Source organism: Rutidosis leptorrhynchoides, chromosome 8 (assembly GCF_046630445.1).
Source record: "Rutidosis leptorrhynchoides isolate AG116_Rl617_1_P2 chromosome 8, CSIRO_AGI_Rlap_v1, whole genome shotgun sequence".
Classification (NCBI taxonomy): Eukaryota; Viridiplantae; Streptophyta; class Magnoliopsida; order Asterales; family Asteraceae; genus Rutidosis; species Rutidosis leptorrhynchoides.
The window spans coordinates 160,252,893-160,324,981 of NC_092340.1; positions in this window are offsets into that span (position 1 = coordinate 160,252,893).

The following is a 72,089-nucleotide window of genomic DNA, read 5'->3' on the forward strand; positions in this document are numbered from 1 at the left end:
ATTTTCGTTGCGTCTACGTACTTTCCTGCAATATTGAATCACAATATTGATACGTGAGCATTCATATCTTATCTTTTATATATTAATAGTGTATCCCTGACTAGTGCTCGAGTATATATGATTATGCATGTTTGTATGCTTAGTTTTGTCGTTAAATAGTTTATGATAAATCACGAATTTGATACATATGCTACTAAGATAAGGTATATGATATGCATGTCGTTGAAAAGCTAAAGAAAAATTAATAACTTTTCATTTAGAAATCGTGTGGGTTCGATGAATGGATTAAAAGATATGGTCAACTGAATTATTATTAATTTTAATATTATTATTAAAACGATTATTATAATTGTTATCAGTTGATGTTATTACTAAAATTATTTTTATTACTAAAAACTAATATTTTTATTGAAACTATCATTTTATTATTTTTATCATTATTATTATTATCAATATTATTTTATCAAATAAATATGCGTACAAAGATTACCACACGTAATATAATTACATTAATAATACATACCACTATATTTTTATGATATTAAGTGAATTTTATAAATTTTATTACTTGAGATATATATAAAAGTATATTTTTATCATATATGAATTTAAATATAAATTTTTATTTATTAATAAATGACTTGTATTATTTAGTATAATAAGATCTGATAAATATATTTAAATATATAAAACGACTATATATAAGTTATATAATAAACATGTATAGATTTTGGAAGTCATTTTGGGTTAAGTTGACTTTTGTTGACTTTTGCATGTCGGTCTCGAGCATTAGGATTGTGATACACTACGACTTGACCTAAATTGTTAGACAGATATTGACCAACATATAAATATATATACTTAATATAGGTTCGTGAATCCGAGACAAACCCTGCACTTGTTCAGTGCCGTCATATACATAATTGCTACAAAATACAGTATTGTGAGTTTCATTACTCCCTTTTTATATATATTTTTGGGCTGAGAATACATGCACTGTTTTATAACTGTTTTACGAAATGGACACAAGTACTAAAAACATATTCTACGTTGAGTTGTACCACTTTGCATATTTTTCCCTAATAGCTTGGTAACTACCATTTACATGCGGTATTGTAAACGCGAATCCTGTTGATAGATCTATCGGGCCTGATAACCCCAACCAGACTGGACGACCAGTATTCAACGGTTGCACAGTACTTCGTTTCAGTGACTACACTTGGTACAGTGTAGTGAGATTTCATAATAAAGGGAATATGCGACGTTGATTAAATGTTAAGTATGGTTACCAAGTGCTCAACCACTTAGAATATTTTTATTAAAACGTTTATGTATATGAAATCTTGTGGTCTATTACTATTACGGAAATGGTTGATTATGATAAACTAATGAACTCACCAACCTTTTGGTTGACACTTTAAAGCATGTTTATTCTCAGGTATTAAAGAAATCTTTCGCTGTGCATTAGCTCATTTTAAGGATATTACTTGGAGTCATTCATGACATACTTTGAAAGACGTTGCATTCGAGTCATTGAGTTCATCAAGATTAATATTAAGTCAATTATAGTTGGATGTAATATGAAATGGTATGCATGCTGTCAATTTTAGATGTAAAGAAAGTTTGTCTTTTAAAAACGAATGCAATGTTTGTAAAACGTATCATATAGAGGTCAAATACCTCGCGATGTAATCAACTATTTTGAATCGTTTATAATGTATATGAACGGGTCCTTTCATTATGTCTCAAAAACTTTTGAACTGTGTTCATGTAATCATATACACTTTGACTATTCCCGACGATTCACGAACATCGATGTATAAATAAATATGTAATTATATATATAGGAAATCTATATATATGTAATATTGTAAAATATATATATATAGATATATATAATTAATGAATAATAAGGATTAAATAAAATTATATATTTAAAAGATATTATAATAAATAGTAATATTAAAATCTATTAAGAAGATTATATATATAGAAGTAAAATACATGTAAATTGTTATGTTAATGTTATTATTATTATTATTAGTAAATAATACAATTTATTATTATTATCATTAATAACATTATTATTATTACTCTTTTTAATATCATCATATTATTATGGTCATTATCACTATTTTTAAATGTATTATTAGTATTATCTCATAAATAATATTATGATTATTATTATTAATATAATTATGATTATTATTATTAATATAATTATTATTAATTAGTAATATGATTATTATCAAAAAGGAAATTATTATGTTCATTTAAAATTACCATTATCATGAGTTTTATTAATACTAACAGATTTATTTTAATTATATTATTATAAATTTTACTAAGGATATTAAAAGTATTATTATTATTTATATAATTATACTTAATAATTATTAATATTAATTATATTATATATATAAAAAAATCAATAAAGATTGTACAATTCAGTTTGATGTATCTATCAACCTGTAGATAAGTTTTGTTTCTATCCTTAACTTGATTAGAGGTCGATCTCAGATCAGTATACAAACAAATAAATCCAGTACATCAAATTCAACTTTTATTTTTTATTTTAATTTCGGTACCTGCTGTATTATGCTGTCGACTTTTAAATATTATAAACTTAATCACATTCAGTGTAAAATGAACTCAAAATGACTACATTATCAACTACCAACTCCAATTATCCCTTACAGCCTGTAATTGATCGAAATTAAACAGAAAAAGATGAAGAACATTTACGTTTGCCCTGTTCTTATTTTTTTTTTATCAAAACTTTGAATTCTTAAACCATTTCAAAATCTATAAATGAAAAGTTGTTGTTAATCATTCGTTTAACCTTTCTGTAAAGTTTCAAATGCCAAATCATTGTATCGAATTCGAATTTCTAAGTCAAAGTTTGAAATTGTAAAAGTCAACCATCTGTTCTTAGAGAAATTCGAATTCAAATTGATGTTTTAAGTTAAATTGAATTTCCAGAAAGTTTCTAAGAGTGAAATGGAATCACTTTCATGTTATAATTATAATCCAAAATAGTCTCAAATTCAAAATTTAATATCGAGTTGTTCATCGGGTATTTCTTGTTCCTGAATTTTTTTTTTCTTTTTCTTCTGTTACATAATTCAACTCATCAATTCATGGTTATTCTTTAGTCGATATAAAGTCTTAAATTAAATGGTACAACTGTTGTTTTGAAAGGATTTGATCCATGGTCGATTTATGTTGGAATGAAGAAGAAAATGGAGTCAGGAGATTAATTAGTTTAAATAAAATTAGGATGTGAATTAAATCAGATAGATAGCAGCAGCGTGATGGTTTATTTGGGTGTCGGGGTAGCGGGAGGTCTCATATTTGAGACCCAGCATGGACTGTCAATTTTTTTGAGACACTTTTCACTTGAGGTAGCCTTCAATTCTTATGATTTTTATAATTATTATTATTATTATTGTCATTATTATTATTATAACTATTATTGTTGTTGTTAATATTATTATTGATATTGTTAGTTATTGTTAATACTACTAGTATTATAATTATTAAAAGTATTATAAATAGTATTGATAATATAGTTACAAGTATTAGAACTATTATTATTAATATCACTACTAATATATGTATTATTATTAATAACATGTTTAGGATTATTATTATTATTAACATTATTAAAGTATCTATTATTATGAATTTTGTCATTTATGTATTAGTTATCATTATCATTATCATTATTATATTTATTAACAACTAATATAGGTATTATCATTATCGTGATAGGTTAATATTAGTATTAGTATCATTGTAGAATCATTATTATTATTATTATTAACAAAATTATAAATATTAAAATTTCCACTAATAATAAGATTGTTATAGTTATTATTATTAAGTATTATGTACTAATGTCAAAAATTATTATTTTCATTATCATTATTATTAAATTATTCATTCTATTAAAAACTACTGATATTATCATTATTATGAGTTTGACTATTGAAAACTACCATTAATATAGTTATTAATAGAACTATAAATAATATTATCATTTTTATTAATATTAGTATAAACACTATTATTATTTCAAATATTACTTTAGTATTATTAAAGTACCATTTTAACTAACAAATAATAAATATATAAATACATAAATATATATTTATTACAGACAACATAACGAAACTTAATATTTTTACATAAAATGAATATAAGTTATTAATATAAAAATTGTATCAATAATAATAATATATATCTTTGTTCAACTACAAATATATGTTTTAATATATATACAAATGATATAGGTTCGTGAATCCGAGGCCAACCCTGCATTGTTCAATATAGTTATATGTATTTTTAATGCAAAATACATTAGGTGAGTTTCATTTACCTTTTTACCCTTTATATTTTGGGCTGAGAATACATGCGCAATTTTTATAAATGTTTTATGAAATAGACACAAGTAATCGAAACTACATTATATGGTTGAATTATCGAAATCGAATATGCCCTTTTTTATTAAGTCTGGTAATCTAAGAATTAGCGAACAGACACCCTAATTGACGCGAACTCTAAAGATAGATCTATCGGGCCCAACAAGCCCCATCCAAAGTACCGGATGCTTTAGCACTTCGAAATTTATATCATGTCCGAAGGAGGATCCCGGAATGATGGGGATATTCTTATATGCATATTGTGAATGTCGGTTACCAGGTGTTCAATCCATATGAATGATATTTTTGTCTCTATGCATGGGACGTATATTTATGAGAACTGGAAATGAGAATCTTGTGGTCTATTAAAATGATGGAAATGATTATTTATGATAAACTAATGAACTCACCAACCTTTTGGTTGACACTTTAAAGCATGTTTATTCTCAGGTACGAAAGAAATCTTCCGCTGTGCATTTGCTCATTTTAGAAACATTACTTGGAGTCATTCATGGCATATTTCAAAAGACGTTGCATTCGAGTCGTCGAGTTTATCAAGATTATTATTAAGTCAATTATAGTTGGATATATTCTGAAATGGTATGCATGCCGTCAATTTTCGTTGTAAAGAAAGATTGTCTTTTAAAACTGAATGCAATGTTTGTAAAATGTATCATATAGAGGTCAAGTACCTCGCGATGTAACCAACTATTGTGAATCATTTGTAATCGATATGGACTTCGTCCAGATGGATTAGGACAGGTCTTCACACGCTTGACTGGGTACGGTGAGCGGGATATCTATAAATACCAATAATTATTCATTTGACCGGACACGGGGATGAATTAATAATCAATAGACTTGTTGAAACAGGGGTGAATTACATACAAGGGTAATTGGTGTAATTGTTAACAAAGTAATAAAACCTTGGATTACACGCAGTCGATAACCGGGTGTATTCATTAAACAAAGTATTAAGACCTTGTTACAGTTCAAATCCCCAATTAGTTGGAATATTTGACTTCGGGTATAAGGATAATTTGACGAAGACTCTCGCACTTTATATTTATGACTGATGGACTATTATGGACAAAACCGTATGGACATATCGAATAATCCAGGATAAAGGACAATTAACCCATGGTAATAAATTAAAATCAACACGTCAAACATCATGATTACGGAAGTTTAAATAAGCATAATTCCTTTATTTTATATTTCATCGCATTTTTATTTACTATCATTTTATTTATCGCACTTTTTAATTATCGTACTTTTTAATTATCACAATTTTATTTATCGTCATTTTATTTATCGCACTTTAATTTATCGCACCTTAATTATTGTCATTTACTTTACGCTTTAAATTAAGTTGTATTTATTTTTAATATTTTACATTAGGTTTTAACTTCAACTTAAGACATAAAATCGACAAACCGGTCATTAAACGGTAAAAACCCCCTTTTATAATAATAATAATAATAATATTACTTATATATATATTTATACAAATATATTTTTTAAATTATAGCATTAAACTTGGCTAGTTCCCTGTGGACGAACCGGACTTACTAAAAACTACACTACTGTACGATTAGGTACACTGCCTATAAGTGTTGTAGCAAGGTATAGGTATATCCACTCTATAAATAAATAAATAACTTGTGTAAAATTATAACTTGTGTAAAATTACTAAAAACCCCCTTTTTCTATTTCGGTTATATACGTTAGAAAAACCAGAATCAATTATTACTGTGTTATGCATTAAACCTCGATTCTATGTCTTTAATGTTCTTGCAACAATATGTAAGATCGAAACATTATTGTTCAATCAATCCCTTCAAACCATCTTTTCCCAATTCCATCCCGATCAATTACACTCATCCCTATTCCAAATCAACCGGACCTAAACCTTTCAAGAAATTTCACTCTTTTCCATAGAAAGCCACCATTTTTATGGGAAATCTTTCTCGATTCACCACTCCCAACACTATTCGCTGCATCATTCACGATATTGGGACTATTTTGGGTATTTCCTGGAAAAAAGGTCGTTCATACGCCTTTGTCAAATTAACTTGGAACTGTAAGGGACTTGGAAACAAGAATAAAGGGAAAAGTGTGTTTGGAAATCATAATTCCTCTAATGATGAAATTTGGAAATCTTGTGTCATTAAATATTTCTTTAATTGCCCTCAAGGAAATAAGTTCTCGGATACCTCTAGTATCAATCGTAACGTGTTATCGGGTGTATGGCATGATAGTATAAAGCTTCAAAACACTGATGAGTTATTTAACATGGTTAGTCCTTAAAGTTGGAAATGGAAGATCGGTAAAGGAGGAGTGTCGATTAAAGAAATCTTGAGGTATAGGCTTTGTCTACGAGATGGAGTTGATGACAAGTGTTCAAGGTATATGTTGAGTGTTGAATCTTTAGAACATTTTTTTCTTCATTGTTCGTGGGTTTGCAAGGTATGGTCGGTTTTTTTTAAGTGGTGAAAAGTGTCTTGGGTAATGCCTTTATCCATTGCATCTTTTTCGATTGAATGCTATAATGGCTTAGGGTTTAAAGTTTAAAAGGCTTGGAGATTGAAGGGTCCGGCCACGTATTGGTTTATTTGGCTTGCAAGAAATGATAGGGTCTTCAATGGGGTTTCTTAATGTTGGACGGTGATTGTTGAAATGATAGGGTCTTCAATGGGGTTTCTTAAGTTTTGTTTTTATATTTTATATCTTTTTATTCGTAATATTTGTATTTTTATCGTTCGTAATTAGTTTTTAATCTAGTATTTTGCCGTAGTTATTTTTATTTCTAGATTTTTAGGCTTTGCCGTAAAATCCCTTAAGTGCTTTTTCTTTAGATTAAGATTTAGGCGCCTTAGAATTTTACGACGTCACTTATCGCTTTAATATTTCATAAATTTTAGTACTTTTTAAGTTATTGCTGTTTTGGATATAGAATTCCTTTTAAGCTTTCGTATTTAATACCTTTAGACGTAACTTTTAATTCTTAGTTTTTAGACTTTTAAGTTTCGACGCGCTACGATCTTTTTATTATTTTTTAGACCTTTTATTTTTCGACGTTTTTCGACGCACTCTTTTTCTTTCTCATTTCTCGACGCTCTAGTTTTTAGGACATAGAATTTTCTATTTCTTCTCTAAAATTTCTTTAAACTTCGACAAAAAATTATTTTAAGCGGTTAAATTGATAGACATCCTAAATTTTCTGATTCGTAGTAATATTTGGATTTGTTAGTGGCGAGTTGTGGGCTTCCGATTTAAAGGGTCGTAGCTACCTGCTGCATCTATTGGCTATTCGAAACGTGGGCAAACTCAGAAAAGTATATTAATTTGATAGCTTATATAATTTTTATCTTTTATAACTAATAGGATATTCAGTGAATGCACCGAGCAAAACGTTCACCACCTTTCATACGTTCACCACCTGTAACTCGATCAAGACATCTAGCCAATATTGTAGCCGTTTGATTTTTATTTAGAATCGTCATCTATTCGACCAAATACTCCAATTCAAATTTTCGATAATCCATTTTTTGAACCCGACCTCACAATTGAGAATCCGGAGGATATTCAAGGACAATTCAGAGATCCTGAATCATTAATCATTCCTCCTGAACCACAAATCACTCATTCGGAAATTGTCGAGGAAGAAACCATTAAGTCAGAATCCTCTAGCGATTCAGATTCAACAAATTCAATCATGGAAAATCTGGAACCTCTAAGTATGGAAGACCGAATGAGAACTAAACGCACTTGCCAAGGTCACGCAATTACTCAACCATACATTAATGCGCCAGATTATGAAATCAAAGGACAAATCCTACACATGGTAACTAATCAATGCCAATATAGTGGTGCGCCGAAGGAAGATCCAAACGAACATCTTCGAACCTTTAATAGGATCTGTACTCTATTCAAAATTAGAGAAGTGGAGGATGAACAGATCTATCTCATGTTATTTCCCTGGACTTTAAAGGGAGAAGCCAAAGATTGGTTAGAATCGTTACCTGAAGGGGCGATTGATACATGGGATGTTTTAGTTGAAAAATTTCTTAAACAATTCTTTTCGGCATCTAAAGCCGTGAGACTTCAAGGAGAAATTGTTATGTTCACACAGAAGCCAAATGAAACTCTATATGAGGCGTGGACAAGATTTGGAAAGTTGTTAAGAGGATGTCCACAACATGGTTTAGATACTTATCAAATAGTACAAATATTCTACCAAGGATGCGACATCACTACAAGAAAAGACATCGATATAGCAGCTGGTGGTTCCATTATGAAGAAAACCGCAACTGAAGCTTACAAAATTATTGATAACACTATTTCCCACTCACATGAGTGGCATCAAGAAAAAGATATCGTTAGATCATATAAAGCGGCTAGAGCCGATTCTAGCCATGACTTTGATTCCATTTCTGTAAAGATAGATGCTGTTGAGAGACGAATGGAAAAGATGACTAAAGATATTCACTCAATACGAATTAGTTGTTAGCAGTGTGGAGGACCACATTTGACAAAAGATTGTCTCAGTATTGAACAAACAATGGAACAAAGAGAGAATGTTTCATACATGAACCAAAGGCCTGGAAATAATTATCAAAATAATTATCAACCGCCAAGACCAATCTACAATCAAAATCAGAATTATAACCGAAATGTTCCATACAACAATCAACAAGGTCCTAGCAATCAACAAGTATCCAATAATACATACAATCAGTAAAGACCAATTTTTCAAAACAAACCACCACAAACCGATGATAAAAAGCCAAATTTAGAAGACATGATGTCGAAGCTAGTTGAATCTCAAACGCAGTTTTTCACATCTCAGAAACAAACCAATGAACAAAATGCTCAAGCATTTAGAAATCAACAAGCTTCAATCCAAATTCTGGAACACGAAGTAAGCAACCTAGCAAGGTTGATAGGTGAAAGAAAACTGGGAAGTCTACCTAGCGATACAAATGCTAACCCCGGAATGAAACGGCTAAAGCCATTACCACAAGAAGTGGTATTACACTTAAACCACCTGAAATACCTGTAATTTCTGATGACTCTATTCCTACTCCACAAGAACCACAACCTGAACAAGATAAGGAAACATAACCGGTAGTTGAAAAGGTAAATGAAGATAACACAGCTAAGGCTAAACCTTATGTTAAACCATACCAACCACCACTTCCTTACCCGAGTAAAATGAGAAAAGAAAGACTTGAAGCCGAGCAATCCAAATTCTTGGATATGTTTAAACAAATAAATGTCAATCTTCCTTTCATTGATGTAATTTCAGGAATGCCTAGATATGCTAAATTCTTGAAAGATCTAATCACAAATAGAAAGAAAATGGAAGAACTTTCGGCTGTTACAATGAATGCTAATTGTTCTGCAGTGCTGTTGAATAAGATACCAGAAAAATTATCAGATCCAGGAAGTTTTACAATTCCATATTTTCTGGGTAGTCTTAGTTCAATAGAAGCATTGGCAGACTTAGGTGCTAGTATAAATTTAATGCAGTATTCACTATACGCTAAACTAGACCTTGGAGAATTGAAACCAACACGAATAAGCATACAACTAGCCGATCGATCAGTAAAATATCCTAGAGGGATAATGGAGAACATGCTAGTTAAAGGTGGTACTTTAGTATTTCCAGTAGATTTTGTTATTCTGGACATGGAAGAAGATTCTCGAGTTCCTCTCATATTAGGAAGACCATTCTTAAACACGGCTAAAGCAATAATAGACGTGTTCGGTAAGAAACTGACCCTAAGTATATAGGACGAGAGTGTTACCTTTTCTGTTGATAAAGCCATGCAACAACCGCAATCTGAAGATGATACATGTTATTATATTCAAACTATAGATTCACATGCAGAATTGTTAGAAGAATTTCTAGAATTACAAGGAACAGGAGAATGTTCTTTAGGAGAAGGAACTGAACCAATTGATGAAGCTGAAATGTTAGCTACACTCATGGCTAATGGATATGAACCAACAACAGAAGAAATTCAAATGCTAAAAGAAGAGACAGATATCGATATAAATCATCGATAGAAGAACCACCGACATTAGAGTTAAAGCCACTTCCAAACCATTTGGAATACGCTTGTTTACAAGGTGAATCTGAATTACCTGTAATAATATCGTCTTCTCTTACGGAAAATGAAAAATCTCAACTCATTTCTGTGCTAAAAGCTCATAAACCAGCTATTGCATGGAAAATTCATGACATTAAAGGCATAAGTCCTTCGTATTGCACACATAAAATCCTTATGGAAGAAGGTCATAAAACGCATGTGCAACGCCAATGAAGACTAAATCCTAATATGCAAGATGTTGTTAAGAAAGAAATTATTAAACTGCTAGATGCACGTTTAATTTAGTAAGCCCAGTTCAATGCGTACCTAAGAAGGGTGGCATGACTGTCATCACAAATGAGAAAAATGAGCTTATTCCTACTAGGACTGTAACAGGATGGCGTGTTTGTATTGATTATAGAAAATTAAATGACGCCACCAGAAAAGATCATTTTCCCTTACCTTTCATTGATCAAATGTTGGAAAGGTTAGCTGGAAACAGTTACTATTGTTTTCTTGACGATTTCTTCGGATATTTTCAAATTCCAATAGCACCCGAGGACCAATAAAAAACCACGTTCACCTGCCCTTATGGTACTTTTGCTTACAAACGCATGCCATTTGAACTTTGCAACGCTCCTGCAACCTTTCAAAGGTGCATGATGGCGATTTTTCACGACATGATAGAAGAATGCATGGAAGTTTTCATGGATGACTTTTCAGTCTTCGGTGATACTTTTGAAACATGTCTAGTTAATCTTGAACGAATGCTTATTAGATGCGAATAATCAAATCTAGTTCTTAATTGGGAGAAATGCCATTTCATGGTTAAAGAAGGCATCGTTCTTGGTCATAAAATTTCAAAGGAAGGAATTGAAGTGGATAGAGCTAAAGTAGATGTAATTGCTAAACTTCCACATCCCACCAATGTTAGAGGAGTTAGGAGTTTTCTAGGGCATGCCGGTTTTTACCGACGTTTTATAAAATATTTTTCTAAAATTCCCACTCCTATGAATAAATTCCTAAAAAAGGATGCTCCATTCATCTTTTCAGATGAATGCATCAAATCTTTTAATATTCTTAAAGAAAAACTCACGAATGCGCCGATCATGATAACTCCAAATTGGAATCTACCATTTGAACTCATGTGCGATGCAAGTGATTTTGCAATGGGAGCCGTTTTAGGACAAAGGATTGAAAAATGATTTCAACCTATTTATTACGCTAGTAAGATGTTACAAGGAGCACAAACAAATTACACAACTACTGAAAAAGAACTCCTTGCTATTGTCTTTGCTTTTGACAAATTTTGTTCATATCTCGTTCTATCTAAAACGGTGGTCTATAATGACCATTCTGCTCTTAGATACCTATTTTCAAAACAAGATGCCAAACCACGATTAATCTGTTGGAACTTACTCTTACAAGAGTTCGATATTGAAATCCGAGACAAAAAGGGAGCAGAAAATCTCGCCGCTGATCATCTTTCTCGTCTTGAAAATCCTGAATTAGAAGTTCTAAATGAATCTGCCATACAAGATAACTTTCCTGATGAATATCTTTTGAAGATCGATTATAATGAAATTCCATGGTTTTCAGACTATACAAACTATTTACTATGTGGATTCCTTGAAAAAGGGTTGTCGTACCAAAAACGAAAGAAATTCTTTAGTGATATAAAGCACTATTTCTGGGAAGATCCACATTTGTTTAAAAGTTATCCCGATGGAATAATCCGCCGATGTATATTTGGGGATGAAGCCAGTCAAATCTTAAACCATTGTCACACAGGACCAACAGGAGGGCATTATGGGCCTCAACTCACAGCAAGGAAAGTTTACGATGCTGGATTCTATTGGCCTACAATTTTCAAAGACGCACACCTTCTTTGTAAATCCTGTGATGCATGTCAAAGGGCCGTAAAAATAAGTCAACATGATGAAATGCCACAAAATGTCATTCAAGTATGTGAAGTATTTGACGTTTGGGGTATTGACTTTATGGGTCCATTTCCAAAATCTCATAATAATCTCTACATTCTCGTTGCCATTGATTATGTATCTAAATGGGCGGAGATAATCTCTATATGTTCCAAATAAGGATGCACGAGTTGTAGTCAATTTCTTAAAACGTCTTTTTGCAAGGTTCGGAACACCGAAAGCTTTAATAAGTGATCGGGGTAATCATTTTTGTAATAATCAACTAGAGAAAGTTCTCAAAAGATATGGAGTAACTCATAAAATCTCCACTGCTTATCATCCACAAACAAGTGGACAAGTTGAAAATACCAACCGAGCATTAAAACGTATTCTAGAGAAAACCGTAGGATCAAATCCAAAGGAATGGTCCATGAAATTGGAGGATGCAATATGGGCTTTTAGAACAGCCGACAAAACTCCAATTGAAACCACACCTTTTAAACTCGTTTACGAAAAAGCATGTCACCTTCCATTAGAAATTGAGCACAAAGCATTTTGGGCTTTGAAGACATGTAATCTTGATTTGCATGAAGCTGGACGTCTACGGTTAAGTCAATTAAACGAATTAGAAGAATTAAGACATGATGCATACGAAAATTCGTTAATCTATAAAGAAAGAACGAAGAAATGGCATGATAAAAGAATCAGAAGTTCAAAAGAATTTAAAGAAGGAGACAGAGTTCTTCTTTTCAATTCACGATTCAAGTTATTTTTTGGAAAATTGAAATCAAGATGGTCTGGACCATTCATAGTCAAAAGAGTTTTCCCATACGGAACAATAGAGTTGATAAATTCAAATAGGATTGATTTTAAAGTTAATGGTTACATAGTTAAACATTACATACATGGTCCGATGGAAGTTGACAATGAAGTCAATCATAATTTCACCACCCAAGAAAACCCTCAGAATGAAAACATAAATATGTTATCAACAACATATGAAAAACAAAAATTGGAAGATGGGGAAGCTTCAAATTAGAGTAATGAAGAAGAATTCCTATACAAACCTCCCATTCCAAGAAACGAAGAAAAATGTGAACAAGAAGTTCAAGCAGAAGTGAAAGAACCAAGAAAAGATCACTTGGAAAAGGTTAACAAACCAACTCTACTTACTAAAGTAGGAGACCCAGGTGAATTTATCATTTCTTGCTTGCTTAACGATGGTGCTATGTATAATGGACTCGCAGATTTAGGAGCAAGTGCAAATGTTATGCCTCTTTCCTTATACAAAAGATTAGGTGTGGGTAAATTAAGACCAACCAGAATAGGTGTTCAATTATTTGATCAAACCATTAAACACCCGGTTGGAATAGCAAACAATTTACTTGTTAAAGTGGGAAGTTTGAACTTTGTTGCAAATTTCATAGTTATTAATATGGAGGAAGACCTTGATATTCCTCTAATTTTAGGTCGCCCATTTTTAGCAACCACCGAAGCGTTCATTGATGTAAGAGAAGGTAGAATGACACTTAGGGATGGTGACAAATCGGTTACCTTTGTGAACCGAAAGTTTAGATCTCCACCAACCAAACTGTTAAACCAATAAAAACGCCTAAGTGTGGGGAAGATGAAGCAACAACCAATGATGACCTGATAACAAAGAACTCCATTGTTGATACGAAATTAGATGAACCCGTTTTCAACAGTTCAATGAAGAAACTTTATAAACGGATTCAAGATGCTAGGATTAAAGGGAACTTTAAGTTATGTAACCGATTAGTATCCAATTTTTCGCCTAAAGAAAAGGCAGTGTTAGTTGTATTTGTGAAAGTTACAGAGGAAATCAACAATTGGCTTGAAGCAAAAGTCAGAGATATACAAGTTGTTGATAGTCCAATTGAAAACGAAGTTAATCACAATTTCGACACCACAGCTAACTATGTGTGGGAAGATTCGAATCTTTTAAGGGTAATATGTATTTCTGTTAGAGTTAGATATTCTGTTCTCATGTAGTTTTCGAGAATTGAATCCGAATGGTCTTTCCCTAGCAGACCCTAAAGAACTAGTCTTCTCCCTCCATTCTGAATTTTTATTTTTTTTAGGTTTTACGAGATGAAGAATTCCTTTGATCTGAACCATGGTCTACTACTACACGCTATGATTACTAAATGTAATAATGACACACTCCCGAGTGAAGTGGTATCATTTATAAGAGGCAAAATGGACGAAGTGAGGAAAGAACTCAGAAAAGATCATCATAAGATACATTTTGGTAAAGGAAAATTAAAATTCGCAACAAAAAGAAGAGCACGACACCTTGAAAGATGTCATAAATGCGGAAAATCATCACACGAAGGTAAATGTTCAAACAATCAAACATATTCAAATACCAAATTTGTTACTCTATGCAGAGAAGGACCGTTCATATGTTTAGAAGAAAATTTATTGAAGAATCGAGGTTACGCCTACGTAGCTATGGAAAACCAAATCACATGACTCTCCTATGAGTCGGCTAAAGCAGGTCTCTGAGAATTCTATCTCACAGGTAAGTATGTACAGTTTTTATTTTTGTTTTTATTTATTGCTTTTAACCTTTTAATAATAAACGCTGAATCGTTCGCTATAAAGTATTAAATTGGTATTCAATAAAATTATGTATGCGAAACCGAAATTAATGATATCATACAAAAATTTATTACATCACTGCGAAATTTACCGTTTATTCTTAAGGTATAAATATCTTTAATCAATCAACCCAAAATATTTCAAAAAGTCATCAGGAGTAAAACTAGGTTATGGAACCGAAATTACTTTACCGAAAAGAGGGGCATATATTTTTGTTAATATTTGATTGATTAAAGTGGGATAAAAGACCAAAAAGATTTTTCATTTTAATTTTTACCTTGTTTTAAAATTAATATATAAATATTAAATTATTAATGTAAATTTTTAAAATTAATATATTTAAGTTTTTAAGTATTTTAAAAATTAATATTTTTAATATAAGTTTGTAAAATTAATGTATAAAAATATTAATGATATTGATATGAATTTTTAATTTTATGCATTTTAAATTTAAGTCTGGTGTGAATTTAAAAACAAAAATGTACTTTATTTCATTAAGTTAAAAATATGATTTTTGAAAATTAGTCGTGAGTTGAAGATTAGGTCGTTGAACCGAAATTGCTTTACCCAAGGGAGGGACGAGAAATTTTATTATCATTATTTTTAATCTTATTTAATTAAAGTATGCCAAAAACATTAAAAAAAAACCCAAAACTCTTTGCTTTTAAAACGACGCTTAAAAAGTGACAAATTTTAAAATTTTGTCGAGAGACGGACTAGGACAACGATCCGAAACGCCCTCATCCTAAAAAGAAACAAATTTTTTAATTTTTAATTAATTATTTGTTTTAAAAGTATAAGGTTTTTATATATATAAAAAAAATATATCAGGGACCCATGTGATCGCATGGGATTTACCCTTAAACCTCATGCGATTGCATGAGGCAAGAAAACTGGTCAGAAACATAAAAGCAGACGAGCTACTGCTGCTCCTCATAACACACACACACATATCCGAAAATACTCCCAAACACTCTCAAAAATTCGCCATTTTTCACCATAATTTATCAAATTTCTTGCTCTAATCATGTCTTTCTTCAGATGGGGAGGCAAAAAGGTAAAAATTTCACCCCTAAACTCTTTAAATTTTCAGTTTTAGTGTTCTTGAGCTAATTTTTACCTAATTTGATTTTGTTAATTTCTAGTGTAATTAGAGTTAAATTGTTAGTATATTATGCATGTATAACCTAGATTGATGCTATTTGTCATGATTTGAAGCCAAAAACTTCAAAAATTTTAGAAATCTAGGGTTTGTGTTCTTGAGCAATTTGGGGCTTTTTGATATAAATAGGTTATGACCAATTTTTTTCATGAATTATTGCTAAATTAAGTAGTGTAACATGTTTAGGTAGCTAAATGATCCAAACTTTGATCCTAAACATGATTTTTGAGAATTAAAGTGGACTTTTTAAGTCTAAAATTCATGAACTTGATTAAATTGATGTAAATGCCATTTGAAACTTGTTTAATTGCTAGTAATGGTTATTTTAACATGTTATTTGAGTTGAATGCTTATGAACTTTGTAAACATTTTCATATATGCTTATTTGAAAAAGTGTAGAATTGTTAAAATTGTGAAAATGTGTATAAGTTTAATTTTGATTGAACATGTTATTGTAATTGTTTCAAGTTGTTATTTTGCTAACACTAATGCATATTTGGATGCACAAATTTTGTGTTTAATGTGTTTTGCAGAGATATACCGATACTGATGGTGCATCATCATCATCTAGGCAACCTGTTCCGGAACCACAACCAGAAATGCAATATGAGCCACAATATGAACCAGAACCTGAACAGGAACAACAACAGGAACAACAATATCATAATGATCAACACATACCGTATTATGATCCGAAACAAGAATATGTTAATGCCTACGTACAATTTCCGATTCATCCAATAATGGAACACCCAACGATTCATGAAGAACAGTTGCATCCTAATTTGAGATTTGATTAAAGCTGGAGAGATTACCCGACATTCCAAAGTAACAAATTTAAACTGGTAACGAAAAATGTAGAAGTACCGAGGGTAATCGATTGGGAGCCTTTGGAAAGGGTCCAACTAGCTAACTCAGTTAGGCAGCATCTGATCTAAAGGTATGGGAACTCTTCTTTTCCCGATTGAGAACGTTTATTTACCATTCGTAGGCCTGTATATAAAGAGTGGTGTGTTGAGTTTATGAGTACTATATCACTTGATACGAATGTAGTTAGGTTAGACGATAGGAATTTTTTTAGATTTTTACTTGGCCGTAGGATGTATAGGATGTCCATGCTGGACATAGCCAGGGCTTTACAGATTTACACTCCTGGTGAATTACTACTACCTGATTGTACAAATTTGATTTATCATGGTGAAAGGGTAGATAGGAATTTTGACGCTGACGCCGTCTGGAGGCGTATGTCAAATTATAATGTTTTTTACGCTGGGAGGAAGACACTCCTATTTAGATATTAACAAAGCAGAGCTTCGTGTTATACATAGATTTTTAGCTAATTCGATTACACAAAGAGGTAAAAACAAGGAGAAGATGACCTTACATGATTTATTTTACCGTAAGTGTATTCGAAACACTAGAAGCGTTGTTAATATCCCCTACTGTGTTGGTTTTTATCTGTCCAAAATGGTGGCAGGAATACAGAACGGGGGAATAATAAGAGGAGGTATTTTTGTTACTATTATTGGAGAGTATTTGGGTATAGATAGGGATCAAGGGGGTCCACTGATGGTGTGTAGGGAACAGGTTGACACTTTAGGATTGCGGGTCTATCAGGGTGCAAAGGTATTAAAGAGCAGACGCAATCAGGCACTACCATATGATGGTCGTCATCCACAGGTAGAGAGAGGTTCAGATGAGGAAATGGAGGAACTAGATGACATTAGGGATGTCATTAGGGAGGCTATTACTGTCGTTTACCAGCGTATAGATGAGGTAGAAATGACAAACGAGGCTAAACATAGTCAGTCGAGCAGTGGCACGCCGAGAATGTGTACGAGCATTCCAGGCAACGATAGCATGATAGATGGCACTATTATCAGCATCAGATCATGAGCCAGCTATCACCTCAGGTACCAAATAACTACGTACTGACCCGACCTGCTTACTATCATCCACACCAGCCCGATATGCGACCACCATTTACTCTCTATGACCCTAACCAGGTCTATCAGTACACCTATAACCAATCGTGGAACCCGACCGACGACATGAACTGGAACCCCTATCCAGATTGATATAGTTCCCGTTGGTGATTTGTATTTTTTATTATTTTTATTTATTTATGTTTAAACATATAATATTGTGATACTTTTATGTAAGTTTTAACATTTTTATTATGTTGTACAAATATTTCATATTTGATTTGAAAGTGGGATGTTAAGTCACATTTCAAATTACCATGCATGTTATTATTTGTATGTATGTATATTGTCAATTGTACACAACAGGGTAAAACAGCGAACTTTCAAAAACTGGCATTAAGTTCAGCAAAAGCTACTAATTTTGGCGACAAAACGAAAAACAAATGTGATGTAACAACAAGACGGAATGAACAAATGATGTGCACCATTTATCATTCAACAAACAAACGCCAATATGTTTGGAAACTTTGGTAAAATTTAATCATTTTTCTACGCTAATCACCCTCAATAATTTAAATTGTACTGATTTCTTGCAAATGAGGGCATTGCAAGATCTTAAGTGTGGAAAGGGGTTAAATTCTTTCGGATTTTTAAAATTTTAAATTAAAACACTTGGTTACCATTAAAAATACTAGTAACGCAGTAGCTTTATTAGAATCTAGTGCTCTCTGATAATAAAGAACAGCCCTAGTCTTATATACTGACTACCCAATTCTAGTAAAAATTTTCAAAATTTTTAAATAAATGAAATCAGAATCATGTTTATACATAATTATGAACGATAAAACTAGGTGTTAACACCGAAATTATTGTTACATCGAAAAGGACATAAATTGAGAAACAACCTAAAATGTTAGAATTCATTTAAAATGGAATAGAGGAAAATAAAAAGGCAAAGAAAGGAAAATAAAAGCCAAGTGTGGGAAAAATTTACCAAATTATTTAGAACATATATCACATATTTTTATACAAATAATTTAAGATACTTTTGTTTTGGACAATTTTATCAGTTTTACCCAATTTCTTATAATATATTTGAAAGAAAAGATGGATCTACACGATGAATCAATTCCATCATTAAAAGGAAGTAAAGTCTTCAGAAAAAGAAACACGCTTCTTGATTTAGGTCAGGAAGTTGTCGTCCAGATCAGTTGTAGAGTCTACGAAAAACCTTGAAAAGTTTTCTCGAAAATCAGCTGGAAATCCACGGACCTCAGCATCAAACAGGGTCGCCAAGTGGTCAGACTTATCATAACCATGAGAGGATCTGTCTCGTACAATGGGGGGCACCGTGCAAATTAGCTTATAAGACTAATGAATCAGATCCCCAGAAAGGATAATCTCCTTAAAGATCAAAAATCAGCTTTTAAGACTGATATTACTCAATCCTTGGGATTGACCTTAAACATTGAGAATTACAAACTCATGGAATTCGATAATATCTAAACTCGAGCTTGAACGAGAAAATATTTTGATCAAATTACAAACCGATTTATTTTCTGAAAATCCATTTTCAATGCGTTCATTACCATTGAACGTAAAATCTTAGGAATTCACCTGAAATTCATTAGGTCACCTGAACCAAATCGGGTGTCAACCGTAAGAACGGTGGTTGCATATCATGGTCAAAGACAGGACCTTTATGCCAAACCGAAAAACTATAGGGTGATCTTTACTATTGCTCCTACAAAGGATAGTAATTGCATCCGACACGATATAGACCATAATCAAAAGCATGTTACGGGACATTGCCTCAACAGTTGCTTGTTCAACGCTTTCCTTTACAACCGGACTGTAGTTTACCAAAAGGTAATATACAGAGCAAGTATACAGGACGTGTTGCTTTCCCAATACAAGGTTAGCAAGTGGGTGACACAAAACCATAAGTTTTGAGCTAAAATTTTCAAATTTGAAACCCACAAAACCCACAAAAATAATTTGCAAACACCGGTGAAGGGTTATTCCGAAAAACTTATCTAGGGTAAAAGCTAGATTGAATTTTCAAAAGGTCAAATGTTTTCATAAATATCCAATTTCCTAAAGGATCTAAATTTTCATAGTCATGTGGGACTGTAAACCACAAGGTTACTATCATTGTTCATACCGTCGTATTAAAATCACTGATGTATAAAGTGTGAAGAATAAAGAAGTGATTCTAGTATTTTTATTTCAAGACTATATTGCTTGAGGACAAACAACGCTCAAGTGTGGGAATATTTGATAATGCTAAAAACGAACATATATGTCATAGCATTATCCCTCAAGATAGACAAGCTTTTAGTTGCAATTGTTCTATTTACAAGTGATATTCGTTTAAATAATAAAAGGTGAAGACAAAAGACAGATTCGACGAATTGAAGACGCAAATGACCAAAAAGCTAAAAAGTACAAAGTACAATCCAAGAGATTCAAATTATTGAGGAGAAACGTCTAAAATTACAAGAGTACAAGCCGCAAAATGCAAAGTACAAGATATTAAATAGTACGAAAGGACGTTCGAAAATCCGGAACCGGGACCAGAGTCAACTCTTAACGCGCGACGCAACGGAGCAAAAATTATAAGTCAACTATGCACATGAATATAATATAATATATAATTAATTCTTAAAATTATATATATATATATTATATTATATATTAAAACCATCGGCAAATAAGAAAACAAAAGCATTTGGGCTGGATCCAGCTGGCCATGCGATCGCATGGCCTGGAAGAACAAAACCCATGCGATCGCATGGCCCCAAAAGTCTGACCACATCTATAAATTTCGCAGTTTTCGGCCGAATATCACACACATAATTCAATCTCTCACTCTCTACGATATATATATATATATATATATATATATATATATATATATATATATATATATATATATATATAATTTATAATTTTAATTTTAATTTAAGATTAATAATAATAAGGTTATGTTAGCGAATATTGTAAGTGTGTAAGTCAAAATTCTGTCCGTGTAACGCTACGCTATTATTAATCATTGTAAGTTATGTTCAACCTTTTTAAATTAATGTCTCGTAGCTAAGTTATTATTATGCTTATTTAAATCGAAGTAATCGTGATGTTGGGCTAAATATTAAAGATGGGGTAATTGGGCTTTGGACCATAATTGGGGTTTGGATAAAAGAACGACACTCGTGAAAATTAGACTATCGGCTACTAATGGGCTTTATATAAACTAAATGATACCTCGTTAATTTAATATATAGACTTATAATTTGACGAATTTATATATAACCACATACGCTTGACTGGGTACGGTGAGCGGGATATCTATAAATACCAATAATTATTCATTTGACCGGACACGGGGATGGATTAATAATCAATAGACTTGTTGAAACATGGGTGAATTACATACAAGGGTAATTGGTGTAATTGTTAACAAAGTAATAAAACCTTGAATTACACGCAGTCGATAACCTGGTGTATTCATTAAACAAAGTATTAAGACTTTGTTACAGTTCGAATCCCCAATTAGTTGGAATATTTGACTTCGGGTATAAGGATAATTTGAAGAAGACTCTCGCACTTTATATTTATGACCGATGGACTATTATGGACAAAACCGTATGGACATATCGAATAATCCAGGACAAAGGACAATTAACCCATGGTAATAAATTAAAATCAACACGTCAAACATCATGATTACGGAAGTTTAAATAAGCATAATTCCTTTATTTTATATTTCATCGCATTTTTATTTACTGTCATTTTATTTATCGCACTTTTTAATTATCGTACTTTTTAATTATCGCAATTTAATTTATCGTCATTTTATTTATCGCACTTTAATTTATCGCACCTTAATTATTGTCATTTACTTTACGCTTTAAATTAAGTTGTATTGATTTTTAATATTTTACATTAGGTTTTAACTGCAACTTAAGACATAAAATCGACAAACCGGTCATTAAATGGTAAAAACCCCCTTTTATAATAATAATAATATTACTTATATATATATATATATATATATATATATATATATATATATATATATATATATATATATATATATATATATATATATATATATATATATATATATATTATACAAATATATTTTTTAAATTATAGCGTTAAACTTGGCTAGTTCCCTGTGGACGAATCAGACTTACTAAAAACTACACTACTGTACGATTAGGTACACTGCCTATAAGTGTTGTAGCAAGGTTTAGGTATATCCACTCTATAAATAAATAAATAACTTGTGTAAAATTATAACTTGTGTAAAATTACTAAAAACCCCCTTTTTCTATTTCGGTTATATACGTTAGAAAAACCAGAATCAATTATTACTGTGTTGTGCATTAAACCTCGATTCTATGTCTTTAATGTTCTTGCAACAATATGTAAGATCGAAACATTATTGTTCAATCAATCCCTTCAAACCATCTTTTCCCAATTCCATCCCGATCAATTACACTCATCCCTATTCCAAATCAACCGGACCTAAACCTTTCAAGAAATTTCACTCTTTTCCACAGAAAGCCACCATTTTTATGGGAAATCTTTCTTGATTCACCACTCCCAACACTATTCGCTGCATCATTCACGATATTGGGACTATTTTGGGTATTTCCTGGAAAAAAGGTCGTTCATACGCCTTTGTCAAATTAACTTGGAACTGTAAGGGACTTGGAAACAAGAATAAAGGGAAAAGTGTGTTTGGAAATCATAATTCCTCTAATGATGAAATTTGGAAATCTTGTGTCATTAAATATTTCGTTAATTGCCCTCAAGGAAATAAGTTCTCGGATACCTCTAGTATCAATCGTAACGTGTTATCGGGTGTATGGCATGATAGTATAAAGCTTCAAAACACTGATGAGTTATTTAACATGGTTAGTCCTCAAAGTTGGAAATGGAAGATCGGTAAAGGAGGAGTGTCGGTTAAAGAAATCTTGAGGTATAGGCTTTGTCTACAAGATGGAGTTGATGACAAGTGTTCAAGGTATATGTTGAGTGTTGAATCTTTAGAACATTTTTTTCTTCATTGTTCGTGGGTTTGCAAGGTATGGTCGGTTTTTTTTAAGTGGTGAAAAGTGTCTTGGGTAATGCCTTGGTCCATTGCCTCTTTTTCGATTGAATGCTATAATGGCTTAGGGTTTAAAGTTAAAAAGGCTTGGAGATTGATGGGTCCGGCCGCGTATTGGTTTATTTGGCTTGCAAGAAATGATAGGGTCTTCAATGGGGTTTCTTAATGTTGGACGGTGATTGTTGAAAATGTTAAGCTTAAAGTCTTTAATGATTGGTGAATATTAATAAAGCTGAGGCTCTTCAATTCTATGTTTGGATGTCACATCCTTGGGATGTCATAGGATAGTCCATCCGTTATGGTGTTCAGGATGCTAGTTTCTAGATGCTTGCTGCTTTTTTCGTTTTAGATTCTAGTTCCTTTAAGTTTTTGTACACGCTAGCTTTTTTGGTTTTGGCTAGTTTCATGTTGTGTAATGTTTTTAGGCTTCTGTATATGGGCTGTTCCAATTAGGCAGCCTGCAGTTTGTATGTGTTTTTCACATTTTGTGAATGATATCAATATATCCCAACTTTTGCCAAAAAAAATATATACGTTACTCATTATAAATTGAAAACATTATATTGTATTTTGTATTTTGTAATATTAATGCAAAGTTTTATGTCATTTATTATAAATTGAAAAACATTGTATTGTATTTTGTATTTGTGTAATACTAGAAAAAAATTCGACCGCGCGTTGTTGCGGTTGTATTCAACGCGCAGTCGAATTTGAATATATGTTGTTTGGTACCTAATATATCTATTAGATTGAGTTGTTTGTTGTACGTGTATGTATATGTATGAAATATAACCCGAAATATTTAGTGTTTTTTTAACGATGTCCGTTTCGCGCGTAGTTAGTCCCGTTGTGTTCGTTAAATTTTTTCGAGTTGAACGGTGATTTCGAAAAAATTTTAACTCGCACCGAGTGAGAAGATAGAGCCCGTTAAAAATTCGGGTGGATTTAGTTTCTTTTATTCTAATAAAATTATATATTTGCGTTTTATACTCCTGAAAAAGTGTATAGTTGAGGGACCGTTGTGTAAATTGAGCCGAATTTGACGGGCCATTTGTAGTGTGAGCGCAAACTCAAAACGACAATCCGAAATAACTGGAACGACAAAATCCGCCACACATTTTAGTATATAGGTATAATAATATATTTGCGTTTTATACTCCTGAAAAAGTGTAAAGTTGAGGGACCGTTGTGTAAATTGAGCCGAATTTGAGGGGCCGTTTGTAGTGTGAGCGCAAACTCAAAACGACAATCCGAAATAACTGGAACGACAAAATCCGCCACACATTTTAGTATATAGGTATAATAATATATTTGCGTTTTATACTCCTGAAAAAGTGTAAAGTTGAGGGACCGTTGTGTAAATTGAGCCGAATTTGAGGGGCCGTTTGTAGTGTGAGCGCAAACTCAAAACGACAATCCGAAATAACTGGAACGACAAAATCCGCCACACATTTTAGTATATAGGTATAATATAATATAATATAATAATAATAATATAATTAGACAGTAAATGCAGAGTTGTATATTTTTTTTTAAATTCGTAATGATCACTTTTTAGAATACGGATAGATAGATACATTGTAATGATACAATTGTGTTTTTTAAAGTTTGATATATAAAGATAATAGGGCACATGATTTGATCAAGATAATAATATAATAATGCGTTTTATAACTTGTTATAGTAACATGTAAAAGATGCATGGGAAATGAACTCGCAAATAAGACTCCAGCCAATGTATAGTTTGGGACGTGTGGTCCATGCTATTTAGGCAACATGCCCCTCCACCATAACTACTAGGGACCATTTTGTCAAACTCTTTTAGGTGGATTTTATGGGAACACGTTGTACCATGTCACACACACCTTTTTATACTTTTATGACAAAATTGAGCGGATAGTCTAGTTTGTACCATTTAAAGTATTGGTTTTTGATGTGCATTGTCCCCGTGGTTTGCAAAAGGAGCAATAATAGTTCAAATGTTTAACGTCCGTTAACTTTTCTGTTAAATTTGGTTATATGCAAAACATGTGAGGACAAAAATATCTTTTCATTTTTCTTCTCTACCTTCTCCATCCTTAAACAACATTAAAAACATCTTCATATTCCCTAAATAAAACCATTTAAAACTCTAAAACTAAATTAAAATTCAAATACATCAAAATCACTCAACTAAAATTAAAAAACTCAATTTTGTGCATCATCTAACATGTTTGGGACAATAATTTAATTGGTTCCTAAAATCAATTATAAAACACCATATTGCATAAACTTTGGACACTTTTGACTCATCTAGAGTTGTGAAAGCTATATTGAACCTGTAAAAGCTATATTGAACCTGTTTCGAGGAGCTGACATATGCAATCCCGAGGCACTGGAATTGTGCTTAAATATATGGACACTTTTGGACTTTTTACCCGTTTGAGGAGCTGACATATGCAATCCTGGGATTTGAAAGTCAACAGTTGGACACTTTTAACTCATCTGGAGCTGTGAAAGATATACTGAACCTGTAAAACACCATATTGCAGGAACACATGAGACTTCAAAGCAATAGCTATTATCTTCGTTCAGCTCCCAATAAAGCAATAGACAACCCTCCAAATACTTAATTCCAAAAGACAAAATTTCATTCCTCGTCCCTGAACTCTACATCGACTTTGACTCCCGGTCCTTTTTCTTTTTTTTGTGCAGTACGAGTCCCTAAACTATGAAAAGAGTACATCCCCCGTCCCCCGTCTACTTTCTGTCAAAACCTACCGTTACCCCTTATCACGTGCTTGTCATGTGAGGGTATTTTTGTCATTGTTTTTTCTTCTTCTCTCATAAAAACCCCCAAATCTTCACAGCTCACCCTTTTTAACCATCGTCCCCAAATTAGGGTTCCATCTTTCTAAAAATCGAGCACGCAGTCGTTAACAAACACATCAAATAACGATGGTTTATTGTAATTGTGGTATACTTGCAGCTCAACGAACGTCAACAACGCGAAAGAATCCAGATAGGCGTTTCTTCAGATGTCCAAATCAGGTTCTTCTTTTTGACGAATTTTAATTTAATTTTATTTCTGATGTCGAATCCAGAAATGAGGTTTGATTAAATGGTTTGTAATCTGTTATATTTTCAGTTTTCGGATTGTGGTTTCTTTTGTTGGATTGATCCACCTACGAGGGTTGACGCTATCAGGGATGAGCCACAACAAGATTTGCTTCAATTGGAAAAGCAAAAAACAAGAAGACTAAAGTGGATTATTTTTCTTCATTGAGTTGGAATTATATTGTACTTTATTGTATTTTAAGGTGTCAATGGTGTTGTTTCTTGATTGTAAAATGTTGGTAATGTATGCTGAAGTAATGTATGTGCCAATGTTGTGTTTTAACATCAATAAACATCAATGTTTTGATTCTTTCTAATTTAGCTAATGACAAGTACCAAATAACAAGTACCAAATTACCAAAAGACGAGTACTAAATAAAGGAAATCATTGTTCATTACACAAGTACCAAATAACCAAAAGACATTACACTAGATTATTCATTAAACTAACACCAAATACCAAATAACATTGTTCTAAAGACAATTAACACAAACCAAAAGACAATAAACACAAACACATTCAAGGACCACCATTTCCAGTTTTTGCTTTCTTCTTGCTACCTTTACCACTTGATTGCTTGTTGGCACCTTTACCACTTGGTTGCTTTCTTTTCAATCCTTCACCTCCATTAGGGCAACCCCTTACATTATGACCATATATTTCACACCTTGAACATTTAATACTTGTACCCTTCTTTGACAGCTTTCCTTTATTAACCATGTCATCTTTTTCTTCAAGAGATTTCCTCCTGTTCTTCTTAGGACGACCTGCAGTTGGAATTTTTTTTGGACATACCAAAGTTGTTGGCACTAGAGACTTGACCCACTCAGATTTGCCCTTCACAGGGTTAATGGTATGAGAATAAGTTTTTTTCCAAGTAGATAACCAATAAACATGATGGACATTTGACTCTAAAACAACATCTTGACTATAAACAGACATGTTCAACATTGCAGCTACTGCATGCTTACAAGGCATGCCTGTAAGCTCCCATTTTCTACAGCTGCAAGTTCTCAAAGTCATGTCAACCACACATTGGTCTTTATGATGACCATTCATCTGATACTTATCATCCCCATTCCAAATAACATCACATTTCATTGCTTCTTTCTTAATGTTGTCAAACATCTTAGTGGCAGCTGGTGTAAGTGGCCCTTTACACTTTGAGATTGTTGTTCTAACATTAGCAATTCTTTTCATCATATATGTTCTGATATACTCCAATGCAGTAATGATTGGCTTATCTCTAGCCTCACATAGCCATCTATTTAGCACTTCACAATGATTGTTTAACAATATGTCTGAATGTGCACGGCCTATGGAACAGAATGTATAAAACATTCTTAAAATGCAACTGTAAATGGTACTAAACTTTAAATCTAAATGAAGTAAAGACCAATTTTACCTGTAAAATGACTTCTTGCCCATTGTGCAGGTTGAATTTTAGAAAGATACAGATGTGCAGGTTCACTAAACTCTTTAAACTCAGCCATTTTCCTTTCAAACTGAGGCACAGTGGTGGCACTTGCACAAGCCCACAAATGATTCTTATATGCAACCCCACTCCAATACTTCTTCATATTCTGTTGAATGTGCCTCAAAAAGAATCTGTGTTCAGCCACAGGAAAAACTTTACCAACAGCAGCTATTAGTCCCTGTAACCAAACTATATAAATTAGACATTTAAAAATAAATAATATATGACATACATGGTATAAATGGTACCTTCTGCCTATCACTTATGAAAGTGAAATTAGACATCTCAGTTAGATCCAAATCTCTAGCCAATAATTCAAGAAACCACAACCAAGAACTGTAGCATTCTGATTCCACAATTGCATAAGCAAGAGGATAAATTCCATTATTGGAGTCAAGACCAACAGCTATTAACATAAAACCACTAGCTGGTTCTTTCATAAAAGCTCCATCCAACCCAAGAAGATCTCTTCCAATAGCATTAAATCCTCTTTTCAATGGACCCAAGCATATGTAAATCCTTTTGAACACTCTTGTCATTGATGATGGTGTATCACAATCTTCTACCTCAAGCTTAACAGTGCTACCAGGGTTAGACCTTCTCAGTTCAAGTATATAATCTCTCAGTTCTCCATATTGATCCATGTAGCTTCCCTTTATCAATTGTCTGGCTTTTTGAAGTGCCCTAAAAGCTTTATGTGGATGTATTTTGACCTCCAAATCCTTCTCTAATTGAGCTTTCACTGCTTTCACTGGGATTTCTGGGTTGTTTGTAAATGATCAACCAACTGTTTAGAAAGTAATTTTGATGTACATTGCCTAATTATTCTTGATTCAAAACAATCATGTCGATCTCTATATGTTTTAACCACCCATGTATCTGCATTGGGTTCCTTGGACACATGTAAAACCCAGTCACATTCAATGTGCTTTTCCCTATGATGTGATTTTTTATTCTTATCTTTATTGGTTAAAGTGTTTTTTGTTTTCTTTTCCTTGGGTGTAGTGGATGTATTTGTCTTTTTCCCTTTATTTCCCACCATTAATTTGGTCCCACTACTCTCACCTACCTCCACATCTTTTGAAGTTTGACCAGACTCTTTCCAAACAACACCCTCACATCTTGCTCTCACTCTAATCCTGTCATTTTTCACTATTACCAGATTCCTTCTACTCTCAACTGCATGCAAATTAATTGCTTCTGTAACCTCTGCCTTAGTTCCAAACTCTTGACCATGAATGAACCTAATAGTACCAACTCCAGCTGGTCTTTCCTGCTCTTGTGCCTTCAATTCTTTAATATTTTTTTTCTCTCATAAAAGCAGGGTCATCCTCATCACCAATATCACTATCAAATTGATCAATACCAAAATCTTCATTATCAACATAGTCATCCTTTTGTGCTTCAACAGGTTGTTTGGTTGAATTTCCCATGTATTCAACATCAATATCAATATTGTTTACAAATTCTCTCATGTCAACAAACTCATCAAATATATCATTCTATTCATCTACAATAAACTCAGCATCATCTTCATCATCATTATCACTTTCATTTAATGCCTCAGGTTCATCATCATCAACACCTTCTTCCCTAACTACTGGAACTTCACTGGATAGGACAAATGGTTCATCATCTTCAAAATTATTAGCTTCTTCCCTAACTACTAGAACTTCACATGCAGGGACCAATGGTTCATCAACTTCAACATTAATATCACATTCCCTAATTACTGGAACTTCACTAGATAGCACCAATGGTTCATCATCTTCAACATTATTACCACAATCCTTAACTACTGGAGCTTCACTAGATTGCACTAATGGTTCATCATCTTCAACAATTAGTTTACCTTTTAAAACTTCAGCTCCTTCTACAACTAGTTTCTTAGCAACTTTACTTTTTTTACCTTTTGGTTTATTCTTAACTGTTATTTGCTCTTCCTCAACTATCTCCTGTAAAACAAATTTACTTCTACCAGCTGGACTAACAAACTCAGGCACAATCACCTTTGGGTTGAGTTCATGTTCTGTGTAAACAGACATTTCCACAATCCTATTCTTCTTCCTACTTTCTTTGACATATTTAAGCATATTTCTAACATCATCATCTGAACCTAATGGTTCTAAACCAAAATCAAGGTCACTTTCAGGTCTAAGAAAGTGATATACTATCACCTTAAAACCATTATATCCCAGGTCCTGAATGAGATGGTCAAGCTCATGTATTGAAAACATATCCATGTCAATAAAATCAATGTAACTTACTTTCCCATTCACATATTCCCTTCCTGAGCATCAGTAAACTCTCCACCATGATGAATCTTTAGTGTAAAAAGTAAATCATCACATCCTGTTAAAAATAAAATAGACAAAATGAGGGTTTAGAAGGATATCGAGTGTGAAATTATGGAACAAAAAATGCAATTAAGATACACAGACACTCACCATAAATAAATCTAAGATCGTAATCAGGATCTTTAGGGCGAATTGTGTAATCCATCGATTATGAGCTTCACATGCAGTCTAATGAAAAAGTTAAGTTCACGAACCCAAATAAATTTGGGGACGAGGAATAAAGAGTGAGCTGTGAAGATTTTGGGGTTTTTATGAGAGAAGAAGAAAAAACAATGACAAAAATACCCTCACATGACAAGCACGTGATAAGGGGTAACGGTGGGTTTTGACAGAAAGTAGACGGGGGGACGGGGGATGTACTCTTTTCATAGTTTAGGGACTCGGACTGCACAAAAAAAAGAAAAAGGACCGGGAGTCAAAGTCGATGTAAAGTTCAGGGACGAGGAATGAAATTATGTCATTCCAAAATTACACAATAATGAATATTTGCACAGTCAACTAAGTGATAAACTTTTAATGAATATAAACGTCAAATCAAGACAATAATATCATGTTTATGACAAATTAAACAAAAACAAATCGAAATGCCATAACCTAATCAGCCAATAAATAATACGAAGTAAACGAAATGACAATAACCTTCACATCTCTACAACACCAACATGAAACTAATGTAAAACCTCACCAAATTCTAAGAGGAAACAGCGAGAAGACAATTGATACATTTTTTGCAAAACACACCGGATCTTCTAAGTATTCCGTACCTGAATATTATGGTCAAAGATTGAATTAAGTGTGCATCATCTTCTCTTATCTGATCCTCAACATAAATAAGAGCCGCAAGAACACCATCTATCCCCACATAAACCACTGGCTGGTTTTTGAACTCTCGTTTTCTATAAACGGATTTTCAAAACCTCCGTGCCTGCATCAAATTTAATATCGCATATGAGCTTGTAAGTAGCTATAGGATTCCGGTTCCAGTTTAAGTGACAATGCTTGTGTATAGTACGAGAGGTATTCAAGATACAAAGTCAAAGATAAGTACTTCTAAATATAGACTGTAATAGGGCTTTGTTGCAAACGATAGCAGCTAACATGCTTCTTTCTTTGCATATTAAAAAATTGAATGTGTCAGCACCGACAGCAATTTATCCACGTTTATAGCAATAATGGGCAAACATGAAACATGTTTATTTTACCAAATAGGAACAACCTGTAATGAATATGATCAAAGATTCATGAGCAGATGTATGTAAACCAAATTAAAAGTATGATCAAACTGTTTTTAATGTAGAATAGGAAGAAAGCTTCTAAGTGCCAAAATCAACAGAAATCATCTTGGTAAACCATACGTTTCATTATTTTGGAGAGAAAAATTGAACGTTATTTTTTGTGAATATATATTTAGCAATTAAAAACAGTTTCTATAATGCACACAATACCTTTGATAACTTCACAGAGTCCTAACCATGTATGTGACTATATATGTAATTTTAAATCCTTTACTCATCATATATACAATTCTCAACAAAAAAAAAAACAATAATAATCAACAGATAATCATTATAATACCCTTAAGTACTAAAATTCTATACTATCCATAATATAATGTATCTAGAAGCAAACTATCAACATTTAACAAACCTGACGCAACGCTAGCAGAGGTATGAATATCAACAAACGACACAAAAACATGATATTGGCAGAGTAATTAATTTTATTTTTTGAGTAAAAAACAGAAATTGAGCGTCTAAATGTTCATCGTCGTGTAAAACTACATGTCAATTTACAGTAAATTGGCTACAAGTTACATACCTCCCAACCCAATCCAATGAACCAACATAAACTATCTTCGTCTCAACTGAGACTACTTCAACATAAATATATGTTCACCGGCATATTTTATCAAATATATGAATTTATACAAACAGTTCATATGCTTAGATTCTATGCATTTAGTAAAAAATTGAAAAAACATGAAAAACTACCTTACCTTTTCAAAACTAATGAAACCCTAATATTTCAAATACAATTTTCCCTTATTAATAACTTCAAATCGAAAGAATAGGTTAACCACCAAATCAAAAACGACCATTCAAAACTAGAAAAAAACAACAAAAAGGTATAAAAATACCCCGCATACTGATGAAATCGTAAGTTTTCATACCTTCGCAAACGGAAAAAACCCTAATTTTCAAAACTTTGAAATCCTCCGCAAACTGATGACGATGGAGACGCGGATGGTTGCCCTAAGATGGTGAGGGCGGAGAAAACTAATGTTATGCGTAGAGGTGTATATAAAATAGTTATATTTTTACTACAAAATACTATTAAATACGATACAATTTTACACAAGTTATTTATTTATTTATAGAGTGGATATACCTAAACCTTGCTACAACACTTATAGGCAGTGTACCTAATCGTACTGTAGTGTAGTTTTTAGTAAGTCCGGTTCGTTCCACAGGGATCTTTAGCCAAGTTTAACGCTATATTTTTAAAACTATATTTGTAAATATATAAATATATATAAGTAGTATTATTATTATAAAAGGGGGATTTTTACCGTTTAATGACCGGTTTGTCTATTTTAAAAAAACTTTAGTCGCAGTTAAAACCTAATGTAAAATATTAAAAATAAATATAACTTAATTTTAAGCGTAAAGTAAATAACGATAATGAAATTGCAATAAAATTAAATGACAATAAATAAAGTGCGATAATTAAAAAGTAAGATAATAAAAAGTGCAATTAAATACAATGATAGTAAATGAAAGTGCGATAATTAAAAGTGCAATTAAATATGAAATATATAAATTATGCTTATTTAAACTTCCATAATCATGATGTTTGACGTGTTGATTTTATTTTAATACCATGGGTTAATTGTCCTTTGTCCTGGATTATTTAATATGTCCGTCTGGTTTTTGTCCATAACAGTCCATCAGTCATAAATATAAAGTGCGAGTGTCCTCGTCAAATTATCCTTATATCTGAAGTCAAATATTCCAACTAATTGGGGACTTAAACTATAATTACACCAAGTGTCCTTGTATATAATTCACCCCTGTTTTAATAAGTCCATTAACTATTAATCCATTCCCGTGTCCGGTTAAATGAACGATTATTAGTACTTATAAATATCCCGCCCATCGTGTCCGATTGAGTGTATATGGTTATTTATAGGTACGTCCAATTGTAAATCTTTATATTAAATTAACAAACTATCATTTAATTAAATAAATATAAAGCCTATTAATAGCCCATAGTCTAATTTTCACAAGTGTCGTTCTTTTGTCCAAACCCCAATTATGGTACAAAGCCCAATTACCCCGTCTTTAATATTTTAGCCCAACATCACGATTACTTCGGCTTAAATAAGCATAATAATAACTTATCTACGAGACATTAATTTAAAAAGGTTGAACATAACTTACAATGATTAAAAATAGCGTAGCGTTACACGGACAGAATTTTGACTTACACCCTTACAACATTCGCTAACATACCCTTATTATTAGAATTAAAATTAAAATTAAAATTAAAATTAAAATTATAATATATATATATATATATATATATATATATATATATATATATATATATATATATATATATATATATATATATATATACACACGTTGATAGATGAAGAGAAAAAGATGTGTTTGTTCGCTGAAAACTCGTCGCCTTTTATAGATGTGGCCAACATTTCAGGGCCATGCGATCGCATGGCTTTGATGCCTGATTCCCATGCGATCGCATGGAGGGCAGTTCCAGCTCACACTCATTTGTTTTCTTGTTTGCCGACGGTTTATAAATATAATATAATATATATATAATTTTTAAGAATTATTTATATATTATATTATAATCATGTGCATAGTTAACTTGTAATTTTTAGTCCGTTGCGTCGAGCGTTGAGAGTTGACTCTGGTTCTGGTTCCGGATTTTCGAACGTCCTTGCGTACAATTTAATATCTTGTATTTTGCGTTTTGCGTCTTGTACTCTTGTAATTTTGAGACGTTTTTTATCAATAATTGGAACCACTTTGATTGTACTTTGTACTTTTGAGCTTTTTGGTCGTTTGCGTCTTCAATTCGTCAAATCTGTCTTTGTCTTCACCTTTTATTATTTAAACGAATATCACTTGTAAATAGAACAATTGCAACTAAAAGCTTGTCTTTATTGAGGGATAATGCTATGAAATATATGTTCATTTTTAGCATTATCAAAAACCCTAACCTTTTTCCAAGGCGACAAAGTGGTGACGATGAAGACCATCTTTGGTGGCGGTGGCGACGATGATTATTCGCGACGAAAAATGCAGGTGGTGGCGGAGTTGTAGAGAAATAGCTAGAAGCTTATAGCAACTGGCTGTGGGAAGCGAATGGGTGAGGTGAAAAGAGAATTTGGTATATAATAGTATGGTATCAAATTACAAAATTACCATTTTCCATTAAAATACCTGTGATCAGTGAATCCTAAGTCTCTAATGATATATTTGTAATATGTGATCGATTATCGATTATAGTATATATAACCAAAATTTATATCTCAATAAAAGGTTTATTATAATTGCAGAGTGTGACTTTGTTCTTAAACAATATGCTTTTAGGACCGAGTTCGTGTCAGATAATGACATTTAACATTGGCTACCTCAAGTGTGCGATGCTTACAAATCGGATAATGACAAATACTACAAAAAATATTACATGATTTTATTTTTGGCTTTGATAGTATTGATGCTGCATACCAAATTTATCAAGAGTGTACACAAAAAAGAGGTTTTGAAATTAGAAATGATGCATAATATTTGATGTCTTTTGGGTTGCAATGCTTTAGGCTGAAATGGACCGAAAGCTGGCCCATGTAGGTAGTCAGCAACCCACAACATTGGATGCTTACTTTGGAGAAACTATTTGTGGGTCACCTATTAGGCCTTATGTATCCAGAAAATAAGCTAGGAAGAAAACTCAAATAAGTTGAATCTGGTGACAACAATACGTACGGAACAAGAAAAGGATCCGTAGTCATAGTTGGATACAATTTAGTTTCATTATTTTAAGCTTTTATTTTTAATGTTTATCTATTATTTTTGATTCCCCTAAGACTATATATTTGGGGTTTGTTTAGTTTTAAACTTAGTTTTTGATATTCAATGAAAAATTATACGTGAGTTTACAAGTAGTCATAATGACTTTTGTTTTATTTATCTCGTGATTGTTATTTTCTTTTTGGCCATGATTTCTTCATTATTTGGTATCCAGAGCTCAGGTTTTAGCTAAACAATATTTCGTAGAGATTATCGAGGAGACCGTTGCAGAATCGCCGATCGAGGTGAAATGTCCCATTCATATTGATTATAAACGTTCCATATTAATTGATTTTGTTGCGAGGTTTTGACCTCTATATGAGACGTTTTTCAAAGACTGCATTCGTTTTTAAAACAAACCATAACCTTTATTTTATCGACAAGGTTGAAAGGACACCACCTAGATTATCAGAAATGATAATCTAAAAATATCACACTTACACACTACCAATACATATTGGTTTACAATATTAATATGTTACAACAAAGTAAATTTCGAATGCAGTTTTAAACAATATTATACAAGCATGCTGACTCCAAATCTTGTCCATATATTAGCATGTGATGTGAAGCGAGGTGTATATAAAATAGTTATTAATTTTAGCAGAAAACACTATTAAATACGATACAATTTTACACAAGATATTTATTTATTTATAGAATGGATATACTTAAACCTTGCTACAACACTTATAGGCAGTGTACCTAATCGTACAGTAGTGTAGTTTTTAGTAAGTCCGGTTCGTTCCACAGGGAAATCTTTAAACAAAGCTCAACGCTATATTAGTTTACTTTTATAAAAATACAAATATATATATAAGTAATATTATTATTATAAAGGGGGGTTTTTACCGTTTAATGACCGGTTTGTCGATTTTAAAACTTTAGTCGCAGTTAAAACCTAATGTAAAATATAAAATAAATACAAGACTTAAATTAAAGCGTAAAGTAAATAACGATAATGAAATTGCGAATAATAAAATTGCGATAATATAAAATTGCGATAATTAAAAAGTACGATAATTAAAAGTGCGATAATTAGAAGTGCAATTAAATATAAAATAAAGGAAATTAAATATGAAATAAAAGAATTATGCTTATTTAAACTTCCGTAATCATGATGTTTGACGTGTTGATTTTAGTTTTATGCCCATGGGTTAATTGTCCTTTGTCCTGGATTATTTAATATGTCCGTCTGGTTTTTGTCCATAACAGTCCATCAGTCATAAATATAAATTGCAAGTGTCCTCGTCAAATTATTATTATACCCGAAGTTAAATATTCCAACTAATTGGGGATTCGAATTGTAACAAGGTTTTAATACTTTGTTTAATGAATACACCAGGTTATCGACTGCGTGTAAACCAAGGTTTTACTACTTTGTTAACAATTACACCAATTACCCTTGAATGTAATTTCACCCCTGTTTTAATTATTCTAGTGGCTATTAATCCATTCCCGTGTCCGGTTAAATGAACGATTATTCGTACATATAAATACCCCGCCCATCGTGTCCGATCGAGTGTATATGGTAATTTATAGGGACGCCCAATTGTAATTCTTTATATTAACATTAACAAACTTTCATTTAGTTAAACAAATATAAAGCCCATTAATAGCTCATAGTCTAATTTCCACAAGTGTCGTTCTTTTGTCCAAACCCCAATTATGGTACAAAGCCCAATTACCCAATTTTAGTAATTAGCCCAACATCATGATTACTTCGTTTTAAATAAGCATAATAATAGCTTAGCTACGAGACATTAATATAAAAAGGTTGAACATAACTTACAATGATTAAAAATAGCGTAGCGTTACACGGACAGAATTTCGACTTACACCCTTACAACATTCGCTAACATACCCTTATTATTAGAATTATAATTAAAATTAAAATATAAATTATAAATATAAATATAAATTTTACGTATGAAGAGGAAGAAAAAAGATGATGAAATTTGATCAGAATTCGGTTGGCTTTATAGCCAGAGTTGAAAATTGGGGCTCCGCGACTCGCGGCAAAATGCCCTTAAAACTCCGCGAGTCGCGGAGATGTATTTACAGCTCACACCCTTGGAGTTTCTTGCTGCCGACGGTTTTTAATATATATATATAATATATATATAATTAATATAATTAATTATATATTATATTATATTTATATACATAGTTAACTTGTAATTTTTAGTCCGTTGCGTCGAGCGTTAAGAGTTGACTCTAGTCCCGGTTCCGGATTTTCGAACGTCCTCGCGTACAATTTAATATCTTGTACTTTGCGTTTTGAATCTTGTACTTCTGTAATTTCGAGACGTTTCTTATCAATAATTGGAACCTTTTTGATTGTCTTTTGTTCTTTTGAGCTTTTTGGTCGTTTGCGTCTTCAATTCGTCGAATCTGTCTTTTGTCTTCACCTTTTATTATTTAAACGAATATCACTTGTAAATAGAACAATTGCAACTAAAAGCTTGTCTTTCTTGAGGAATAATGCTATGAAATATATGTTCGTTTTTAGCATTATCAAATATTCCCACACTTGAGCGTTGCTTGTCCTCAAGCAATATTGTCTTGAAATACTAGAATCACTTCTTTATTCTTCACACTTTATACATCAGTGATTTCTATACGGCGGTATAAACTATGGTAGTAACGATATGGTTTACAGTCCCACATGACTATAAAAATTTAGATCCATTAAGGAAATTGGATCTTTATGAAAACATTTGATCTTTTGAAAATTAAATCTAGTTTTTACCCTAGATAAGTTTTCCGGAATAACCCTTTACCGGTGTTTGCAAAATATTTTTGTGGGTTTGGTGGGTTTCAGATTTGAAAATTTTAGCTCAAAACTTGTGGTTTTGTGTCACCCACTTGCTAACCTTGTATTTGGAAAGCAACACGTCCAGTTTACTTGTTCCGTATATTACCTTTCGGCAAACTACCGTCCGGTTGTAAAGGAAAGCGTTGAACAAGCAACTGTTAAGGCAATGTCCCGTGACATGCTTTTGATTATGGTCTATAACGTGTCGGATGCAATTACTATCCTTGGTAGGAGCAATAGTAAAGCTCACCCTTATAATTTTTCGGTCTGGCACAAGGTCCTGTCCTCGACCATGCTATGCAACCACCGTTCTTACGGTTGACACCCGATTTAGTTCAGGTGACCTAATGAATTCCAGGTGAATTCCTAGGATTTTACGTTCAATGGTAATGAACGCATTGAAAATAGGGTTTTCAGAAAACAAATCGGTTTGTAATTTTGATCAAAATATTTTCTCGTTCAAGCTCGAGTTTAGATATCATCGAATTCCATGAGTTTGTAATTCTCAATCTTTAAGGTCAATCTCTAGGATTGAGTAATATCAGTCTTAAAAGCTGATTTTTAATCTTTAAGGAAATTATCCTTTCTGGGGATCTGATTCATTAGTCTTATCCAGCTAATTTGCATGGTGCCCCCCCATTGTACGAGATAAATCCTTCTCATGGTTAGGATAAATCTGACCACATGGCGACCCTGTTTAATGCTGAGGTCCGTGGATTTCCTGCTGATTTTAGTGATGACTTTTCTAGATTTTTCGTCAACCTACAGCTGGTCTGGACGACAACTTCATGACCTAAATCAAGAAGCGCGTGTCTTTTTCGGAAGACTTTACTTCCTTTTAATGATGGAATTGATTCATCGTGTAGATCCATCTCTTCTTTTCTTTCATCGGGTAAAACAGTTTAGTTTAGTCCAAAGCAAAAGTATTTTCAGTTATTTGTTACAGATATATGTGACATATGTTTAAGATAACTTGGTAAATTTTCCCACACTTGGCTTTTTATTTTTCTTTTTATCGTCCTCTATTCCATTTTAAATGAATTTTAACATTTTAGTTTGTTTCTCAATTTATGTCCTTTCCGAGGTAACAATAATTTCGGTGTTAAAACCTAGTTTTATCGTTCATAAATATGTATAAACATGATTTGAATTTATTTAATTGAAAAATTTTACTAGAATTGGGTAGTCAGTATATAAGACTAGGGCTGTTCTTTTTTATCAGAGAGCACTAGATTCTAATACAACTACTGCTTTACTAGTATTTTTAATGGTAACCAAGTGTATAAAGTAAAAATTTTTAAAATCCGAAAGAATTTAACCCCTTCCCACACTTAAGATCTTGCAATGCCCTCATTTGCAAGAAATCAGTAACAATTTAAATTATTGAGGGTGATTTGTGTGAAAATGATTAAATTTTTACCAAAGTTTCCAAATATATTGGCGTTTGTTTGCTGAATGATAAATGGTGCACATCATTTGTTCATTCCGTCTTGTTGTTATTTCACATATATTTTGCATCTTGTCGTCAAAATTAGTTGCTTTTGCTGAACTTAATGCCAGTCTTTGAAAATGCGTTGTTTTACCCTGTTGTGTACATAAGATAAACTGCAAACATATATACATATTTTTGAAGTTTGGTTTATTACCCCACATTCAAAAATTATTAAAATCTAAGAATAAAAGTTAGATAATTATAAAAATGATTACAATATTAACAAAAGTATTAAACATATCAATAATTACAAATTACATAATAAAAAAAATAAGTAAACTAAGGATGATATTGGTACCAATAGGGGTTCCACGCATAACCATAAGTGCTATAGAATGCTTCGGCAGGGTCATACGTAGGATATGGTGGCTGCATCTCTATCGACCAAGGAGGGAAGACGGGTTTCGGTGTAGGAATATAGTTTCTACCTATATGTTGGCAATGCGCTATGATCTGGTTCTGATGAACTTGCCAATCTTCAAATGCTCTCTGTCTAGCATTTTCGTATTCCTGAGAAGCTATAAACCTATGCATTTCTTGCATCTCATTCCCCCCTCCTACATTACCTTGCTGCTGGTTTCTCTCTACCTGTGGATGTCTACCATTGTATCGTACTGCGGCGTTATTTCGCCGCTTCAAAACTTTTGCACCAGGGTATACATTTAAACCTATAGTGTCGCGGGGTTCCGGCTCTTCTACTAATAATCCCTCCCGACTTATATCCACACCGAGATATTCACCAATCAAAGTAATAAAAATACCACCTCCTATTATGCTATGTGGACGCATCCCCCGAACCATAGCTGATAAATAATAACCCACACAATATGGTATACTTACAGCGCTGTGTGGGTCTCGAATACACATATGGTAAAACAAATCTTGTTCATTTACCTTTTCTTTGTTCTTACCCCTTTGTGTAATCGAATTGGCTAAAAACCTATGTATCACTCTTAATTCGGCTCTATCTATATCCAAATAAGAGTAGTTTCCCCCTTTGAAACGGTGATGGCTTGTCATTTGACTCCACACACCGTGTGTATCAAAATTCTCATCTATCTTTCTACCGTTTAGTATCAATCCTCTACAATCGGCAGACGCTAACTCCTCAGGCGTATATATACGTAAAGCCTGAGCCATGTCTAGTAAAGACATGTGGCGCATCGAACCGCCTAACAAAAATCTAATAAAAGAACGATCGGTTAAACTAGCTACCCGATCATTCAACTCTATACTACATAACAGCTCTTCACACCATACTTTATATACAGGTCTGCGTATGGTGAATAAACATATCCAGTCATTAAAAGAAGAATTACCATACCTCTGTACAAGTAATTCCCTAATTGGCCCGGCCAATTCTACAGCTTCTAAGGGTCCCCATTCTATGACCCTCGGTACCTCAACAACCTTGGAATGAAGAGTATGCAAACCCCGTTGATATTTTGGATAATCTATCCAAAGTCTGTCAAATCTCAGGTTCGGGTGCAACTCTTCCAAATGCATATCGGAAAAGGTCATGACTGGATGAGGTACATCCTGCTTGTAGTAGTTATCTACCTCCTGTTGTTCCAAGTTCTCAGCAGGAGCATGGCGGGCTTGGGATGAAGATTCACCCCTTTCATTCTGCAAAACACATCAAACACAAATTTTGTGCATCCAAATATGCATTAGTGTCAGCAAAATCATCAATCAAAATAATTACAATGACATTATCAATTTATATCAAACTTAAGCTTATTTTCACATTTTTATCAAATCTACACTTTTTCAAATAAGCATATACGAAAATTTTCGCCAAGTTCATAAGCATTCAACTCAAATAACATGTCAAAATAATCATTACTAGCAAATAAACAAGTCTCAAATGGCATTATCTTTCAAAAATCAAGTTCATGAATTTTAGACTTGAAAAAGTCCACTTTAATTCTCAAAATCATGTTTAGGCTCAAAGTTTGGATCATTTAACTACCTAGACATGTTACACTACTCAATTTAGCAACAATTCATGACAAAAATCGGCCATAACCTGTTTATATCAAAAAGCCCCAAATTGCTCAAGAACACAAACCCTAGATTATTCAAAATTTGAAGTTTAAGGCTTCTAATCATGTTAAACAGCATCAATCTAGGTTATACAAGCATAATACATAAACAATTTAAGTCTAATTACACTAAAAAGCATCAAAATTAAATTGGGGAAAAATAGCTCAAGAACACAAAATTTCGAATTAAATGGTGTTTAGGTGTAGAAATTTACCGTTTTTCTTGAGTAATTCTTAGATATCATCCTTCTCAACATGATTTTAGCAAAAAATTTGGTGATTAACGGTTAAAAATTGAGATTTTTGGGGGTGATTTTCGGGTTTTTTCGGGGTTTTTTCGAGCTGTATTTTTGCAGTTTTTGTGTGTGGGAGCTGATCAGTTCGTGCAGCTCTCTATATTTTTTTTCTGTAATTTGGTCCCTCCGCGAGTCGCGGAGATTTAGGCTCCAAACTCCGCGAGTCGCGGAGTTTGGTATTATTTTTTTTTTTTTTTTTTTTTTTTTTATAATCATTAACTTTTGAAAACAATTAAGAAATTAATTTTAAAATTTTGTTTCCCTTGTTATTTAGGACGAGGTCGTTTCGGATCGATGTCCTAGTCCGTCCCTCGACAAAATTTTAAAATTTGTCTTTTTGTAGCGATTGTTTTAAAAGCTAAGATTTTTGGGTTTTTTAAATTTTTTTTTTTTTTTTTTTTGGCATACTTTAAATCAATAAGATTAAAAATAATGATAATAAAAGTTCTCGTCCCTCCCTCGGGTAAAGCAATTTCGGTTCAAAGACCTAGTCTTCAACTTACGACGAATTTTAAAAATCATATTCTTAACTTAATGAGATAAAGTAAATTTTTGTTTTTAAATTCACACAACTTAAATATAAAATTCAAAATTAAAAATTAAAAATTAAAAATTCACACCAAACTTAAAATTTGAAATGCATAAAATTAAAATTTCATATTTTAAAATTTAAAAATTCACACCAAACTTAATTTAAAAATTCATAAATTCATACCAAACTTATATTAATTTTTCAAATATTTACAATTTAAATATATTGTTTTTACAAAGTTTACAATATTAATTTAAGATTTAAATATTAATTTTTAAAAATATGGTATAAATAAAATTAAAAATCTTTTTTTTTTCTTTTTATCCCACTTTAATCAATCAAATATTATCAAAAATATGCGCCCCTCTTTTCGGTAAAGTAATTTCGGTTCCAAGACCTAATTTAACTCATGACGAATTTTTGAAATATTTTGGGTTGATTGTTTAAAGATATTTATACCTTAAGAATAAACGTTAAATTTCGCAGTGATGTAATAAATTTTTGAATGATATCAATAATTTCGGTCACCAAACCTAATTTTATTTAATACCAATTTAATACTTTTTAGCGAACAAATTAGCGTTTATTATCAAAAGGTTAAAAAAATAAAAATAAAAACTGTACAGACATACCTGTGAAATAGATTGCTTAGTTATATGATCTATTATATTCATAAGATAGTCGGTTTAATTGGTTTTCCATGGCTCCAAAGGCGTAACCTCGAGCATTCAGTGTCTTTTCTTCTAAACATATGAACGGTCCGTCTCTGCATAAAGTAACAAATTCGGTATTTGAATAGGTTTGATTATTTGAACATTTACCTCCATGTGACCATTTTCCGCATTTGTGACATCGTTCTAGGTGTCGTGCTCTTCTTTTCGCTGCGGATTTTGATTTTCCTTTACCAAATTGTAACTTATTATCTTCGCATCTGGATCCTTTTCTAACTCCGTCCATTCTTTCTCTGATTACTGATACTAATTCGCTCGGTAATATATCATTATTTCTTTTAGTGATCAAAGCGTGTAGCATTAGACCATGGTTTAGTTCACAGGCAGTCTTCATTTCGTAAAAACCTAAAAAAAATAAAAATTCAGAATGGGGGGAGAAGACTAGTTCTTTAGGGTCTGCTAGGGAAAGACCATACGTGTTCCATTTTCAAGAACTACACGAAAACAGACAATCTAATTCTAACAGAAATACATATTATCCTTTAAAGACTTGATTCTCCCCACACTTAGTTAGCTGTGGTGTCGAAATTGTGATTAACTTCGTTGTCGACTTCCATCGGACCATGTATGTAATGTTTAACTCTGTGACCATTAACTTTAAATTCAATCCCATTTGAATTTATCAATTCTATCGTTCCGTATGGGAAAACTCTTTTGACTATGAATGGTCCAGACCATCTTGATTTCAATTTTCCAGGAACTAGCTTGAATCGTGAATTGAAAAGAAGAACTCTGTCTCCTTCTTTAAATTCTTTTGAACTGCTGATTCTTTTATCATGCCATTTCTTCGTTCTTTCTTTATAGATTAACGAATTTTCGTATGCTTCATGTCTTAATTCTTCTAATTCGTTTAGTTGACTTAATCGTAGACGTCCGGCTTCATGTAAATCAAGATTACATGTTTTCAAAGCCCAAAATGCTTTGTGTTCAATTTCTACTGGAAGATGACATGCTTTTCCATAAACAAGTCTAAAAGGTGTGGTTCCAATTGGAGTTTTGTAGGCTGTTCTAAAAGCCCAGAGTGCATCCTCCAATTTAATGGACCATTCCTTTGGATTTGATCCTACGGTTTTCTCTAGAATACGTTTTAAAGCTCGGTTGGTATTTTCAACTTGTCCACTTGTTTGTGGATGATATGCGGTGGAGATTTTATGAGTTACTCCATATCTTTTAAGAACTTTCTCAAGTTGATTATTACAGAAATGAGTACCCCGATCACTTATTAAAGCTTTCGGTGTTCCAAACCTTGCAAAAAGACGTTTTAAAAAGTTGACTACAACTCGTGCATCGTTAGTTGGGAGAGCTTGTGCTTCCGCCCATTTAGATACATAATCAATGGCTACGAGTATATATAGATTATTATGAGATTTTGGAAATGGACCCATAAAGTCAATACCCCAAATGTCAAATACTTCACATACTTGGATGACATTTTGTGGCATTTCATCACGTTGACTTATTTTTCCGGCCCTTTGACATGCATCACAGGATTTGCAAAGGAGGTGTGCGTCTTTGTAAATTGTAGGCCAATAGAATCCAGCTTCATAAACTTTTCTTGCTGTTAGTTGAGGCCCATAATGCCCTCCTGTTGGTCCTGTGTGACAATGGTTTAAAATTTTACTAGCTTCATCTCCAAATACACATCGGCGTATTATTCCATCGGGACAACTTTTAAACAGATGTGGATCTTCCCAGAAATAGTGTTTTATATCACTGAAGAATTTCTTTCGTCTTTGGTACGATAATCCTTTTTCAAGGAATCCACAAACTAAGTAGTTTGCATAGTCTGCAAACCATGGGATTTCTTTATAATCTATCTTCAATAGATATTCATCAGGAAAGTTGTCTTGTATGGCCGATTCATTCAGAACTTCTAATTCGGGATTTTCAAGACGAGAAAGATGATCAGCGGCGAGATTTTCTGCTCCTTTTTTATCTCGAATTTCAATATCAAACTCTTGTAAGAGTAAGATCCAACGGATTAATCTTGGTTTAGCATCTTGTTTTGAAAATAGGTATCTAAGAGCAGAATGGTCGGTATAGACCACCGTTTTTGCTAGAACGAGATATGATCGAAATTTGTCAAAAGCAAAGACAATAGCAAGGAGTTCTTTTTCAGTAGTTGTATAGTTCGTTTGTGCTCCTTGTAATGTCTTACTAGCATAATATATAGGTTGAAATCGTTTTTCAATCCTTTGTCCTAAAACGGCTCCCATTGCAAAATCACTTGCATCGCACATTAGTTCAAATGGTAGATTCCAATTTGGTGTTATCATGATCGGCGCATTAGTGAGTTTCTCTTTAAGAATATTAAAAGATTTGATACACTCATCTGAAAAGATGAATGGCGCATCCTTTTCTAGGAGTTTATTCATAGGAGTGGCAATTTTAGAAAAATCTTTTATGAAACGTCGGTAAAAACCGGCATGCCCTAGAAAACTCCTAACTCCTCTAACATTGGTGGGATGTGGAAGTTTAGCAATTACATCTACTTTAGCTCTATCCACTTCAATTCCTTCTTTTGAAATTTTATGTCCAAGAACGATGCCTTCTTTAACCATGAAATGGCATTTCTCCCAATTAAGTACTAGATTTGATTTTTCGCATCTAATTAGCATTCGTTCCAGATTAACTAGACATGATTTAAATGTATCACCGAAGACTGAAAAGTCATCCATGAATACTTCCATGCATTCTTCTATCATGTCGTGAAAAATCGCCATCATACACCTTTGAAAGGTTGCAGGGGCGTTGCAAAGTCCAAATGGCATGCGTTTGTAAGCAAAAGTACCATAAGGGCACGTGAATGTGGTTTTCTCTTGGTCTTCGGGTGCTATTGGAATTTGAAAATATCCGGAAAATCCATCTAGAAAACAATAGTAACTATTTCCGGCTAATCTTTCCAACATTTGATCTATGAAAGGTAAGGGAAAGTGATCTTTTCTGGTGGCGTCATTTAATTTTCTATAATCAATACATACACGCCATCCTGTTACAGTCCTAGTAGGAATAAGCTCATTTTTCTCATTTGTAATGACAGTCATGCCACCCTTCTTAGGTACGCATTGAACTGGGCTTACCCATGGACTATCAGAAATTGGATATATCAAACCTGCATCTAGCAGTTTAATAATCTCTTTCTTAACTACATCTTGCATATTAGGATTTAGTCTTCGTTGGCGTTGCACATACGTTTTATGACCTTCTTCCATAAGGATTTTATGTGTGCAATACGAAGGACTTATTCCTTTAATATCATGAATCTTCCATGCAATGGCTGGTTTATGAGCTTTCAACACAGAAATGAGTTGTGATTTCTCATTTTCAGTAAGAGAAGACGATATTATTACAGGTAATTCAGATTCACCATGTAAATAAGCGTATTCCAAATGGTTTGGAAGTGGCTTTAACTCTAATTTCGGAGGTTCTTCTATCGATGATTTATATCGATATCTGTCTTCTTCTTTTAGCATTTGAATTTCTTCTGTTGTTGGTTCATATCCATTAGCTATAAGTGTAGCTAACATTTCAGCTTCATCAATTGGTTCATTACCTTCTCCTAAAGAACATTCTCCTGTTCCTTGTAATTCTGGAAATTCTTCTAATAATTCTGCATGTGCATCTATAGTTTAAATATAATAACATGTATCATCTGCAGATTGTGGTTGTTGCATTGCTCTATCAACTGAAAAGGTAACACTCTCATCCTCTATACTTAGGGTCAATTTCTTACCGAACACGTCTATCATTGATTTAGCCGTGTTTAAGAATGGTCTTCCTAATATGAGAGGAACTTGAGAATCTTCTTCCATGTCCAAAACAACAAAATCTACTGGAAATACTAAAGTACCAACTTTAACTAGCATGTTCTCCATTATCCCTCTAGGATATTTTATTGATCTATCGGCTCGTTGTATGCTTATTCTGGTTGGTTTCAATTCTCCAAGGTCTAGTTTAGCGTATAGTGAATACGGCATTAGATTTATACTAGCACCTAAGTCTGCCAATGCTTCTATTGAACTAAGACTACCCAGAAAACATGGAATTGTGAAACTTCCTGGATCAGATAGTTTTTCTGGTATCTTATTCAACAGCACTGCTGAACAATTAGCATTCATAGTAACAGCCGAGAGTTCTTCCATTTTCTTTCTATTCGTGATTAGATCTTTCAAGAATTTAGCATATCTTGGCATTCCTGAAATCACATCAATGAAAGGAAGATTTACATTTATCTGTTTAAACATATCCAAAAATTTGGATTGCTCGGCTTCAAGTTTCTCTTTCTTCATTTTACTCGGGTAAGGAAGTGGTGGTTGGTATGGTTTAACATAAGGTTTATCCTTAACTGTGTTATCTTCATTAACCTTTTCAACTACCGGTTCTTTTTCCTTATCTTGATCGGGTTGTGGTTCTTGTGGAGTAGGAATAGTTTCATCAGAAGTTACAGGTATTTCAGGTGGTTTAAGTGTTGTACCACTTCTTGTGGTAATAGCTTTAGCTGTTTCATTCCGGGGGTTAGCATTTGTATCACTAGGTAGACTTCCCGGTTTTCTTTCACCTATTAACCTTGCTAGGTTACTTACTTCTTGTTCCAGATTTTGAATAGAAGCTTGTTGATTTCTAAATGCTTGAGCATTTTGTTCATTAGTTTGTTTTTGAGATGTGAAAAACTGCGTTTGAGTTTCAACTAGCTTCGTCATCATATCTTCTAAATTCGGCTTTTTATCATCGGTTTGTTGTGGTGGTTTGTTTTGAAAATTAGGTCTTTGCTGATTGTAAGTATTATTGGATACTTGTTGATTGCTAGGACCTTGTTGGTTGTTGTATGGAATATTTCGGTTATAATTCTGGTTTTGATTGTAAATCGGTCTTGGCGGTTGATAATTATTCTGATAATTATTTCCAGGCCTTTGGTTTATGTATGAAATATTCTCTCTTTGTTCCATTGTTAATTCAATACTGAGACAATCTTTTGTCAAATGTGGTCCTCCACACTGCTCACAACTAATTCGTATAGCATGAATATCTTTATTCATCTTTTCCATTCGTCTCTCGAAAGCATCTTTCTTTGCGGAAATGGAATCTAAGTCATGGCTAGAATCGGCTCTAGCTGCTTTAGATGATCTAATGATGTCTTTTTCTTGGTGCCACTCATGCGAGTGGGAAGCAGTATTATCAATAATTTTGTAAGCATCAGTTTCGGTTTTCTTCATAATAGAGCCACCAGCTGCTATATCTATGTCTTTTCTTGTAGTGATGTCGCATCCTCGGTAGAATATTTGTACTATTTGACAGGTGTCTAAACCATGTTGCGGACATCCTCTTAATAACTTTCCATATCTAGTCCACGCCTCATATAGAGTTTCATTTGGCTTTTGTGTGAACGTAACAATTTCTGCTTGAAGTCTTACGGCTTTAGATGCAGGAAAGAATTGTTTAAGAAATTTGTCAACTAAAACATCCCATGTATCAATCGTCCCTTCAGGTAACGATTCCAACCAATCTTTGGCTTCTCCCTTTAAAGTCCAGGGAAATAACATGAGATATATCTGTTCATCCTCCACTTCTCGTATTTTAAATAGTGTGCAAATCCTATTAAAGGTACGTAGATGTTCATTTGGATCTTCCTTCGGCGCACCACTAAATTGGCATTGATTAGTCACCATGTGTAGAATTTGTCCTTTGATTTCATAATCTGGCGCATTAATGTCTGGATGAGTAATTGCGTGACCTTGGCCAGTGCGTTTAGCTCTCATTCGGTCTTCCATACTTAAAGGTTCCAGATTCTCCATAATTGAATTTGTTGAATCGGTATCACTAGATGATTCTGTTTTAATAGTTCGTTCCTCAACAATTTCTGTTTGAATGATTGGTGGTTCCGGAGGAAAGTTTAATGGTTCAGGATCTATGAACCGTTCCTGAATATTTTCCGGATTCTCAATTGTGAGGTTGGGTTCAAAAAATGGATTATCGGAAATTTGAACTGAAGTACTTGGTTGACTGGATGACGATTCTAAAGAAAAATCAACGGCGGTTATATTTGTTAAACGATGTCTTGATCGAGTTACAGGTGGTGAACGTACAAAAGGTGATGAACGTCTTGCTCGGTGCATTCACTGAATATCCTATTAGTTTTTAAAAGGAAAGAAAAATTATAATAAGTTATCCAATCAATAGACTTTTCTGATTTTGCCCACGTTTCGAATAGCCAAAAGATGCAGCAGAGGGGCAGGATTCGTTTGGTCTCAATATAATTGAGGACTGTTTGGCTCCAATAACCCGGTCCACGTACAAATCCAACTATTACTACGAACCAGAAAATTTTGATGTCTATCGATTTAACTACTCAAAATAAATTTTCGTAATTTTAAGAAATTTAGATAAGAAGTAGAATAAAAATCTATGTCCTAAAAACTAGAATGGCGAGAAATAAGAGAGAAAAAGAGTTCGTCGAAAAAGGTCGAAAAAGAAAAAAAATGGTTGAAAAATAAAAGGTGACGGAAAAATAAAAGAAACTTATAAAAACTTAAAAATACTTAACTAACCTAACCTTATTACTACAACTAACTTAAAATTATAATCGCAAATTGAAATTACTAATTGGAATGATAATTGATACATAGTAAAAGGTCTAAAAATATTAAAGCTTACAAGAAAAAAAACTAAATCCCAAATGGAAATAACTTAAAAAGAAACTAAAACTTAAAAAGGCGTCGCAAAATTCTAAAGCATCTAAATCTTAGTCTAAAGAAAAAGCACTTAAGGAATTCTACGGCAAAGCCTAAAAATCTAGGAGTAAAAATAACTATAGCAAAAACTAAGTTTAAAATTAAATATGAGCTAAAAAATACAAATATTACGTTACAACGATTAAAAAGGGACAAAATATAAAAATATATAAAAAGTTGTAAAAAGTACAATTTTTATAAAAATATTATTTTTTATATTATTTATTTAATAAAACTACTAATTTTACAATTTTAATAAAACTAATTAAAACTAAATACAACAAATTAAATAAAAAGTAAAAATAAAACTAAAACTAAAACTAATAATAATAATAATAATAATTAGGTTTAATAATTAATATTAATAATAATCCGTAATTAATGCTCGATTAGGGCTTCCTGTGCGCGTGTCAGAGAAGCTCCGCGAGTTGCGGTGATTAAAGAAGAAAACCCCGCGAGTCGCGGGGTTCAGAATTTGAGCTGACAGATTTATCTTTTTACGCGTTTTTCTTTATTTATTTTTTTTTTTATTTTATGTTTTCTGTTTTTTAAATAAATAAAAGATTTTAAAATAAAACTTATATTTTTATAAACTAAAATAGAAATAAAGAAACTTATAAAACTTAAATATTTAACAAAATCTTAAAAATACTAATATTTTTGTTTTTCTTTTTATATTTTCGAATATTTAAAACTTATTTTTACAAAAACGACTTTTAATAAAAGTAACTAAAAATCTTTTTTTTTTTTTATATATATATTAGCGTTGCGCTTCCGGCTTTTAAGATAGTCCCCGGCAGCGGCGCCAAAAATACTTGATGTGAAGCGAGGTGTATATAAAATAGTTATTAATTTTAGCAGAAAACACTATTAAATACGATACAATTTTACACAAGATATTTATTTATTTATAGAATGGATATACTTAAACCTTGCTACAACACTTATAGGCAGTGTACCTAATCGTACAGTAGTGTAGTTTTTAGTAAGTCCGGTTCGTTCCACAGGGAAATCTTTAAACAAAGCTCAACGCTATATTAGTTTACTTTTATAAAAATACAAATATATATATAAGTAATATTATTATTATAAAGGGGGGTTTTTACCGTTTAATGACCGGTTTGTCGATTTTAAAACTTTAGTCGCAGTTAAAACCTAATGTAAAATATAAAATAAATACAAGACTTAAATTAAAGCGTAAAGTAAATAACGATAATGAAATTGCGAATAATAAAATTGCGATAATATAAAATTGCGATAATTAAAAAGTACGATAATTAAAAGTGCGATAATTAGAAGTGCAATTAAATATAAAATAAAGGAAATTAAATATGAAATAAAAGAATTATGCTTATTTAAACTTCCGTAATCATGATGTTTGACGTGTTGATTTTAGTTTTATGCCCATGGGTTAATTGTCCTTTGTCCTGGATTATTTAATATGTCCGTCTGGTTTTTGTCCATAACAGTCCATCAGTCATAAATATAAATTGCAAGTGTCCTCGTCAAATTATTATTATACCCGAAGTTAAATATTCCAACTAATTGGGGATTCGAATTGTAACAAGGTTTTAATACTTTGTTTAATGAATACACCAGGTTATCGACTGCGTGTAAACCAAGGTTTTACTACTTTGTTAACAATTACACCAATTACCCTTGAATGTAATTTCACCCCTGTTTTAATTATTCTAGTGGCTATTAATCCATTCCCGTGTCCGGTTAAATGAACGATTATTCGTACATATAAATACCCCGCCCATCGTGTCCGATCGAGTGTATATGGTAATTTATAGGGACGCCCAATTGTAATTCTTTATATTAACATTAACAAACTTTCATTTAGTTAAACAAATATAAAGCCCATTAATAGCTCATAGTCTAATTTCCACAAGTGTCGTTCTTTTGTCCAAACCCCAATTATGGTACAAAGCCCAATTACCCAATTTTAGTAATTAGCCCAACATCATGATTACTTCGTTTTAAATAAGCATAATAATAGCTTAGCTACGAGACATTAATATAAAAAGGTTGAACATAACTTACAATGATTAAAAATAGCGTAGCGTTACACGGACAGAATTTCGACTTACACCCTTACAACATTCGCTAACATACCCTTATTATTAGAATTATAATTAAAATTAAAATATAAATTATAAATATAAATATAAATTTTACGTATGAAGAGGAAGAAAAAAGATGATGAAATTTGATCAGAATTCGGTTGGCTTTATAGCCAGAGTTGAAAATTGGGGCTCCGCGACTCGCGGCAAAATGCCCTTAAAACTCCGCGAGTCGCGGAGATGTATTTACAGCTCACACCCTTGGAGTTTCTTGCTGCCGACGGTTTTTAATATATATATATAATATATATATATAATAAATATAATTAATTATATATTATATTATATTTATATACATAGTTAACTTGTAATTTTTAGTCCGTTGCGTCGAGCGTTAAGAGTTGACTCTAGTCCCGGTTCCGGATTTTCGAACGTCCTCGCGTACAATTTAATATCTTGTACTTTGCGTTTTGAATCTTGTACTTCTGTAATTTCGAGACGTTTCTTATCAATAATTGGAACCTTTTTGATTGTCTTTTGTTCTTTTGAGCTTTTTGGTCGTTTGCGTCTTCAATTCGTCGAATCTGTCTTTTGTCTTCACCTTTTATTATTTAAACGAATATCACTTGTAAATAGAACAATTGCAACTAAAAGCTTGTCTTTCTTGAGGAATAATGCTATGAAATATATGTTCGTTTTTAGCATTATCAGCATGCAACAGCGGAAGCTCTTAATAATCACCTGAGAATAAACATGCTTTAAACGTCAACAAAAATGTTGGTGAGTTATAGGTTTAACCTATGTATTTATCAAATCATAATAATAGACCACAATATTTCATATTTCAATATACATCCCATACATAGAGATAAAAATCATTCATATGGTGAACACCTGGTAACCGACATTAACAAGATGCATATAAGAATATCCCCATCATTCCGGGACATCCATCGGATATGATATAAAACTCGAAGTACTAAAGCATCCGGTACTTTAGATGGGGTTTGTTAGGCCCAATAGATCTATCTTTAGGATTCGCGTCAATTAGGCGTGCACTAATTCTCAAAATTAGTGATGTTCCCTAATTCTTAGGCTACCAAGCAAAAAGGGGCATATTCGGCTTCGATCATTCAACCATAGAAAGTAGTTTCATGTACTTGTGTCTATTTTATAAAACATTTATAAAGCTGCATGTATTCTCATCTCAAAAATATTAGATTTTAAAAGTGGGACTATAACTCACTTTCACAGATTTTTACTTCGTCGGGAAGTAAGACTTGGCCACTGGTCGATTCACGAACCTATAACAAATATGTACGTATATATCAAAATATGTTCAAAATATATTTACAACATTTTTAATACGTTTAATGTTTTAAGTTTATTAAGTCAGATGTCCTCATTAGTAACCTACAACTAGTTGTCCATAGTTAGATGTACAGAAATAAATCGATATATATTATCTTGGATCAATCCACGACCCAATGTATACACGTCTCAGGCTAGATCACAACTCAAAGTATATATATTTTTGGAATCAACCTCAACCCTGTATAGCTAACTCCAATATTACTACATATAGAGTGTCTATGGTTGTTCCAAATAATATATATACATGGGTCGATATGATATGTCAAAATATTTGCATACGTGTCTATGGTATCCCAAGATTACATAATATATTAGAATACATGTATAATAAAATATAAGTTAGCTAGGATATGATTTGTATAGAATTGTTACAATATTTCCCGTAGATACAACAATCAAAAAATATCCAATCTTGTTTTACCCCGTACTTTGTACTTTTGAGCTTTTTGGTCGTTTGCGTCTTCAATTCGTCAAATCTGTCTTTTGTCTTCACCTTTTATTATTTAAACGAATATCACTTGTAAATAGAACAATTGCAACTAAAAGCTTGTCTTTCTTGAGGGATAACGCTATGAAATATATGTCCGTTTTTAGCATTATCAAAAACCCTAACCTTTTTCCAAGGCGACAAAGTGGTGACGATGAAGACCATGTTTGGTGGCGGTGGCGACGATGATTATTCGTGACGAAAAATGCAGGTGGTGGTGGAGTTGTAGAGAAATAGCTAGAAGCTTATAGCAACTGGCGGTGGGAAGCGAATGGGTGAGGTGAAAAGAGAATTTGGTATATAATAGTATGGTATCAAATTACAAAATTACCATTTTCCATTAAAATACCTGTGATCAGTGAATCCTAAGTCTCTAATGATATATTTGTAATATGTGATCGATTATCGATTATAGTATATATAACCAAAATTTATATCTCAATAAAAGGTTTATTATAATTGCAGAGTGTGACTTTGTTCTTAAACAATATGCTTTTGGGACCGAGTTCGTGTCGGATAATGACATTTAACATTGGCTACCTCAAGTGTGCGATGCTTACAAACCGGATAATGACAAATACTACAAAAAATATTACATGATTTTATTTTTGGCTTTGATAGTATTGATGCTGCATACCAAATTTATCAAGAGTGTGCACAAAAAAGAGGTTTTGAAATTAGAAATGATGCATAATATTTGATGTCTTTTGGGTTGCAATGCTTTGGGCTGAAATGGACCGAAAGCTGGCCCATGTGGGTAGTCAGCAACCCACAACATTGGATGCTTACTTTGGAGAAACTATTTGTGGGTCACCTATTGGGCCTTATGTATCCAGAAAATAAGCTAGGAAGCAAACTCAAATAAGTTGAATCTGGTGACTACAATACGTACGGAACAAGAAAAGGATCCATAGTCATAGTTGGATACAATTTAGTTTCATTATTTTAAGGTTTTATTTTTAATGTTTATCTATTATTTTTGATTCCCCTAAGACTATATATTTGGGGTTTGTTTAGTTTTAAAATTTGTTTTTGATATTCAATGAAAAATTATACGTGAGTTTACAAGTAGTCATAATGACTTTTGTTTTATTTATCTCGTGATTGTTATTTTCTTTTTGGCCATGATTTGTTCATTATTTGGTATCCAGAGCTCAGGTTTTAGCTAAACAATATTTCGTAGAGATTATCGAGGAGAGCGTTGCAGAATCGCCGATCGAGGTGAAATGTCCCGTTCATATTGACTATCAACGTTCCATATTAATTGATTTCGTTGCGAGGTTTTGACCTCTATATGAGACGTTTTTCAAAGACTGCATTCGTTTTTAAAACAAACCATAACCTTTATTTTATCGACAAGGTTGAAAGGACACCACCTAGATTATCAGAAATGATAATCTAAAAATATCACACTTGCACACTACCAATACATATTGGTTTACAATATTAATATATTACAACAAAGTAAATTTCGAATGCAGTTTTAAACAATATTCTACAAGCATGCTGACTCTAAATCTTGTCCATATATTAGCATGCAACAGCGGAAGCTCTTAATAATCACCTGAGAATAAACATGCTTTAAACGTCAACAAAAATGTTGGTGAGTTATAGGTTTAACTTATATATTTATCAAATCGTAATAATAGACCACAAGATTTCATATTTCAATATACATCCCATACATTGAGATAAAAATCATTCATATGGTGAACACCTGGTAACCGACATTAACAAGATGCATATAAGAATATCCCCATCATTCCGGGACATCCATCGGACATGATATAAAACTCGAAGTACTAAAGCATCCGGTACTTTGGATGGGGTTTGTTAGGCCCAATAGATCTATCTTTAGGATTCGTGTCAATTAGGCGTGCACTAATTCTCAAAATTAGTTCCCTAATTCTTAGGCTACCAAGCAAAAAGGGGCATATTCGGCTTCGATCATTCAACCATAGAAAGTAGTTTCATGTACTTGTGTCTATTTTATAAAACATTTATAAAGCTGCATGTATTCTCATCTCAAAAATATTAGATTTTAAAAGTGGGACTATAACTCACTTTCACAGATTTTTACTTCGTCGGGAAGTAAGACTTGGCCACTGGTCGATTCACGTGTAGTGACCCGAACTTTTCCATATTTATATATATATATATATAAAATGAAATTGTTATTTACATGATTAAGTGTTTCCAACATGTTAAGCAATCAAACTTGTTAAGACTTGATTAATTGAAATAGGTTTCATATAGACAATTGATCACCCAAGTTGACCGGTGATTCACGAACGTTAAAACTTGTAAAAACTATATGATGACATATATATATATGGATATATATATATAGTTAACATGATATTATGATAAGTAAACATATCATTAAATATATTAATGATGAACTACATATGTAAAAACAAGACTACTAACTTAATGATTTTTAAACGAGACATATATGTAACGATTATCGTTGTAACGACATTTAATGTATATATATCATATTAAGAGATATTCATACATCATAATATCATGATAATATAATAATTTAAAATCTCATTTGATATTATAAACATTGGGTTAACAACATTTAACAAGATCGTTAACCTAAAGGTTTCAAAACAACACTTACATGTAACGACTAACGATGACTTAACGACTCAGTTAAAATATATATACATGTAGTGTTTTAATATGTATTTATACACTTTTGAAAGACTTCAAGACACTTATCAAAATACTTCTACTTAACAAAAATGCTTACAATTACATCCTCGTTCAGTTTCATCAACAATTCTACTCGTATGCACCTGTATTCGTACTCGTACAATACACAGCTTTTAGATGTATGTACTATCGGTATATACACTCCAATGATCAGCTCTTAGCAGCCCATGTGAGTCACCTAACATATGTGGGAACCATCATTTGGCAACTAGCATGAAATATCTCATAAAATTACAAAAATATGAGTAATCATTCATGACTTATTTACATAAAAACAAAATTACATATCCTTTATATCTAATCCATACACCAATGACCAAAAACACCTACAAACACTTTCATTCTTCAATTTTCTTCATCTAATTGATCTCTCTCAAGTTCTATCTTCAAGTTCTAAGTGTTCTTCATAAATTCTATAAGTTCTAGTTACATAAAATCAAGAATACTTTCAAGTTTGCTAGCTCACTTCTAATCTTGTAAGGTGATCATCCAACCTCAAGAAATCTTTGTTTCTTACAGTAGTTTATCATTCTAACACAAGGTAATAATCATATTCAAACTTTGGTTCAATTTCTATAACTATAACAATCTTATTTCAAGTGATGATCTTACTTGAACTTGTTTTCGTGTCATGATTCTGCTTCAAGAACTTCGAGCCACCCAAGGATCCGTTGAAGCTAGATCCATTTTTCTCTTTTCCAGTAGGTTTATCCAAGGAACTTAAGGTAGTAATGATGTTCATAACATCATTCGATTCATACATAAAAAGCTATCATATTCGAAGTGGTAAACTAGTAATCACTAGAACATAGTTTAGTTAATTCTAAACTTGTTCGCAAATAAAGTTAATCCTTCTAAATTGACTTTTAAAATCAACTAAACACATATTCTATATATATATGATATGCTAACTTAATGATTTAAAATCTGGAAACACGAAAAACACCGTAAAATCGGATTTACGCCGTCGTAGTAACACCGCGGGCTGTTTTGGGTTAGTTAATTAAAAACTATGATAAACTTTGATTTAAAAGCTGTTATTCTGGGAAAATGATTTTTATTATGAACATGAAACTATATCCAAAAATTATGGTTAAACTCAAAGTGGAAGTATGTTTTCTAAAATGGTCATCTAGACGTCGTTCTTTCGACTGAAATGACTACCTTTATAAAAACGACTTGTAACTTATTTTTCCGACTATAAACCTATACTTTTTCTGTTTATATTCATAAAATAGAGTTCAATGTGAAACCATAGCAATTTGATTCACTCAAAACGGATTTAAAATAAAGAAGTTATGGGTAAAACATGATTGGATAATTTTTCTCATTTTAGCTACGTGAAAATTGGTAACAAATCTATTCCAACCATAACTTAATCAACTTGTATTGTATATTATGTAATCTTGAGATACCATAGACACGTATACAATGTTTCAACCTATCATGTCGACACATCTATATATATTTCGGAACAACCATAGACACTCTATATGTGAATGTTGGAGTTAGCTATACAGGGTTGAGGTTGATTCCAAAATATATATAGTTTGAGTTGTGATCAATACTGAGATACGTATACACTGGGTCGTGGATTGATTCAAGATAATATTTATCGATTTATTTCTTTACATCTAACTGTGGACAACTAGTTGTAGGTTACTAATGAGGACAGCTGACTTAATAAACTTAAAACATCAAAATATATTAAAAGTGTTGTAAATATATTTTGAACATACTTTGATATATATGTATATATTGTTATAGGTTCGTGAATCAACCAGTGGCCAAGTCTTACTTCCCGACGAAGTAAAAATCTGTGAAAGTGAGTTATAGTCCCACTTTTAAAATCTAATATTTTTGGGATGAGAATACATGCAGGTTTTATAAATGATTTACAAAATAGACACAAGTACGTGAAACTACATTCTATGGTTGAATTATCGAAATCGAATATGCCCCTTTTTATTAAGTCTGGTAATCTAAGAATTAGGGAACAGACACCCTAATTGACGCGAATCCTAAAGATAGATCTATTGGGCCTAACAAATCCCATCCAAAGTACCGGATGCTTTAGTACTTCGAAATTTATATCATATCCGAAGGGTGTCCCGGAATGATGGGGATATTCTTAAAAATGCATCTTGTTATTGTCGGTTACCAGGTGTTCACCATATGAATGATTTTTTATCTCTATGTATGGGATGTATATTGAAATATGAAATCTTGTGGTCTATTGTTACGATTTGATATATATAGGTTAAACCTATAACTCACTAACATTTTTGTTGATGTTTTAAGCATGTTTATTCTCAGGTGATTATTAAGAGCTTCCGCTATCGCATACTTAAATAAGGACAAGATTTGGAGTCCATGCTTGTATGATATTGTGTAAAAACTGCATTCAAGAAACTTATTTCGTTGTAACATATTTGTATTGTAAACCATTATGTAATAGTCGTGTGTAAACAGGATATTTTAGATTATCATTATTTGATAATCTACATAAAGCTTTTTAAACCTTTATTTATGAAATAAAGGTTATGGTTTGTTTTAAAAATGAATGTAGTCTTTGAAAAACGTCTCATATAGAGGTCAAAACCTCGCAACGAAATCAATTAATATGGAACGTTTTTAATCAATAAGAGCGGGACATTTCAGTTGGTATCCGAGCGTTGGTCTTAGAGAACCAGAATTTTGCATTAGTGTGTCTTATCGAGTTTGTTAGGATGCATTAGTGAGTCTGGACTTCGACCGTGTTTACTTGAAAAATGATTGCTTAACAAATTTTGTTGGAAACTATATATTTTTAACATGTGAATATTATGTGATATATTAATCTCTTAATGCGTTTGATATTATGTGATAGATGTCTACCTCTAGAACAAGTCCCATTGACTCACCTAATAATAATGAAGAGTCAAATGTAAATTGGAATGATTCGTGGACTGATTCACAAGTTCCCGAAGAGGAACCGGAAGAAGAGTCAGAACCGGAAGAAGAATCAGAACCGGAAGAGGAGGAACCGGAGGAGGAAATAGAACCGGTGGGGGGAAATAATAAAACGGTTAAGTAAAAGAAAATCCTCAACCAACCGACCAAGGTTAATTATGGTCAATGGTGTTGCCGCCAAGGAAGCAAAATATTGGGAGGATTACTAATTCTTCGATGAATCGGATTTCGACGAGAATTCCGATGATGTTATAGAAATTACCCCAACTGAATTTAAAAAGGCAAAATAAAATAATAAGGGAAAGGGCATAAAAATAGAGAAATCTAATTCCAACCCCGATGAACTTTATATGTATCGTCAACCCCCGAAGCCCTTAAGTTGTAACAATGACCCGGGAACCTCTAAACCACCAGGTTTTTCTAAACCAATGTGGAAAACAACGGCTCGTATTAGGGGAACATCATATATCCCTAGAAACTTGGCAAAACGAATCAAAACCGAAGAAGAAGAAACGAGCGAGTCGGAATAAGATAGTTGTATTCGTGTGGTGTAATATATGTAATATAGTGTGCTTATGCTTTATGATATATGTAAAAATTGCTTGTATTAATAAGTATTTTTTTTATGAATCTAACTCTTGTCTATTTTACAGTATAAAAACACAAAATGGATAGACAACCCAATATTTTAAGAGACCTACCTGGAGACATGATTGATGAAATCTTGTCTAGAGTCGGTCAGAATTCTTCGGCACAACTATTTACGGCGAAATTAGTTTGTAAGACATTCGAAGAACGTTCCAAGAATGTCTTGGTTTATAAGAGACTTTCGTTTGAAAGATGGGGGATATCACATTGGGAAACCCATAAGTTACGATGTGTTTACTTTGACGCATATATTGCGGGGAACCCAAATGCTATTTTACACAACGGGTTAAGAAATTATTTTGACTCAATGTATCCGAATATAGGACTTCATGATTTAGAAAAAGCGGCTAACATGCAAAATAAAGAAGCATGCTATGCTTACGGGTTAGTAATGTTCACTTCTCACCAAAGTGAGAAAAAGAACATCGGGCTACAACTATTAAACAAAACGTTTCCACAAGTGACGGAGTCGGTAATTGGGGTAAGATATGAGGTTTTTAGATTGTTACAGGACTATTGGACATTACGTAACCCTCGTCCCTTTGACGACGTTACAACACGCTGTCTTATCAATGGCCATAACGGTTATGTTCCACAAGACCAAGGATGGGAAGTAGTCCTAGTAAAACCAGAATGCATGACTTGTTTCTGGACGTATGAAATACGTGTCTTTATTGCCTTTGCTGAACGACTTGTGTACTAGCTAGAATTATCTTCACAACTATCTTGTATCAAAGTTATTGTGTGCTATATTTCATGCTTTATGTAAAATAAGCGGTATTGTAAGTTTGTAAAATATTGTATAAAAGTTTGAACGCTAAATATTATTATAATCAGTTTTTCATATAGAATTGTAGTAGTTGAATTGTATATTAGCTACTAAGTATGAACTTAACGGGTAGGTACTATCGAATTTAAACTTATAAAACGCTAATATGAAGAAAAAGCTTTTATAAATGAGTTCATATTATGCTACGAAATACAAACTACTCTTAATATTCTGTATGATTAACTTGTTCCATTTGACTATTTTGAAGGAAATGGCACCGACTACTCGACACACCGTGAATATGAAAGAAGAGGAATTCCATACTTTTCTAGCTTCAAACATAGCCGCAGTACTGGCTGCGCTACATACCAACAATAACCTTGGATCTAGCAGTACAGGAAATCGTGTAGGATGCACCTACAAAGAATTCACTGCCTGCAAACCTTTGGAATTTGATGGAACCGAAGGACCTATCGGATTGAAACGGTGGACCGAGAAGGTCGAATCGGTGTTTGCCATAAGTAAGTGTACTGAAGAGGACAAAGTGAAGTACACTACGCATACCTTCACAGGTTCTGCGTTAACATGGTGGAATACCTATCTAGAGCAAGTGGGACAAGATGATGCGTACGCACTACCGTGGTCAGCATTCAAGCACTTGATGAACGAGAAGTACCGTCCTAGAACCGAGGTCAATAAGCTCAAGACAGAACTTAGAGGGTTACAAACCCAAGGATTTGATATTACCACGTACGAAAGACGATTCACAGAATTATGCCTATTGTGTCCGGGAGCGTTCGAAGATGAGGAAGAGAAGATCGACGCGTTTGTGAAAGGATTACCGGAAAGAATCCAAGAAGATATAAGTTCACACGAGCCCGCCTCCATACAACAGGCATGTAGAATGGCTCACAAACTAGTGAACCAGATTGAGGAAAGAATTAAAGAACAGACGGCTGAAGAGGCCAATGTGAAGCAAGTCAAAAGAAAGTGGGATGAAAACGGTGATAAGAATCACCAATACAACAACAACAGCAATTACAATAATAATCGCAACAATTATCCCAACAATCGCAACATCAATTGCAACTACAACAAACGGCCCAACAACAACAACAACAACAACAACAACAACAACAACAACAACAATAACAACAACAACAACAACAACAACTACAACAATCATCCCAACAACAATAACAACCGCAACAACAACAACAATCAGAAGCAGCTATGCCAAAGGTGTGAAAAGTATCACTCGGGGTTCTGCACCAAATTTTGCAACAAGTGTAAAAGAAATGGTCATAGCGCGGCGAAGTGTGAGGTCTACGGACCAGGGGTTAACAGAACGAAAGGAACAAATGGTGTCGGAACGAGTAATGGCAGAGCAAGTAGTGTCGGAGCAAGTTATGCCAATGTAGTTTGTTATAAATGTGGAAAACCGAGCCACATTATTAGAAATTTCCCGAACCAGGAGAACACGAATGGACAAGGCCGCGGAAGAGTTTTCAATATTAATGCGGCAGAGGCACAGGAAGACCCGGAGCTTGTTACGGGTACGTTTCTTATTGACAATAAATCTGATTACGTTTTATTTGATTCGGGTGCGGATAGAAGCTATATGAGTAGAGATTTTTGTGCTAAATTAAGTTGTCCATTGACGCCGTTGGATAGTAATTTTTACTCGAATTAGCAAATGGTAAATTAATTTCAGCAGATAATATATGTCGGAATCGAGAAATTAAACTGGTTAGCGAAACATTTAAGATTGATTTGATACCAGTAGAGTTAGGGAGTTTTGATGTAATAGTTGGCATGGACTGGCTGAAGAAGGTGAAAGCAGAGATCGTATGTTATAAAAATGCAATTCGCATTGTACGAGAAGAAGGAGAACCCTTAATGGTGTACGGAGAAAAGGGCAACACGAAGCTACATCTTATTAGTAATTTGAAGGCACAAAAACTAATAAGAAAAAGTTGCTATGCTATTCTAGCACACGTTGAGAAAGTACAAACTGAAGAAAAGAGCATCAATGATGTTCCCGTCGCAAAAGAATTTCCCGATGTATTTCCGAAAGAATTACCGGGATTACCTCCACATCGATCCGTTGAATTTCAAATAGATCTTGTACCAGGAGCTGCACCAATAGCTCGTGCTCCTTACAGACTCGCACCCAGCGAGATGAAAGAACTGCAAAGCCAATTATAAGAAATTTTAGAGCGTAGTTTCATTCGACCAAGCACATCACCGTGGGAAGCTCCTGTTTTGTTTGTCAAGAAGAAGGATGGTACATTTAGGTTGTGTATTGACTACAGAGAGTTGAACAAACTTACCATCAAAAACCGTTATCCACTGCCGAGAATTGATGACTTATTTGATCAACTACAAGGCTCGTCGGTTTATTCGAAGATCGATTTACGTTCTGGATATCATCAAATGCAAGTAAAGGAGGATGATATTCCAAAAACTGCTTTTAGGACGCGTTATGGTCATTACGAGTTTATGGTTATGCCGTTTGGATTAACTAACGCACCAGCTGTGTTCATGGACCTTATGAACCGAGTGTGTGGGCCATATCTTGACAAGTTTGTCATTGTTTTCATCGATGACATACTTATTTACTCAAAGAATGATCAAGAGCACGAAGAACATTTGAGAAAAGTGCTAGAAGTATTGAGGAAAGAAAAACTGTACGCTAAGTTTTCAAAGTGTGCATTTTGGTTGGAAGAAGTTCAATTCCTCGGTCACATAGTGAACAAAGAAGGTATTAAGGTGGATCCGGCAAAGATAGAAACTGTTGAAAAGTGGGAAACCCCGAAAACTCCAAAACACATACGCCAGTTTTTAGGACTAGTTGGTTACTACAGAAGATTCATCCAAGATTTCTCCAAAATAGCAAAACCCTTGACTGCATTAACGCATAAAGGGAAGAAATTTGAATGGAAGGATGAACAAGAGAAGGCGTTTCAATTATTGAAGAAAAAGCTAACTACGGCACCTATATTGTCAATGCCTGAAGGGAATGATGATTTTGTGATTTATTGTGACGCATCAAAGCAAGGTCTCGGTTGTGTATTAATGCAACGGACGAAGGTGATTGCTTATGCGTCTAGACAATTGAAGATTCACGAGCAAAATTATACGATGCATGATTTGGAATTAGGCGCGGTTGTTTTTGCATTAAAGACTTGGAGGCACTACTTATATGGGGTCAAAAGTATTATATATACCGACCACAAAAGTCTTCAACACATATTTAATCAGAAACAACTGAATATGAGGCAGCGTAGGTGGATTGAATTGTTGAATGATTACGACTTTGAGATTCGTTACCACCCGAGGAAGGCAAATGTGGTAGCCGACGCCTTGAGCAGAAAGGACAGAGAACCCATTCGAGTAAAATCTATGAATATAATGATTCACACTAACCTTACTACTCAAATAAAGGAGGCGCAACAAGGAGTTTTAAAAGAGGGAAATTTAAAGGATGAAATACCCAAAGGATCGGAGAAGCATCTTAATATTCGGGAAGATGGAACCCGGTATAGGGCTGAAAGAATTTGGGTACCAAAATTTGGAGATATGAGAGAAATGGTACTTAGAGAAGCTCATAAAACCAGATACTCAATACATCCTGGAACGGGGAAGATGTACAAGGATCTCAAGAAACATTTTTGGTGGCCGGGTATGAAAGTCGATGTTGCTAAATACGTAGGAGAATGTTTGACGCGTTCTAAGGTCAAAGCTGAGCATCAGAAATCATCAGGTCTACTTCAACAACCCGAAATCCCAGAATGGAAATGGGAAAATATTACCATGGATTTCATCACTAAATTGCCAAGGACTGCAAGTGGTTTTGATACTATTTGGGTAATAGTTGATCGTCTCACCAAATCAGCACACTTCCTGCCAATAAGAGAAGATGACAAGATGGAGAACTTAGCACGACTGTATTTGAAGGAAGTCGTCTCCAGACATGGAATACCAATCTCTATTATCTCTGATAGGGATGGCAGATTTATTTCAAGATTCTGGCAGACATTACAGCAAGCATTAGGAACTCGTCTAGACATGAGTACTGCCTATCATCCACAAACTGATGGACAGAGCGAAAGGACGATAAAAACGCTTGAAGACATGCTACGAGCATGTGTTATTGATTTCGGAAACAGTTGGGATCGACATCTACCGTTAGCAGAATTTTCCTACAACAACAGCTACCATTCAAGCATTGAGATGGCACCGTTTGAAGCACTTTATGGTAGAAAGTGCAGGTCTCCGATTTGTTGGAGTGAAGTGGGGGATAGACCGATTACGGGTCCGGAGATAATTTAAGAAACTACCGAGAAAATCATTCAAATTCAACAAAGATTGAAAACCGCCCAGAGTCGACAAAAGAGCTACGCGGACAGTAAAAGAAAAGATATAGAATTTGAAATTGGAGAAATGGTCATGCTTAAGGTTTCACCTTGGAAAGGCGTTGTTCGATTTGGTAAACGGGGGAAACTAAATCCAAGGTACATTGGACCATTCAAGATTATAGATCGTGTCGGACCAGTAGCTTACCAACTGGAGCTACCTCAACAACTCGCGGCTGTACATAACACTTTCCACGTCTCAAATTTGAAGAAATGTTTTGCTAAAGAAGATCTCACTATTCTGTTGGACGAAATCCAAATCAATGAAAAACTTCAATTCATTGAAGAACCCGTCGAAATAATGGATCGTGAGGTTAAGAGACTTAAACAAAACAAGATACCGATTGTTAAGGTTCACCTGGGAGCGTGAAGATCAGATGAAGAAGAAATACCCGCATTTATTTCCAGAAGATACGTCAACACCTCCAACTGCTTAAAATTTCGGGACGAAATTTATTTAACGGGTAGGTACTGTAGTGACCCGAACTTTTCCATGTTTATATATATATAAAATGAAATTGTTATTTACATGATTAAGTGTTTCCAACATGTTAAGCAATCAAACTTGTTAAGACTTGATTAATTGAAATAGGTTTCATATAGACAATTGACCACCCAAGTTGACCGGTGATTCACGAACGTTAAAACTTGTAAAAACTATATGATGACATATATATATGGATATATATATATATAGTTAACATGATATTATGATAAGTAAACATATCATTAAGTATATTAACGATGAACTACATATGTAAAAACAAGACTACTAACTTAATGATTTTTTAAACGAGACATATATGTAACGATTATCGTTGTAACGACATTTAATGTATATATATCATATTAAGAGATATACATACATCATAATATCATGATAATATAATAATTTAAAATCTCATTTGATATTATAAACATTGGGTTAAAAGCATTTAACAAGATCGTTAACCTAAAGGTTTCAAAACAACACTTACATGTAACGACTAACGATGACTTAACGACTCAGTTAAAATATATATACATGTAGTGTTTTAATATGTATTTATACACTTTTGAAAGACTTCAAGACACTTATCAAAATACTTCTACTTAACAAAAATGCTTACAATTACATCCTCGTTCAGTTTCATCAACAATTCTACTCGTATGCACCCGTATTCGTACTCGTACAATACACAGCTTTTAGATGTATGTACTATTGGTATATACACTCCAATGATCAGCTCTTAGCAGCCCATGTGAGTCACCTAACACATGTGGGAACCATCATTTGGCAACTAGCATGAAATATCTCATAAAATTACAAAAATATGAGTAATCATTCATGACTTATTTACATAAAAACAAAATTACATATCCTTTATATCTAATCCATACACCAACGACCAAAAAGACCTACAAACACTTTCATTCATCAATTTTCTTCATCTAATTGATCTCTCTCAAGTTCTATCTTCAAGTTCTAAGTGTTCTTCATAAATTCTACAAGTTCTAGTTACATAAAATCAAGAATACTTTCAAGTTTGCTAGCTCACTTCTAATCTTGTAAGGTGATCATCCAACCTCAAGAAATCTTTATTTCTTACAGTAGGTTATCATTCTAACACAAGGTAATAATCATATTTGAACTTTGGTTCAATTTCTATAACTATAACAATCTTATTTCAAGTGATGATCTTACTTGAACTTGTTTTCGTGTCATGATTCTGCTTCAAGAACTTCGAGCCATACAAGGATCCGTTGAAGCTAGATCCATTTTTATCTTTTCCAGTAGGTTTATCCAAGGAACTTAAGGTAGTAATGATGTTCATAACATCATTCGATTCATACATAAAAAGCTATCATATTCGAAGTGGTAAACTAGTAATCACTAGAACATAGTTTTGTTAATTCTAAACTTGTTCGCAAATAAAGTTAATCCTTCTAACTTGACTTTTAAAATCAACTAAACACATGTTCTATATCTATATGATATGCTAACTTAATGATTTAAAACCTGGAAACACGAAAAACACCGTAAAATCGGATTTACGCCGTCGTAGTAACACCGCGGGCTGTTTTGGGTTAGTTAATTAAAAACTATGATAAACTTTGATTTAAAAGCTATTATTCTGGGAAAATGATTTTTATTTTGAACATGAAACTATATCCAAAAATTATGGTTAAACTCAAAGTGGAAGTATGTTTTCTAAAATGGTCATCTAGACGTCGTTCTTTCGACTGAAATGACTACCTTTACAAAAACGACTTGTAACTTATTTTTCCGACTATAAACCTATACTTTTTCTGTTTAGATTCATAAAATAGAGTTCAATGTGAAACCATAGCAATTTGATTCACTCAAAATGGATTTAAAATTAAGAAGTTATGGGTAAAACATGATTGGATAATTTTTCTCATTTTAGCTACGTGAAAATTGGTAACAAATCTATTCCAACCATAACTAAATCAACTTGTATTGTATATTATGTAATCTTGAGATACCATAGACACGTATACAATGTTTCGACCTATCATGTCGACACATCTATATATATTTCGGAACAACCATAGACACTCTATATGTGAATGTTGGAGTTAGCTATACAGGGTTGAGGTTGATTCCAAAATATATATAGTTTGAGTTGTGATCAATACTGAGATACGTATACACTGGGTCGTGGATTGATTCAAGATAATATTTATTGATTTATTTCTGTACATCTAACTGTGGACAACTAGTTGTAGGTTACTAACGAGGACAGCTGACTTAATAAACTTAAAACATCAAAATATATTAAAAGTGTTGTAAATATATTTTGAACATACTTTGATATATATGTATATATTGTTATAGGTTCGTGAATCAACCAGTGGCCAAGTCTTACTTCCCGACGAAGTAAAAATATGTGAAAGTGAGTTATAGTCCCACTTTTAAAATCTAATATTTTTGGGATGAGAATACATGCAAGTTTTATAAATGATTTACAAAATAGACACAAGTACGTGAAACTACATTCTATGGTTGAATTATCGAAATCGAATATGCCCCTTTTTATTAAGTCTGGTAATCTAAGAATTAGGGAACAGACACCCTAATTGACGCGAATCCTAAAGATAGATCTATTGGGCCTAACAAACCCCATCCAAAGTACCGGATGCTTTAGTACTTCGAAATTTATATCATATCCGAAGGGTGTCCCGGAATGATGGGGATATTCTTAAAAATGCATCTTGTTATTGTCGGTTACCAGGTGTTCACCATATGAATGATTTTTATCTCTATGTATGGGATGTATATTGAAATATGAAATCTTGTGGTCTATTGTTACGATTTGATATATATAGGTTAAACCTATAACTCACCAACATTTTTGTTGACGTTTTAAGTATGTTTATTCTCAGGTGATTATTAAGAGCTTCCGCTGTCGCATACTTAAATAAGGACAAGATTTGGAGTCCATGCTTGTATGATATTGTGTAAAAACTGCATTCAAGAAACTTATTTCGTTGTAACATATTTGTATTGTAAACCATTATATAATAGTCGTGTGTAAACAGGATATTTTAGATTATCATTATTTGATAATCTACGTAAAGCTTTTTAAACCTTTATTTATGAAATAAAGGTTATGGTTTGTTTTAAAAATGAATGCAGTCTTTGAAAAACGTCTCATATAGAGGTCAAAACCTCGCAACGAAATCAATTAATATGGAACATTTTTAATCAATAAGAACGGGACATTTCATCACGAACCTATAACAAATATGTACATATATATCAAAATATATTTACAACATTTTTAATACGTTTAATGTTTTAAGTTTATTAAGTCAGATGTCCTCGTTAGTAACCTACAACTAGTTGTCCATAGTTAGATGTACAGAAATAAATCGATATATATTATCTTGGATCAATCCACGACCCAATGTATACACGTCTCAGGCTAGATCACAACTCAAAGTATATATATTTTTGGAATCAACCTCAACCCTGTATAGCTAACTCCAACATTACTACATATAGAGTGTCTATGGTTGTTCCAAATAATATATATACATGGGTCGATATGATATGTCAAAATATTTGCATACGTGTCTATGGTATCCCAAGATTACATAATATATTAGAATACATGTATAATAAAATATAAGTTAGCTAGGATATGATTTGTATAGAATTGTTACAATATTTCCCGTAGCTACAACAATAAAAAAATATCCAATCTTGTTTTACCCATAACTTATTCGTTTTAAATCCGTTTTAAGTGAATCAAATTGCTATGGTTTCATATTGAACTCTATTTTATGAATCTAAACAGAAAAAGTATAGGTTTATAGTCAGAAATATAGGTTACAAGTCATTTTTGTAAAGGTAGTCATTTCAGTCGAAGAACGACGTCTAGATGACCATTTTGGAAAACATACTTTCACTTTGAGTTTAATCATGATTTTTGGATATAGTTTCATGTTCATAAGAAAAATCATTTTCTCAGAAGAACAACTTTTAAATCAAAGTTTATCATAGTTTTTAATTAACTAACCCAAAACAGCCCGCGGTGTTACTACGACGGCGTATATCTGGTTTTACGGTGTTTTTCGTGTTTTCAGGTTTTAAATCATTAAGTTAGCATATCATATAGATATATAACATATGTTTAGTTGATTTTAAAAGTCAAGTTAGAAGGATTAACTTTTGTTTGCGAACAAGTTTAGAATTAACTAAACTATGTTCTAGTGATTTCAAGTTTAAACCTTCGAATAAGGTAGTTTTATATATATGAATCGAATGATGTTATGAACATCATTACTACCTTAGGTTTTGTGGATAAACCTAATGGAAATGATAAAAATAGATCTAGCTTCAAAGGATCCTTGGATGGCTTGAAAGTTCTTGAAGCAGAATCATGACACGAAAACAAGTTCAAGTAAGATTTTCACTCGAAATAAGATTGTTATAGTTATAGAAATTTAATCAAAGTTTGAATATGAGTATTACCTTGTATTAGAAAGATATCTTACTGTAAATAAGAAAGATTTCTTGAGGTTGGATGATCACTTTACAAGATTGGAAGTAAGCTAGCAAACTTGGAAGTATTCTTGATTTTATGAAACTAGAACTTATAGAATTTATGAAGAACACTTAGAACTTGAAGATTGAACTTGAGAGAGATCAATTAGATGAATAAAATTGAAGAATGAAAGTGTTTGTAGGTGTTGTTGGTTGTTGGTATATGGATTAGATATAAAGGATGTGTAATTTTGTTTACATGTAAATAAGTCATGAATGATTACTAATATTTTTGTAATTTTATGAGATATTTCATGCTATTGCCAAATGATGGTTCCCATATATGTTAGGTGACTCACATTGTGATGACCCGGCAATTTCCGACCAAAATTAAACTTAATTCTTATATGATTCCGACACGATAAGCAAAGTCTGTAATGTTGAGTCTCAAAACTTTGAACTGTTTTGTATATTCAATTGACCTTCGACCATTCTCGATGATTCACGAACAACTATATATAAATAGATACATATACATTAATTTGAAATATTATTTGAAATAATATATGAGTTAATTGTTGGAAATAAATATGTAAAATAATATGTGATATAATGAAAACTACTATTATATATATATATATATATATATATATATATATATATATATATATATATATATATATATATATATATATATATATATATATATATATATATATGTATATATATGTGTGTGTGTGTGTGTGTGTATATATAAATATGTATATAAATAATACTTGTAAATATATAAAATAATATTAAACCTATTTCTTTAAAAATATATAATATATATTTATGTGATAAAACTTTTTATTTAAAACTGATTATATTTGAAGAGAGAGTAAATGGAAAATGAATGATTTCGAGCTTAATTAATAAACATCAGTAACACCCGGTTGATGTTTTGTTAGTTTTAATATAGATATTGTACATGTTCATGAAGGATTGAAATAAAAGTTGGACTGTAAATTGATTACGAAGACATTAGATTTGTCAAAAATATTTTTACCTTTTTAAGATTAAATATTAGCACTCCGTACATATAAATCGAAACAGAAAATAAATAATTTTCGAACCTTTTTGATCAGGTTTTAAACAGGAAATGACTGAAATAATTAAATATAGTTAATCTAAAAATTTGGGATTTTTAGGAACACTTTTATACGTTAACTGTTTAGCAATGGACACACACCCGTGAAAACCGTCGGCAGAAAGGACGTAAGAGTCACTGCTGAACTATTGAAAATTATCATTGAAGTTACTGTACGATCTGTGACTATCGTTCTATTATTTTATTAATTATTATTTAATTATATTAATTATTATTAAGATTATATTTACATAGTATTATAGATATATATAGGTGTATTATGCATCACTTGATCACCAACTCCCCACGATCACCATCTCACCACCGACTCCATCCACCATCACCGGAGCACCCTTCCACCACCCTCAACAATCACCACCTTTAGAAACCCAACACCTTTCCATCGCCACCACCATTCGAGAGACCACATGTGCCATCACCATTTACCACATCAACCACCGGTTGCAACCACCATCCACTCTCTCTCTATATATATATATATATAAATACATACGCCATCACCACGCTAAACCATCAAAACATCACCATTACTCTATTAAAATCAACCTGCATCTTGTTCTTCTA